Source organism: Sceloporus occidentalis, unplaced genomic scaffold (genome assembly GCF_023333645.1).
Source record: "Sceloporus occidentalis isolate IW3139 unplaced genomic scaffold, rSceOcc1.0.p SCAF_62, whole genome shotgun sequence".
NCBI lineage: Eukaryota > Metazoa > Chordata > Lepidosauria > Squamata > Phrynosomatidae > Sceloporus > Sceloporus occidentalis.
The window spans coordinates 5,573,192-5,645,280 of NW_028317042.1; the positions used below are offsets into that span (position 1 = coordinate 5,573,192).

At 38.9% G+C, this 72,089-nt stretch overlaps 2 protein-coding genes across 2 annotated transcripts; one reads left to right on the forward strand and one right to left on the reverse strand.

The window, feature by feature from the left end:
- The first annotated feature begins 2,975 nt into the window (after positions 1-2,975).
- On the forward strand, positions 2,976-4,901 carry LOC149287366 (general transcription factor II-I repeat domain-containing protein 2B-like). The gene has a single exon (XM_089493046.1). It carries the CDS (start codon positions 2,976-2,978, stop codon positions 4,899-4,901), a length of 1,926 nt encoding a protein of 641 aa, XP_089349172.1.
- Positions 4,902-22,130: 17,229 nt separating this feature from the next.
- LOC149287367 (protocadherin alpha-C2-like) lies at positions 22,131-55,305 on the reverse strand. The gene is made up of 4 exons (XM_089493047.1): positions 52,825-55,305; positions 39,848-39,906; positions 36,427-36,515; positions 22,131-22,441 (listed from the first exon to the last, which is right to left on the reverse strand). Exons 1-4 carry the CDS (start codon positions 55,303-55,305, stop codon positions 22,131-22,133), a joined length of 2,940 nt encoding a protein of 979 aa, XP_089349173.1.
- Positions 55,306-72,089: the final 16,784 nt, after the last annotated feature.

Genomic DNA, 72,089 nt, shown 5'->3' on the forward strand with positions numbered 1-72,089 from the left:
TAAAATACCAGCAATCCAAAGCCGGTATTTTTGTTACAACAACAGGGGGAGCAGAGAGAAGGGTTCTTCAAAAGGGTAGAGTTTTGAAACACCCGTTCCTTCGGTTCCTTCTCCCTCAGGTCTGCCCCACCCCATTTGCATCTGCTGGAAATCCTAGCTCTGATCAAGGTAACAAGGAGAAGAGAGTGAGTGGGTGTGATGGCTGAGTGTGATGGGTGTGGCGTGTGATGGATTTGAGTTGTGATAGCTGAATTTGATGGGGTTGAGGTGTAATGTGTGGTGGCTAGGTGTAATGGACATTTTAGGTGTCATAGGTAAGGGCATTGCTAGAGGGGGACTACTAGGGCTGAAGCATACTTTAGCCCCAGAGTCTCTAATAGGGGCTACAGGCCAGCTGGGGAGATCATTGATCTCCCTTTACCCGACCCCAAATTAATTGTGAATGCTGGGATATAATACCACATCCCTGGCACTCAGCACCAGCGGCATATGTGAGGGGGGGCGGTCTGCCGCTTCACTGCGATATGTCCCAGGTCAAATCAGCCCTTTGTGAACAATTTTGGACTGACCCAGAGAGGTAGGAACAAGGCATGGTCACGTGATCCTGTGGCTAAAGAATGCTCACACAGTTGAGCTGTGCAAGGAGGAAAGAGGGAGAGGGGAAGGAGGAATATGGGAAAGTGTAAAAGTAATTATATGTCTAATGCAGATAGATTTATAGAAATGAAGAAATCAGAGTTTAGTCAGTTTATAAATGTTTTGCAAATATATTTGTATCTCTCTCTCTCTCTCTCTCGCTTCCTCTCTCCCTCTCTCTCTCTCTCTCTCTCTCTCTATATATATATATATATATATATATATATACAGTGGGGCAAAAAAGTACAGTGGGCAAAAAAAGCCACCAATTGTGCAAGTTCTCCCACTTACAAAGATGAGAGAGGCCTGTAATTTTCACCATAGTTACACTTCAACTATGAGAGACAGAATGAGACAACAAAGTCCATAAATCACATTGTCTGATTTTTAAAGAATTTATTTATTTTTGGAAGCATTCTTTCTCCTCCAAACACGAGGAGTTGAGTTTCTACCAAAAAGTTCTACCTTGGTTTCATCTGACCATATGACATTCGCCCAATCCTCTTCTGGATCATCCAAATGCTCTCTAGCAAACTTCAGACGGGCCTGGACATGTACTGGCTTAAGCAGGGGGACACGTCTGGCACTGCATGATTTGAGTCCCTGGCGGCGTAGTGTGTTACTGATGGTAGCCTTTGTTACTTTGGTCCCAGCTCTCTGCAGGTCATTCACTAGGTCCCCCTGTGTGGTTCTGGGATTTTTGCTCACCGTTCTTGTGATCATTTTGACACCTCGGGGTGAGATTTTACGTGGAGCCCCAGATCGAGGGAGATTATCAGTGGTCCTGTATGTCTTCCATTTTCGAATAATTGCTCCCACAGTTGATTTCTTCACACCAAGCTGCTTGCCTATTGCAGATTCAGTCTTCCCAGCCTGGTGCAGGTCTACAATTTTGTTTCTGGTGTCCTTCGACAGCTCTTTGGTCTTGGCCATAGTGGGGTTTGGAGTGTGACTGTTTGAGGTTGTGGACAGGTGTCTTTTATACTGAAAACAAGTTCAAACAGGTGCCATTAATACAGGTAACGAGTGGAGGACAGAGGAGACTCTTAAAGAAGATGTTACAGGTCTGTGAGAGCCAGATATCTTGCTTGTTTGTTGTAAAAGATTCTAACACATTTAACATCTCTTTTAACCCTAGTAATATGAAATGGACCATATATAATTATTGGTATAGGCCAGTGATGGCGAACCCGTGGCACGCGTGCCGCTGTTGGCACGCCGAGCCGTCTCTGTGGGCACGCCGTGACTACAGTAATATACTATAGTCACGGCGTCCCCCGGACTACATCTCCCACAGTTCTCAGTGCTGAGCGCCGGGCGACTGGATATGACGCTTATATCCAGCCCCGGCGCCCAGCATAAACAGCTGTGCGCGGCTGCACTGCACAGTTAGAACGGAAGAAGCAGAAAGGAAAAAGCAGAAAGGAGGAAAAGGAAGCAGAAAGGAGGAAAAGGAAGCAGAAAGGAGGAAAAGGAAGCAGAAAGGAGGAAGAAAAAGCAGAAAGGATTAAGAAAAGGTAAGATTTGTGGAGAACCAAGGTGGGTGGGTGGTTGATTATTGGGGGGGTCTGATGTGGAGAACGAAGGTGGGTTAGGGGGGTCTGATGTGGAGAATGAAGGTGGGTGGGGGCATCTGATGTGGAGAATGAAGGTGGGTTAGGGGGGTCTGATGTGGAGAATGAAGGTGGGTTAGGGGGGTCTGATGTGGAGAATGAAGGTGGGTGGGAGGGGGTCTGATGTGGAGAACAAAGGTTGTGGGGGGGTCTGATGTGGAGAACAAAGGTGGGTTGGGGGGGTCTGATGTGGAGAATGAAGGTGGGTGGGGGGGTCTGATGGTGGAGAATGATGTGTGTGCATATACATATGGTAAGGCATATGTATGGGCACTTGGGCAGGCATATGTGTGTGTGTATAGGGCAGCTGTGTATATGTGCGTGTATGTGCATACGTTTATGGGCAGTGTATATGTGTACATGTGTATGGGCAGTGTATATGTGTACGTCTGTATGGGCAGTGTATATCTACTTTAAGGTGGCGCTATATATAACATATGGTAGTTATTTGAACCCGTGTCCTGGCCTATGGACAACAATTTTTTTTTTTAATTCCAGCCCTTTGTATCTACAGCGGCTTTCAGACTCAGCGGTTTCACAGGACATTGTGTATCTGTCTACAAAACTGTGAGTTGCTCTTCTACAATTCTGTGTTTATTATGTACCTTTTTTGTGAAATGTTGCAATAATATTTTTGGTATAGGTAGGTAGGGATAGATTTGTATTGGGTGCTTCATCCATCTTTATTTTAAAATTTTTTATTTTTGTAGACTTGAACACCCAAAAATGAGTACATCAAAGAAGGCAAAATTAAAAACAGATAGCGGAAGATCATTCCAAGAGGCCTGGACACAGTTATTTGGAGTGATTGAACGCAATGGGAAAGCGTTATGTGTTCTGTGTAGTGAAAGTGTTGTATCTCGCACATCAAGTGTCAGACGTCATTTTGATACCAACCATAAAAGTGTTGCGGAACTTGGTAAAGCTGAAAGAAAAGAGTTTCTTGATGGGAAATTAAGGAAATATCACTGCCAGTATCGTAGTTTTTGCAACTATCTTTCTAAAACAAATTATCTGGCAACTGCCAGCTTTGAAATTTCACTGTGCATAGCAAAACATGGGAAGCCCCTCTCTGATGGCGATTTTATCAAAACGGCCATGTTGGCTGTGAGTAATTCCCTTTTTCATGATTTCCCAAACAAGGACAAAATTAAGCAACGAATCTCTGAAATGCCACTTAGCAGAAATACTGTTAAAGATAGAGTCCTGCGTATGGCAAGTGATGTTAGTCAGCAGCTCACCACTGACTTACAAAAGGCAGTCTGTTACTCCATGTGCTTGGATGAAAGCACAGATATAAATAATCATGCAAGGCTAGCAGTAATTTTGCGTTATGCTGTTGGTGACACCATGAGAGAAGAGCTCATGAAACTGGTGTCTTTGCCTGGAAGAACACAAGGGATAGATATCTACAATGCTGTGATGGAGGCTTTTTTGTCACAAGACATAAGGCCAGAAAAAGTGGTTTCAGTTACTAGTGATGGGGCACCTTCCATGGTGTTGGTAACATCTGGTTTCATACAGTTTTTTGTTAAAGAAGCAAAGCATCCAGTCATTCAATTTCATTGTATTATACATCAAGAAGCTCTTTGTGCCAAGGAAAGCAGCAAAAAATTAGACGACATTCTCAAGGATGTCACAAAAATGGTGAATTACATCATGGCTCGTGCTCTTAATTGTCGACAGTTTCAAGCACTTCTTGATGAGGTACAGGCACAGTATAATACTTTACTTATGTACAATAATGTACGGTGGCTAAGCAGAGGAAGGGTCTTGGAGAGATTTGTAGCCTGCTTGGATGAAATTAGGCTGTTTATGAATGAAAAGGAGCAGGAATATCCACAGCTCACTGATATGACCTGGCTCACCAACCTCATGTTTTTTACTGATTTTACAATACACTTCAACGTACTGAACAAAAAACTGCAAGGTTTAGGGAAAACAGCAGAAAGGATGTTTTCTGATATCAGAACATTTGAGAGAAAACTGCAGGTTTTTGAAAGAGACCTTGAAAGTGGGCAGCTGAAATATTTTCCAAATCTAAAAATGTATTTGGAAAATTCTACAACATTTACAGACAATCCAAACCATCATGAAATCTACAAGGAATTCTCTAGCATTATAGCAGTTGCAAAGGAGAATTTTAGTAACAGATTTTTACAGTTCCGTAAGATGGAGACAACCCTGTGTTTTCTTACGTCTCCAGATAAAGCCAAATGTGAAGAACTTGATCTTTCCTGCTTACACTGGTTAGATTTAGAAAATCTTGAAATGGAGCTACTGGAATTTCAAGAAAGCTCTATCTGGAAAAATAAATTCTATGACCTGCGTGCAACACTTGAGAAGATGGAGTGTGAAGGGATAACAGAGGACAGCACAGTTGCTAGTTCGGAAAATGAAATCCTTAAAGTGTGGAATTCTCTGCCAAATAATTTTAAGTCAATGAAAACACTTGGGATTGCTTTTCTTTCTTTGTTTGGGTCATCCTATGCTTGTGAGCAGCTGTTTTCAGCATTGAATTATATCAAATGTGATGCCAGAAATAGACTAACAGATGAACTCAGTGCTGTATGTGTTGCTCTTAAACTAACAGAGTATGAGCCAAGGTTTGACAAGTTATCAGCATGCATACAACAGCAAAAATCACATTAATTGTGCCCACAAAAGGTGTCTTTAAAAAAATACATGCACGTGTACAGTTGTTTTTTTTTTGTTTTTTTTCAATACAAAAAATGTTTAATGGAAAGCTCTGTTATTGTGTTTTTCTTTTTAAACAAAAGCTGTTAATTAGTTTGAAAAACTGTACGAATTGTTTTTTCTAAACTAAAACCTCGTTATTCAGGTTTAATGGCAGTGTTGGCACTTTGAAAAAAATAAGTCGTTTTGGTTTGCAGTTTGGGCACTTGGGCTCAAAAAGGTTTGCCATCACTGGTATAGGCAATAGTCAAAGATATGTAATCATTGTTCATAAATAAATGATTATTAAGATATATTAATATGTTTCAATGATAGGCTTCAAGGTTTCCTTGACCTTAAAATATGGAATGAAGGATTTGCTGAACAGGCATTCTATAGATAGGATAGTAACTTGCTAATGCAGGGTATAGTTGTAACTGTAAAAGGGCATTACAACATGCGTACAGTGACCACCTAAAATAGGGTTTCGACGTGTAAAGAGCTTAGTGAGCATGTTTACCCAATTAGGTGAAGACCAATAGACTGACAAGACTGACATCATTATTCAAACCGTGTATATAAGTTAAGGCCTTGGAGAAGCATAGGAGGAGAGGTAGAGGGGAGATGTACTTGCCATCCACGGACTCTTCTCATCCCAACACTCCCTCCCTCCATCCTTAGGAATGCATAGGACAGATGTCATGAACTAAATTCCTCTCCAAGGTTTTGTAAGACTTGTTTTATATTATTTTTGTTATCTACTTTTTATATTCTTCTTCTATTTTTTGTTCGTATTAAATGTTTTACCTTTGTTTGCATCTAAGTGACTCTGCCTATTTTTGACGCACATACATTTATATGTGATCCAATTATTTGAAGTTTGTATTGGCCGTATACATTTTATTACATTTGTAGGTGACCAAATACTTATTTTACCGAGGAATTTACCAATGAATTCATTAGAAATCCTACAATGTGATTTCCTGTATTCTTTCCCCCCATTCTGTCTCTCATAGTTGAAGTGTACCTATGGTGAAAATTATAGGCCTCTCTCATCTTTGTAAGTAGGAGAACTTGCACAATTGGTGGGTGACTAAATACTTTTTTGCCCCACTGTATATAGCCACCAGGGTAGGTAGCTCACACCTGCAAAGAAAATCGCTTTCATTGATTTGGTGATATGTTGCTATGGCAGGTAGGAGCCAAGCTATACCCCACTACATGAAATTGGACCCTACACAAGCATTTCCTTGGGCCCAACTCCACGCTGCCTAGCATGCAATCACTCCCTCAACTCCCGCACCAAAAAATAAGTATAGATCAAATAACCAACACATAAAATAGCACTTGCATATATAGATCAACTGAATAAGACATGCAAACCTTATATTTGCAGGTATGCATAAATAATGCATGGAAACATAGCATAGCAGGTATAGATCAACACATTAACACACAAACCCAGCTTTGCATGCATAGATTAATTAAAATTCACATGTGAACTCAGCACTGAAGACATAGAATCAGACATACAAACCCTGTATTTGCAGTTATACAATAAAAATGTATGGAAACATAGCATTGCAGGTATAGATCAACAGAACACACAAGCCCATCTTTGCGGGTATAGATCAACTGGAAATCATAAATCATATGTAAACTCAGCACTGAGGGTATAGATCAAATAAACACTTAGAAACAACATTGCAGGTATAGATCAACTGGAATTCACATAAAAACTCAGCATTAAAGGTAAAGATAAAACCCCCTAAATTACAGGCATAGATCACAGGTTGCACAACCCAAAGCCAGCTCTAGTGTCCACACTGCCCACATAGAACCTGTCCAGCGGCCAGATAACACACATAAGACTTGCCATCTTTGCCATCAAACAGCCCAGCATGAGTCAAGTTTGTCCCCAAACAGCCCGTCCTATGCCAGCATTGTCCTATAAACACCCTTTGTGTTTGCAGCCACAAAGTTTTCTGTGTCCATTAGATGGCGCTTGTGAGCATAATTGTCAATGTATTTTATTCCCATAATGCATTGTTACAAATCACTTACATAAAGGATTGAATGGTCTTGTCATCAGAAGTCATAAAGTTATCTTTCAGAATCATAAGCCATCTGATTAAGAAAATTCAAGATACACACCCCTCTCTTAGTTCACAAGCAGGCAAAAGTGGTATGTAGGTGTATTTGTGTCTAATTATGAGTTTCCAGTCATGTGTTTTTTGATGTAATTGACTGTATGTCTGATGATTTGTCTTTCTTATTTATTTTTATTTAGTTCTACGGTGTTGATGTAACTGTCTTAGTTGGAACCTGATATGTGCATTAAACATCTGTGAGATAAGAACCTCAGCCTTCTCATTGTGACTAAGGGCGGCATAGTAGAACACTTCACTGCATCAGTGAAGGCCTTGAGATGATAAAGCTGCATGCAGAAGACAGCCATCAAGAGATGCCACATGTTTTCTAAGGGAAGTATAACATTGGGAGTGATCACAGTTAAATGACTGAAGCAGCCAGTGAGCAAGTAAAGGCTAAACAAGGAAGCACCTTTAAGTTAGTGCAATTAGCAGAAGAACTTGTTAACTGCTACTGAAGTTTAATTGTGCTGGAATTTCATATTTATTCTAAGGACAACAGTGGACATTTTTCTTTCACTGGATGGCTTTATAAGACGCTATAAAGACTAAATTGATAAGTAAATGTACATATGGTATGTTTAGAACAGACTAAATGCTTAAAATTTTAGTATTTTTATTTGTGCATATATCATTCAAGTGTGTTGACATTTATTGCTATGTTGCATTGCTACCATTGCTTGCACTAGAACGTCTTTACCTTTGAAAAATTGCAATACATAGTACTGAACAGATTTAGCATGTCAAACGCAAGTGAAGTTAACCCTGCAGATACCACTGCACAAGACATTGTCAATACACAGCAGGCTGATACAGATGAGCAAGCTGAAGTGGCTGCACAAATGCAACAGCCTCAAGTGAGCACAGGTAATACACAGCTCCCAGACATTAGAAGAAGCCAACGTACACGCATACTCACCGAAAGAGGTAAAGCTCTACAAGACATCAAATTAAATTATCTAAAAAAGGATTTTGAACAGAAATATAGAAGATGGAAATATCACATCAATGGGTTGAAAAGAGCCATTAAGAATAGTGATGAAGCAGAATTGATTATTGAAGTTGTGAACATCATTAATGCGATTCAGTCGGAGGTCGACCATATTTATGATGACATAAGAAGTATCTCAAGCCCTGAACCTGAAATCCAGAGAAAAAATGACACGTGCTACGCAATTACCAGCACTGCAAATGAAAAGGCTCAACGCTTTCTCAATAACGATCTGGAAGACATACCCTGGCCTGAGTCAGAGTCAGTTTTTGAAACCACTGTGTCCAGCATGATCTCAACAACCTCCAGTAAGCTAAGATCTGGTTCTAAGATGTCCAGTCAGTCTTCACTGCAGAAGAAACAAGAAGCAGCAGCGGAAGTAGCAGTGACGCAAGAGGTAATTAAAATAATGAATACACAACATCAATATGAGGAGGAAATTAGAAAACTTGAGGCAGAGGATGCAAGGTTAACAGCTGAGAGAGAAGCTCAAGAAAGGGAAATAGAAGCTGAGAGTGCGAGAAAAAGAGCTCTATTTATTTCAGAAAGCAGCAGTATAAAAATTAAGTTGGAAAGGAAGAAGAAAGAAGTGGAACGACTGGAGGAACTAAAAAGGCACAATGCAGCACAAGCAAGGCTACATGTGTATGCTGAAAGTATCAAAAGGGAAGATGAAGAACAGCTTTTGGCTTCTCTTCCTCAGCAAACAAAGGAAGGTTATGTTTCTCAACCAAGCGATCCAAGTTCTCTTCCTCAGCCATTCCTGCTCACCCAAGCAAAGGCTCCTTTGAACCAACCCCTTTATCCACCTCAAAGGGTTAAATTCACCCAAGATCCTATTTCTCAATCAGCTATATTTACTACCTCTCATGATGCTTATAATGACCTTGTGAAAGCACTTGTTGAAGCAATTACAGCCAATAGGATTCCAATTCCAGAACCTGCTATTTTCTTTGGAGATCCTCTGAAGTATAATGACTGGAAGTTGTCTTTCCAGACATTAATTGACCGCAAGAACTTACCAACCCAAGAAAAGCTTTTCTTTTTACGCAAGTATGTAAGTGGCCCAGCAAAAAGAGCTATTGAAGGACACTTCATGGTTGGAACAGAAACCGCTTATCATGCTGCCTGGGACATACTTGATGACAGATTTGGAAATCCGTTTGTAGTTGGAAAGTCATATCGTGACAAAATACAAGCATGGCATAAGATTGCCACCAAAGACAGCAAAGATCTCCGTGAATTTGTAGATTTCCTGAGCAGTGTTGACTCAGCCATGCCTTATGTTCAAGGTTTACAAGCTTTAAATGACTGCGTTGAAAATCAAAGGATAACAGCAAAACTACCAGAGTGGTTGAGTTCACGTTGGAACAGAGCTGTCACAAAGTTCCAAGATGAACACAAAGCATTCCCCGATTTCAAATACTTTGTTGAATTTCTTAATAAAGAAGCCAGAATTGCATGCAACCCCATCACCTCACTGCAAGCGATAAAGCCAACAGAACAAGAAAGATCTAAGCAAACCGATCAAGATTATTTTAACTCTCAACGCATTCGCAACTCAAGTGCCAAAACATTCACTACAAGTTCCAGGGAGAATACTAGCGTCCTGTGTGCCTTTTTTAAGAGACATGGCCACACTCTTCATAAGTGCCATAAGATTATGGAAAGACCAGTTGAAGAAATAGTGAAGTTTGTAAAGTCAGAGAACTTATGCTTTGGTTGCCTCAAAACCGGTCATAAGTCAAAAAACTGTACCTCCAGAAGTGTGTGTGATAAATGTGAACGGCGTCACCCAACATGCCTACATCAAGATCGGCAGAATAAAGATCAGGAACAACGAGTTAAAACCGATCAAGAGCAGTCAAAAATCAATCAAGGACCTGCAGAAAGAACAGCTGAACTACAGAGGATACACGAGTCTAAGCAAGTAACGTCCAACAGAGTTATTCAAGAAAGAAGTAACACTCATACCTCATCAGTTATTCCAGTATATATCTCAACAATAGCCAAACCAAATAAAGAGATCCTAGTGTACGCCTTACTAGACACCCAGAGTGACACTACCTTCATCTTACAAGACACAGCTGAAATACTTGATATTAAGAGAGAACCAGTCAAGCTCAAAATTTCTACAATAACTTCTAAAACAAAGGTTGTATCTAGCCACAAATTGAATGGACTACAAGTAAGAGGCATCAAGTCTGAAATAAGAATCAATCTACCAACAACTTATACCAGGGACTACATACCTGCCAATAGATCACATATACCCACATGTGACACCGCAAGGAATTGGTCACATCTAGAACATCTTGCAGATGAAATGTCTCCTGAACTTGATTGTGAAGTAGGGTTGTTGATAGGCTACAACTGTCCTCAAGCTTTAATGCCCAGAGAGGTTCTCAGCGGTAACGAAGACCAGCCATTTGCACAGAGATCTGTGTTAGGTTGGAGCATTATCGGATATAATAACCCCAACAGTGGCTATGAAGATGAAATCGGTGTGAGTCATAGGATTATTATGAAGCAAGTTTTACCAGCTGTTGACCCAGTTCACAAAATCAAGTCTGAAGTCTACTTTGTGTGTAGGAACAAAGTAAAGGAAATCATCACTTCAGCAGATATACTGAAGGTTTTTGAGTCAGACTTTGTTGAAAGTAATAATGAAGAAGTCTCTATGTCACAAGAAGACCTACAGTTTCTAGCAACGTTAAAAGACAGTATCAAACAAAATCAGGATGGACACTATGAGATGCCATTACCTTTTAAAGATGAGCGACCAGAATTGCCAAACAACAAGGCTTGTGCAGAACATAGACTCAAATGCCTAGAAAAACGTTTGAAGAAAGATGAGCAATACTACCGGGACTACGTGGCTTTCATGAAGGACATGATAGTAAGAGGCGATGCAGAAAGGGTTCCAAAGATGGAGATAAACAGGCAACCATCATGGTATATCCCTCACCATGGGGTTTATCACCCCCAGAAACCAGGCAAGATCCGAGTCGTCTTTGACTGCTCAGCAAGATTTCAGAATACTTCCCTGAATGAACATCTACTGACTGGGCCTGACCTCACAAATACTCTGGTTGGGGTCTTGTGCCGTTTCCGGAAAGGACAAGTGGCCATTATGTGTGATGTGGAGCGTATGTTCCATCAGTTTCATGTTGCTCAAAGGGATCGAGACTACCTCAGCCAGGATGTGCAAACTTCGGGTTCAAGCACCTTGCCACACAAGGTGAAGGCAAATTTAATCAAGCTACAGTGAAGTTCCTACAACGCAATTTTTATGTTGATGATGGTCTAGCAAGTGTAGACTTGGAGGAAGACGCTATACAGCTTGTGAAGGAAGCCAGGGATCTCTGCAATACTGGGAACCTCCGCTTGCATAAATTCATCACCAACAGCAAGAAGGTGATAGCTACAATTCCAAAGAAAGAATGTGCTGAAGATGCAACTGACTTTGATTTGTCCCTAAGAGAGCCAAAAATAGAAAGGGCGCTCGGGGTCCAATGGTGCGTAACTTCAGATGAGTTTCATTTCAGAGTACTAGTAAGGGAAAAGGCTTTCACTAGAAGAGGAGTGCTGTCTACAGTTGCTTCAATTTTTGATCCTCTTGGATTTGTCGCTCCCTTCATTTTAGTTGGGAAAAGGAAGTTAAGAAAATGCAGCCAAGAACAAAAAATGGCTGACCTACCACCAGAAAGGATGGAAACCACTCCTCCGTTCACTTACAGTGGTATGGATTGCTTCGGACCGTTTTATGTTAAAGATGCAAGGAAAGAGCTGAAGAGATATGGGCTCCTGTTTACCTGCATGTGTTCGAGAGCTGTCCACCTTGAGGTACTAGATGATCTTAGTACTGATGCTTTCCTTAATGCGCTGCGTTGTTTTATTTCTATACGTGGAAATGTAAGTCAACTCTATAGCGACCAAGGTACCAACTTTATCGGTGCAAAAAGAGAGTTCATGGAACTGATGAAGGGAATAGACCAAGAACGTATGAAAGAGTTAGGCTGTAGTTTTGTCATGAACCCACCTGCTTCCAGTCACATGGGTGGTGTCTGGGAGAGACAGATTAGGACTGTGAGAAGTGTTCTAACATCCATTTTAGACCAATCTGCCAGAAGATTGGACAGTTCATCCTTAAGAACATTTATGTACGAAGCAATGGCGATTGTGAATAGTCGACCATTAACCTCAGAACACATCAATGATCCAGTGGGACCAGAACCATTGACACCGAATCATATTCTAACAATGAAATCCACTATCATTGCACCACCGCCTGGAGAGTTTGTAAGAGAAGATCTCTATCTTCAGAAGAGATGGAAGAGAGTTCAGTTCTTGGCAAATGAGTTTTGGACTAGGTGGAGGAAGGAATATCTGTTGAACTTACAACAAAGAAGTAAATGGAACAAGAGCAAACGAAATGCCAAGCCAAATGACATTGTTTTACTCCAAGATGACTTAGTGCCACGAAATCAGTGGAAGCTAGCCAAAGTGGTAGATGTCTTCCCAGGAACTGATGGCAGGGTCAGAAAACTGAAACTTCTTGTTAGTGACACAACAATAGATAACAAGGGCACACGCACTAGTAAGCCAGTGTATCTAGAAAGACCCATACACAAAACAGTGTTACTACTTGAAGCTGATTAACGGAAGGGTAACGTGATTGTATCTGATTAATGTGTGCAAAATGCGTTTCCTCTAAATGTTCATGTTAAGTTATGTGTTATAATATCAGATCCTTTAAGAATCACATGTTGTGATGGTGGGAGTGTGTTTGCAGCCACAAAGTTTTCTGTGTCCATTAGATGGCGCTTGTGAGCATAATTGTCAATGTATTTTATTCCCATAATGCATTGTTACAAATCACTTACATAAAGGATTGAATGGTCTTGTCATCAGAAGTCATAAAGTTATCTTTCAGAATCATAAGCCATCTGATTAAGAAAATTCAAGATACACACCCCTCTCTTAGTTCACAAGCAGGCAAAAGTGGTATGTAGGTGTATTTGTGTCTAATTATGAGTTTCCAGTCATGTGTTTTTTGATGTAATTGACTGTATGTCTGATGATTTGTCTTTCTTATTTATTTTTATTTAGTTCTACGGTGTTGATGTAACTGTCTTAGTTGGAACCTGATATGTGCATTAAACATCTGTGAGATAAGAACCTCAGCCTTCTCATTGTGACTAAGGGCGGCATACCCTTCCTGTGCCATCTTGGTCCCCAAGGCTCATACACCCTGCTTGTGCTATCTTTGCCTTTCCACAAACCAATTATACATCTATGATACACACAAACACTTTAACAGTCACTCACCAATACACACTTTCATTCACGTAATTCATTCACACAATCATTTATTCTCTAACTCATTTACACAAATCATTTACACAAATTCATTAATGCATTCTCACAAATTCATTCAATCTCTCCCTATTCAGACAATTCATCCACAAATTAATGTATACTCTCCCTCATTATACAATTCATCCACACATTAATTCATTCTCTCACTCATTCACACAATTCATCCACACACAAATTCATTTATTCTCTCACTAATTTTCACTCTTTATTTTAATATTCTTATTACCCCTTTTCTCACTATCTACCTCCTCTCCCCTCTTTCTCACTATCTAACCCCTCTCCCTGCCTTCTCACTTTCTACCCCCTCTCCCTCCCTTCTCACTATCTACCCCCTCTCCCTCCCTACCCCCTTTTCTCACTATCTACCCCCTCTCTCTCCCTTCTCACTACCCCCTCTCCCTCCCTTCTCACTATTTATCCACTCTCATCCACTTCTCATTATCTACCCTCTCTCCCCTTTGTAGTTTACTTACCTTCCAGAAGTACTGCGGTGGCACTACCGCATTGTGCGCTGCTTCACTGCTGCGCGCCGGAATATGACATTATATTCTGGCACTCAGCATCCCATGCTGGCACTACAACTGAGCTAGATGCCTCGTGGAGGAGACTGAAGGGCGCCGAGCGGTTGCTGAAAACTTCATGAGCAACCGCTCGGCGCTCCACTCCAGTGTTTCTTGAAGCTGCCCGGGACCCGGGACTTTCAGTCCTATTGCGGGACTGTCCTGGGCAATCTGGGACATGTGGTCACCCGACGGCAACCCGGCGCGAGGCCCCCAGCTGGTCGAAGCTAATGCCTTAATCCGGCCCTGCTGACAGGCTTTGCAGCCACATATACTTTACACCTTTGTGGATGAGGGGCCCAAGCAAATGCTTGCCCAGAGTCTAATAAATATTATAGGCAGCCCTACACAGACCCATTTGTCTCTGATGTAAAAGAGACCTCCAGGCCTTGCTAACATGGCTCAAACATAAAAAAATGAAAACATGTAAGTTCATGTAAGTTAGTACTATTAGCTTAATACACTGAACTGAACATGACAAAGAGTATGCCTTTGAAAAAGTTATAGCCTAGCTTGTAGATATTTTATAATCACACTTGTTCATTAATCAAGTAATCAAAGACTTTCAAGGCTTGCAACATTAGTGGAGAGAATATCAGTTATAATACCCATAAACATTAAAAATGTATGAAGTGTTGTAAGTGCATAGTTTGAAAATATATTTTTACTCTGGATGGTGCATTCTAAGCTGTTATAGCTACAACAATATACATAAATATTTTAATTATTTATCTGTCTACTATTTCCTTTTGCACTGTCAGCTGCATAGTTAATGATAGGTATTTGTATTTTTACTTTTGTGTTTCCTAGAAAATACATAATTTGTAGATTTGTTGCACCCTTTATGTATAGTGGCAAATGTAATGAAATGTTACCTGTAAAATTTCTTGTAAGCTGAAATGAATTTATGTAGATTGCCTGTGCATTGTTATTGTTGAAATACAGATATGTTACTGATACCACACAGGCATTATTTATACTAATGCAGATACAATTATGCTAGGAAAAGAAACTTAATAACACTAAAACCTTCATGGAGGAAAAAAAAATTTGATTGATTTGTAGTGAGGGGAGTTTTCCCTCAATTGTGTCCCTCTGATTGAAAAACTATGGGAGTGGGGAGATCTACAATGGTGTTTTGTCGCTGTATATATAACATAGCTCGCCAGGGGCAAAAGAGCACCTTGGTAAGGCACTAATTGCTGGAGCTACGGAGCCCAACAGCTGCTCAAGGCTGGAGTCTCCCTCTTAGGCACCATAATAGTATAGGTGTGTACGCGACACTAAGAGGCAAACTCCAGCCTTGAGCAGTTTGGGACCCAGTAACCTTGTGTGTACTGGGTCCCATTCACCTTTTGGCTGCCCATGTTTGGAGAAGCTTGGCATAAACAGTAATATGTGAAATGGAGGGATGTGTATGAGTGAGGCAGACAGAGCACAGAATTTGAGTAATCTGGGCACCGCATGCACCACCCACCCTCAATGAGGTGTATGTATTAAAAAGGACGAATGTCTGCTTTTGTGCAACTCTAAAGAGACCTTTAGTGGAGTTGGGATTGACTTGCCGGTCCCTCATAGTTCTGTATTCTCTTGTACGATGCTCCATAGGTGAAATGCCCTTTCCCTGGTGAGTGGTTGATGGTTTGTGCCCCATTCCAGGGTAACCCCAATGATAGCATATATTGTTTACCCTCAGTGCTAATGTTATCGGTCTGTAAGTAGTGTGTCTTGTTCTAATTCCATAACTTACTTGTCTATTTCAGTTTGTGACAGCAGGAAAGGTGTTTTGTCTTCATCTTGGGAACGGATGCCCAGCTTCACCCGTCTGAAAAAATATTGAGGTAGTTTGTTAGAGAACCTCTTTGACTGTTTAGATGAAATCTCAGATGAATGTTCTACCTTGTGGGTAAGTCTGAAAGGTTGATGTTCAATAATTTCACTAGTTTTAACAGCTTATTAACATGTGTGGTGTGCTGGAGCTCCTTATTCACACTTCCATTACGCTCTGCTGCTAGGTAGCACCTCTGAATCCTCATTTTTTTATTTGGTTTTCCATGTATACTTTGTTTAGCTAAGTAGTCGTTTTACCTCTAATTTGTGGACAACACAAAACATTTTGTATGATCTTTCTATCTTATCATTTTTTTTTCATATTCATGGATAAACAGGCATTCTGCTTGTTTTATGCAGAGTGTGACTGTCTTTCAGTTGTTTACAACTTAAAATCTGTTCCTGAGTTGTTTAAGACAGTTGCCCATTTATGCTACCAGCCAAACCTCTAACATGTGGACAAGTTAATATTCTTTTAATCATTCTATCATATCATATATTATTCTTCATTCATAAATAAATATGCGAGACGAAACCAGGCATTTTACTGGTCTTGCGCACAGGGTGACTGTCTTTCAGTTGTTTACAAGTTAAAACCTGATCCTGCGTAGTTTAACCCCATTTTGTGTTTTTGCTATGTGATTGCCCACTAACTAATTTAGTGCACCTCCACAAAATATATCTTGCTTTTTAAGGACAAGTAGGGCTTTTTTTTGAAATAGAAATGTATTAGGTACTTTATTAAGTACACCAGTTTATTGCTGAACTTCAAACCGATCATCAGAATGGGGAAGAAAGGGGATTTAAGTGACTTTGAACATGGCATGGTTGTTGGTGTTAGACGGGCAGGTCTGAGTATTTTAGAAACTGCTGATCTACTGGGATTTTCACGCACAACCATCTCTAGGGTTTACAGAGAGTGGTCCGAAAAAGAGAAAATATCCAGTTGTGTGGCAGTTGTGTGGACAAAAATGCCTTGTTGATGTCAGATGTTAGAGGGGAATGGGCAGACTGGTTTGAGATGACAGAAAGGCAAGAGTAACTCAAATAACCACTCATTACAACCAAGGTATTTAGAATACCATCTCTGAACGTACAACATGTTGAACCTTGAAGCAGATGGGCTACAGCAGCAGAAGACCACTCCGGGTGCCACTCCTGTTAGCTAAGAACAGGAAACTGAGTCTACAATTCGCACAGGCTTACCAAAATTGGATAATGGAAGACTGGAAGAACATTGTCTGGTATGATGAGTCTCGATTCCAGCTGTGACATTCAGATGGCAGGGTCAGACTTTGGCATAGACAACATGAAGCATGGATCCATCCTGCCTTGTATCAACGGTTCAGGCTGGTGGTGGTGGTGTAATGGTGTGGGGGACATTTTTTTGGCAGACTTTGAGCCCCTTAGTACCAATTGAGCATCATTTGAATGCGACCGCCTACCTGAGTATTATTGCTGACCATGTCCATCCATTTATGACGACAGTGTACCCAGCTTCTGATGGCTACTTCCAGCAGGATAAAACACTATGTAACAAAGCTCACATGATCTCAAACTGGTTTCTTGAACATGACAATGAGTTCACTGTACTCCAACGGCCTCTACATTCACCAGATTCACTCAATCCAATAGAGCACTTTCGGGATGGGATGTGGTGGAACGGGAGATTCCCATCATGGATGTGCAGCCGACAAATCTGCAGCAACTGCGTGATGCCATCATGTCCGTATGGACCAACATCTCTGAGGAATGTTTCCAGCACCTTGTAGAAAGTATGCCACGAAGAATGAAGGAAGTTGTGAAGGCAAAAGGGGGCCCAACCCAGTACTAGCAAGTGTACCTAATAAAGTTGCCAGTGAATGTATATACCATCATTTAGAATTAAAAATACCTAAAAATGTGGGAAACATTTGGAAAAAAAGGCAAATTGCCTTTAAAATGCATTTAGGTATTAGCCCTTGTGACAGAATGACCTGTCATACAAGGGCCCAAGGTAGTCAGAGATGGCTCCAGCCTGGCTGTCAAACAAAGATAGCATAGGCAGGAACTCCATTGTTTAATTAATCCCATCAATAGGATTGCTGCCTGGGGATTAAAGGTTGGGTTGTATGCATGTAAATTTATGTTAATGCGGTTCTCTGGATATATGAGTCTATGTTTTACATCAATAAACTGTTCATTCCTGCTGTACTCAATTCAAGGTAGTTGTGTCTACTTATTGGGTACACATAGCAGGGTTCCAAGGTGCGCATGCTGGCTGGAGCTGGAAGTGATTCCGGGGATTACAGCTAGGTCGACATCTCATTTGAATCACAGTAGATGTCTCAACTTTCAATTTAACCTCATAAAACTATATTTTCAAAAACTAGAAAGCTCAGGGAATCTTGTTAGAGGCATATTGACCAGTCCCATGCAGCTGGATCCACACCAGCACCTTACACAATTGGTGTAACAAACACAATTTAGTATTTTTCACATCCACTTTGCAGTTTCACCATGTTTATTTTTGTAAAAAAATAAAAAAGGTTTTGATTTGTGTTCAGTAACATCAATACTGGGTCAAAACTGGAACGTGCGCATTTCAGTTTTCAAACTTGGACTCATGTGGAGACCGAAGAAACTTTCAACCCTGTCCCTGAAACTGCCTCTGGCAGCTAGGACACGACGGCCAGTGTGACAGAATGACCTGTCATTCAAGGCCCCAAGGAACTCAGAGATGGTGCCAGCCTGGCTGTCAAACAAAGATAGCACAGGTAGGAACTCCATTGTTAAACTAATCCCATCAATAGGATTGCTGCCAGGGGAATTAAAGGTTGGGTTGAATACATGTATCTGATATATGAGTCTATGTTTTACAACAATGAACAGTTTATGTTAATGAAGTTCTGTGGATATATGAGTCTATGTTTTACAACAATGAACAGTTTATTGTTTTACAACAATAAACTGTTCATTCCCGCTGTACTCAATTCAAGGTAGTTGTGTCTACTTATTGGGTGCACATAGCAGGGTTCCAAGGTGTGCATGCTGACTGGTGCTGAAAGTGATTTCAGGGACAACAGGAGGATACATTTTGTTCCAGAAGATAGTGAGGAAGAAGAAGGAAGGACTAATGGGGACTAATGTTGTAGAAGGACTGGAACTTACTCTGCCTAGGTGGGAAAGGATATGGTCATATTCGATGACAACAATTACTAAAAATTGATATAGTTATATTTTGCTTGTGTGTCCTCATCTGTCAGACCCACGTAAACGCAGGTAGAAGGTGCTACTGCAAACAAGCTAATCGGACATACTTAGTGGTGTGTGTGTGTAATTGAGGATACTAGGTTGTACTTCACTTGGGCCAAAATCTGCCAGCTTTCTCCTGCAAAAGAAACGCTTAATATGCAGATTCTCTACAGTGCCATCCTCAAGGTATGTGGCCCCTATAGCAAATTAAAAAAAAATGTTCCTTTTTGCTCATCCTGCCGTGCCCCTGCAGTAATCCAACCAATATAAAATCTGGAACCGCAAATTTCAGTTTTTTCCCCTCACCAGGGCTTAGGGTTTTGCAGTTTGTCCTAATTAAAGGATGATTTTGTATGCGTTTCTCTTTTAACCCCTTAATGACAAAGCCCGTACATGTACGGGCTCAAAATGCATTGTTTTCAATGGGTTTAGGGACCGCCCATTGTCCTTAAAGGGTTAAGTAGCATACTGAATAGTTTTTAACCCCTTAAGGACAATGGGCAGTCTCTAAACCCACTGAAAACAATGCATTTTGAGCCCGTACATGTACGGGCTTTGTCATTAAGGGGTTAAAAGTTGCAATACATTTCTCCAGTTCCTGTGTTACTTTATGTATGAGTATGTTATGCAATATGACTATAGGGATATAAAATACTTGTGTTAGAAAGACCATGACAGCTGATATAGATGTCACCAGAGTATATTAATAGATCTCCTATAGATACGTATAGACATTTAGCGCATGTCCAAAACTGGCATACAATACCACAGTGTATATAGAGAATAAGAAAATCCAAGGACGTGGATTGAAAGGATTTGCTTATTTCTCTGCCATTTGAAATCCACAATAAATTTGCGAAGTCTTGCTTTATTTTTGGAAGAAGTTGCTACATTTTATAAATTGTATATAAGACGTTTTCAAAATGAAAAAAAATCTTTATAGAACAACAGAGGGATTAAAGGGGGAACATGATGAATAGACTTTTTACACATTTTTCTATCTAGGTTTAGTATTGCAAAACATATCTATCATTATTTACTATATAAACCCTATGTACTTATATGTCTATAGGTTTACATTGTGCACATGTGAATGGCAGAGATTATTTGTACATATTTATAATAATAATAGTCTTCAGGAAAATATTATTGTATTTGTATTTTTTTTAATAGATTATAGCTACCTATTCAAAAGTCAGTCAGAATAGAAGGGGATAGCCCTCTAGCTTTATTTTGAAAAGTTGATTGGCACTGCAATGAACAACATATTGCCAAAAAAGCATGTAATATGAAGGTTAATATGTTTTCTATATTTTTATTTGTATTGATTTTTTGTTTTTTAATTAATTAACTCAACTTTTAATTCTTTTGTACATAAAATGCAATTTTTAGTCATTTTGCCAAGCTACTGCATACACCTATAAATGTTTCTAAAGAATATCTTTATACGTATTAATGCTTCCTGGTGTTGAAATGTATATTCCGTGTCTTCTTGTAGGTGTTTTATATTCCGTTACGCTTAAGAAAAAAAAAATGTTAAATGCAAAATCAAATTGTGGGTATAGATAAAATGAGTTTAAAAATATATTGGTTTAAGAAAAGGTTTTTACTGTGCAGTTTTAAAACAAAAAAAGATAAACAGCAGTGAATTAAAAATCAACACTACTTCACTTTTTCACAACTGTACAAAAACAAATATATATATATTTATGGGTTTACATTCAACAGTTAAGCTCAACTATAACTGATTGTTGCATTTGCATTCACATACACAAGCACAGAATAAATATATGTTGATTTTTTATAGGAGTATAGGGCATATTATACCTTCACATGAGTGTCAACATGGTCGGCAGTTCATGATCTTAAAAGAAAGGCAAAAAAATTGTTGAATCAAGGTGAGATAGGCAACAACAATGATACAGCAACATTGTTTTGGGATTATCCTATTAATTCTTCTGTGATAGCGTATTTGCATCTTGCCTTTATAATATTGGTACTATAATCCAGATGTTGGTGTACTTGAGATGCACACATAATTAAAGAAAGTTTTTACATTTATAAATAGCTCATGCAATGGCCAGCCACATTGTGATCTTGTAGAAGTAAAGCTGTGAGTGGTGCATGACCCCTATAATATCTATGATTCAGGCAACGTCTCTAAAGCAGTTTATTAGCAGCAGTCATCCCCAATGGCTTTTAGCATCTTGTATGAAGAGATTATATGCATTTCTAGATATACACCCTTCTTCTATAGAAAGTGGTGCCACTTCTTTTTGCAGAAATTGTGTACAACAGAAGGCTCAATAAGAACATAAAAACATTGATATATGTATCGGTTTGATTCCTGAGGAATTTGCTCATATGTAAAATTGTATCAATGTGTTAAAATGTCACAAGCCTGACACATATATATAAACGTGTGAATATACATGTCTTGTTATACACATATATATATATATATATATATATATGTGTGTGTGTGTGTGTGTTAGTGTGTGTGTGTTTGAGAGAGAGAGAGAGAGAGAGAAAGAGTAAAATCCTTTTATAGATTTAGTATACAATAAAAAATAATGAAATTTTGAGATCCAAAATTTTAGATATTTGTCATTTTTTGGATGTTTCTACTTATTATTCCTTTGTGGAATACCTTTTACCTGATATCTGCACAGATACACCACCCAAGTAAAGTGGCTGTAATCCATGCATAATTGCTACCTCGTGAGTATAGATGCCTCATTATGATCAATCATTCTGTACTATACACACACCATCTATTTACAGAGACATTGTCCTTAACAGTCACCTACTATAGCATGTGCGTAAATTGTATCTGTGTTCTTTGGATGTGAGACAGCTGCTGGGTGTGACTAACATTTCACAGAATAAAGCTTTGAGATGTAATCTGGTAAATTATATAGACAGACTGTATAGGTTTTCAGGCTTGAATGTTAAAAGTCTTTTTTTCATAGGAAGGTGCAATAACAGTAGGAAGAAATCACAAGTTGCTACATTATTTCATACAAAAAATGGGTAAAGAATTGGCTTCAGTATCCTCTCATTGATCGTTGTTATCCACTGCATTGTTTCCCTTTTCTTGATTCTTGCTCCCCTTCTTCTTTTTCTTTTTTTTCTTTGTTTCTTCCTTCTTACCAAAGGTTATGAAGTTACTTTTTTGACCTTGATTAGACGGCTGATCCTGACGTATAGAAATTATGGCTGGCGATCCAGGGATGATGAAATTTTCTGGAAAATCAGGAGGGATTTGTGGCACTGGTTGCTTTTGATTGCCCGGTCCATATTTGAAGGTCCAGCTGTTACAGTTCACACCAGCCCCGACTGGAGGAGAGACTTCGCCTCCTTCAGGTTCTGCAAAGATAAAATATTTCATATACATCAGTGGATTATAATGTGTTTTCAATTGAAAAGTGCTTAGTTTTTCCTGATAATTTTGTATCCTGCAAACAAGTCACTATTTTAATAGCTCTTCCTTGAACTCTCTACAGAATTTCAGTATCCTTCTGGAGATGTGGTCCCAAGAACTGTACACAATGCTCTAGATTAGGTCTGACTAGAGATCTGTAACGTTGCATAAATATGCATTACTAATGGCCAATCCTAGTATCGCCTGCAAGAAGTCAACTCAGCATATCTTGCAGGAACAGCTCAGAGGGACTGGTCAATTAAGCCACCTTGCGGCGCTCAGCAGCAGCACATCATAGCCATGTGTAGGAATGTGCTGCAATTTACAGCTTCAAGGGTCAGACAAGTAAGATCAGAGGATTTTCAGAAAAACAACATGACAAATAGGAGACAAGTATACATTGCCCCTCTAATTTTGTTTTCAATTTTAAAAAACATTAGCAAAGCATGATTGTGAACATGTCATGTCTACCAATTGTACCAATTTGAACAATCATTATTTATAGTCCTGCATTCAAGGAAGAAGATATATATTAGCTAGTTTTGGCTATTATTTGTAATACATAATATATTTAAACAAAACATTGTGCATGGAAATCTCTGATCAGCACATCAACGCAGGGTGTTCAATGCGCCACTTCGGCTGCATATGCACAGCTGGACGATCTGTCTCTGGATGTTTCTATCTTCCAATAATGCTTATTTAGAACAACTTTTCCAAGATTATCCTCAATCATTAACATGAATTATGTATTTATAGATAATGTTCTAATTAATTAACTTACAGGAAAAATATTTAGTAAAGAATGCTTGCTAAAAATGGATTTCCAGCAAAGGAAAGGAGGGCACTGCAAATCCTAATCCTAAACTCACTTAACCAGATTTGCTCTTGAGCTGACGTTTATCTGCCTTTTCAGGAAATTAAATGTCTGCATGGTATAGAATAGTGGTTAGAACCTGTATATCCCCCACTTATTCCTGTAGATTTAATAATATCATTTTAAACATAAATTTCCTGCTGACCCCAATCAAGTTTTGAAAAAACTTGGTCAAAAGCCAGCAAAAATAAAATATATTGTAATAATTATTGTTATCCAAAGCATATGTCAGATCTGAAACAAATAGCTTTGTCCATAACATGTTTGCATGCTTAAACATATATTTATATAATTATATAGTAGCTCCCACATCTTAAGGCATGCACTCATTTATACGTTATATAGAACAGTGCGGATGCTATTTTTAACTTGAAAAACAGTGTTTTATTTATGCAAATATATGCAAAGCACTCACTGAACCAGCAAACATGAGCAAAGACACAATGGTGTTTTTACTACAATCTTACTAAAAAAAAGAAGCGGCTGTGTGTTCTACGGCTGATTGTGTCCCTGTCCTTGTGTTTCTAGAAGACAGACAATTGGTAATATTATATGCATTTCTGGTGACAGATGCAAGGTTTATAAATAGAAGATTCTCTTTCACGCGGCTGTTGTTCCTGGTAGCGTGAAGAAAGGTTTGCAGAGCAAGCAATTCACACCTACTTTTCATTCACTGGATTGCTCTTGTAGATAAGATTCGTGGTTACTGGCTCTCTGAATGAAATTAGCTCAGTCCTTGAATTTATCAGAATTTATATATATATATATATATATATATATAGAAAAAGAAAGTACATGCTTTTTTAGATGCATTTTGGCTTTGTTTTTGTTATGTACACATGTGTAATATGCCACGTGTTGTTATTATGTCCTGATATGTAAAACCATAGAATTCAAAGGGTGTAATGAAAAAATTACTTTGCCCTTAACCTGGTTTACACTCTTGACTGTGAGCTTGGCATTCATACTGCAGATGTTTCTATCCTGGTGTTGGAAAATGTGAACATTTCAACGGTTAAGTAACACAAAAAGCTACTCGCAGACAGGCAGTGATCTGGAAGCAATTGAGAATTATAAAAGCTTTAGCTCAATGCATTAAAGCATGGACTGCAAAGTTCAGAAGTTCAGAGAAGAATTATATTTTAATCTGTGTAGGGCATATTCTCCATCAAGTGACAAACAAAAATCTTCATAAATAAAATGATTATGTACTTGGGATGCTTTCAACCATCATTTTATATCTTATGGTGAAGCAGCAATTTTTATTTTACTCTTTCTGCACAGTAAGATGTAGCTTATATTTGAAAGGATGTTAGAATTTAATTGTCTTTAATCTCCGTTGCAGTTTTATGGTTTTGTTTTTAAAACTACATATTTCTTCTTTTCTATTCTATTAGGAAGGGAAAAAAATAACTCAAGGTCTCAAGGAGCAATTACTCAAAGGAGTGGCAGGTGTGCGCTGAGGCTACCACCTTTGGGGAAACACTACTGAAGGCCTGGTCAGGAGAAGGAAGATGTGCATTCACATTTCAGATACAGCTGTGGAGACTCAGTAAAGCTTGTTGGAGGGCCGACCCCAATGAAGAGATCAACTGATGGTGGCAACGGCCCTTCTGACAATCTTTAATGAGTCTTAGTGGTTGTAGATGGAATGTGCATGCATGCCTTCTTCCTCCTGATCAGGCCTTTGGTACTGTTTCTTCAAAGGGGCGTAGCTTCTGCGCATACCATGAGCTACTTTGAGGATTTGCTTGTGATGCCTTAGGCAGTGGAAGACAGAAGAAAGAACGCTGAAAGTGGAGCTGCAGGAAAGTAGACAGGGAAGCCAGAGCAATCAGAAGAAAAGGTAGGGCGACATTAAGAGAGAGTGAGTGTGTGAGAGAATGTGAGTAAGAGTGAGACAGAGCGTGAGTAAGAGTCAGGTGAAAGTGTGACACTGAGTGTGTTAAAGAGCATGAGAGAGTGTGTGAGAGTGCTTGAGTGAATATAAGAGAGCATGAGTCTGAGAAAGGATGAGTGAGAATGTGAGACGATGTGAGAGGGCTTGAAAGAGTTTGAGAGAGTAACTTAGAGTTTCTCGATCAGTATATATAGTGATGGAAATTATAGTGTACCACCATCAGAGCCTGGCTTTGTATGTGATGATGGGAGTTATTCTTTATGGCCATCTGTGTCTAGCTTCCTATATAATGATAAAAAATATACTGCACCACAAAATCTGTGTTTGGCTCACTCTATAATTCTAGGAGTTATGCTGTACCCCTCTTAGTGTCTGGATCAGTCTTCAGTAATGGGTGTCATGCTGTATCAACATCTGTGTCTGGATCACTTTATAATTAGAGGAGTCACGCTGTACCTCCATCTGTGTTTGGATCAGTATATAATGATAGGGGACATGCTGTGCCATCATCTGTGACTGGATCACTATATAATGATAGGAGTCATGCTGTACCACTGTCTGTGTTTGGATCCTTATGTAATGATGGGAGTTGTGGTGTACTACTTGTTGACTTGCCTGACCTTTCATTTGGGACAAAATTTGGAGGGCGGGGATGAAACATTGTCCTGCTGCATAGGAAAGAAACCACAGGAGGGGCATGTAGCGCACACACGCAATGGCTACAATAGAATCTGCTCTAAATTATAATATAATCCTTGCTTGTCTGTTGAGGTAAATGTATGTACTTCTTTCCTTACACTGAAATGGTTAATTGTTCTTTGTATATTATATCGCTCCTGAGAGTTTTTTATTTTATTTAACCCCTTAAGGACAACGGGTTGTCCTTAAACCCATTAATGACAATGCATTGCGAGCCTGTTCATGTACAGGCTTTGTCGTGAAGGGGTTAATGTAGCAGAAGAAGGTTCAGGTCTACAGGACCCCTGAGATTTGTACTTTTTTAATATAATAAAGTCTTACCTAATGTAAGGTAGATATAATTTACTTAGAGGGTGGTTGATTTGTGGAACAGCCTCCCAGTAGAATTAACGTGATCCCCTGGGATCTTTATTTATCTTTCCCTCATCTTTGCACGTATCCAATATAAATTGGTGTTTTTGTTGAGATTTTTAAAGACATTATGAAAAGTTAAATTTTAGAGTGATCTGAGATCATTTTTTTAGCATAGATAACTCATTGCAATGGTTAACCATAGCCTTTTTTGCTGTAGGTATCATTTTGATTGCTTCCTGTGGAGTTTGTATTTGCTAATACTTAATAAGTAGCACCAGTTAGATTTATTGGGCTCTGAATGCTGGTGTATTCACTTTGAACCTTAGACACATTTTCTGTGAATGGTAATCATAGCTTGTTAAAGCCTGTATGACCCCAGTTACTGGCCACCATCCGAGAAAATGTGTGAGAGGGAGAGTAGACAAACTAATTTTGGAAATTTTCTGCAGTTTTGTCATGGATCCCCCACATTTTCTGAGTACTACACAAGCAATTTTCATTAAAAACCAAGTTTGTATGAATCTGAATGCACATGTCTTATATGAATTCGGAATTAATTATTATACTATGTTAATTAACTAAATATATTGTTTTTTATATATATAATCCCTAGAGTCTGCTAATTTACAACTAGCTGAAAGGGTTTTTTATGCTTGTGGCCATTTAATGAATAACCTTAATCAAAATGTTTGGTAACCACACATTGTCATTCATTTTCTTAGTATACATGCATTCCAAAGTGGTTAAAAAAATCAATAATTCCATAATTTACCCTGTAATGCAGCAGAACACTATGTTCAGTAGCAGCTATAATAGCATTATTTTGCTTGACTACATGCACAGAGTCTTAAATGCAAGCGTCTCCTCTTCTATGGGTAAAGGGAAATTATTTATTATTGCATTAGCTGTAGTAACTCAGACTTGCTGTACCTCTTCTATCATAGTTTCCTCTTTCAAGGTAAAAAAAAATATTTGAAGGCCCTATCATAAGGCCCATTAATCTTGCTAATGGTCAATCAGTGGTGCTCCACGAAGCCCTGGCTCCGGGTATTAGGCCCACAGAATAGGGGCCGTACAAAAAAGAAAAAAGCCAGAAAAAATACCCAAAAGAAAAAAAAACATCTTCGTCCAGTGGCAATGTCTTGAAAACTGGATGCTGGCTGCACGTAAGCATGCTTTTATACTTCTGTGCACAGTGGCCCCACACAAGTCCAGCCTGTCCTAAATCCTGCCAGACCAATGAACCATGATTATCTTTTGTAAGTGGGAGAAAGCCTCTGCTCGCTGTGCTAGAGCGTTCTTACATACTCCTGCACACCAGAAGCCTGTATTGCATATCTACTGATTGAACTGAGCCCAGCTGATGCCAATAGAGATGCAATAGAGGATTCTAACACTGAGGGTCACTGTGCCAAACTTATGACTCTTTACCACTTTAGGTAATTTACTTATTTTTTGCTCATTGACAAGATAACTCAGCTATAGCATAATCATTTTTTGTTATAAGCTTTGTGGAAACATTTACATTTTCTAAATTATATACATATGATTTTAATTTTATTTTTTTTAAATAAAAAGAAACCTCATTGTTTAAGGGAAGATTTATAACACACATTAGAAAATGATGGTGTCTTGGGAGACAAAAAATAGACCTTATTTACCTATAAGGGAACATTTGTACTTTCTACTTTGTGTTTAGCTCACAATGGGAATTTATAGTTAGAAACATGGTCAGAACAGTATAGACTGCTAATAGCTAGAGGATCTACTTGTACTATGTGCACATTTACAAATATACTGGAAGATTTTAGATATATTTCCCAATATATATTCGCCTAGGATTATTAGGCGTAGGGCAGCCTGTACAGGGAAGGTGGGAGACCACTTTCTGTGAAAATCCCTTGACAGATTGCCCTATTGGGTAACCATCTCCCTGGTGTGCCTCTGCTGAACGTAAACACAAAGCACAAGGATATGACCAGTGGCAGATCGGCAGCCTCCACACACGAGAGGAACGTACACTAACATACACAACCATACGCTCATACACCAAGTCACTCACAGACACACATTAAGACATTCACGCTAATAAACACACATAGACACTCACACTAACACTTATACCCAGGCACCCTTACTAACACACACCAAGGCACTCACACTAAGATACCCAGAAACACACACTAATAGAGCCAGACACTCAAACTAATACAACCGGACACACACTAACACAACCACTCACACTAACATAATCAGACACACTTACACACAATAACATATATACACACACACACACATATACCAGAAACATACACTAACATACTCATGCACACTAACATGCCTAGAACCACATACCTATACCCTCATTTTCACTGATCAAAATGGATTCACATTCATATGCTTCAAGGTTATTTTCCTTTTCATCTTTTTCACCTGTTCCAGCGCAGTCGTGTGCAAGGTTAAGAAAAACTAACATGTGCAAATGTAAAACTGCAAGACAGCGTGAAAAAGTTTCTGGAGGAATTATACTTTCTCAGAATTAAGACATCATGCCCAAAATAATGTACATATTTGGCATCTGTTCTCTGTTGAGGATTTACTTAAAGGAGCTTAATGAACATGTGACGGAACAACCTGTACCCCGACTGGGTACACCCGCAAAAACATGCTTCCCACGATCCGAGACTCCGCGGTTAACCCTTTCAGTCATGGACGGGTCTAGCACTGACGAGATGGAGCAGGACCGCAAATACAATGGAGCTGCTATGGCACTGTGGCTAGCCGAAGCGGAGCTACACATTGTTGGAACAACACACAGCATTATATACCGAACTTTATCAGATAAGGAGTAGAATCACATCAATCAAACAATACCCTGCCCAGACAGCCCGCCGCCTCAATGCGCTTATATGGCCAACAATGCCCATCTGACAAAGAGTCACTATTTTGGGGTGATCCCGAGAGGCATCAATCCCAGGGTACCAATAGAGAGCTCAGGGTCCGTGGATGTTATGTTCCAAAGAGCGACAAGATCCGACGTCAGGACCCTTAGTGAGAGCATCGGGAACTTCCCCGGGAATAGTCTGTGTGGTAGCCGAGCTGTAGTTACATAGCTGCGGCTGAGTAAACCTCGGTCCTAAAGATCAGTGATAGAACCAGGTTCCCAAATGAGCTCACTCTCTGTAACCACCTCTAATTTTTGCCCACTACTAGCACAGTATAACCCCAAAAGAGCGATGTGGTGGGACAACCGGTGTCCACAGCAACAGTCTCAATTGTCGGCGGCTATAGCCGCGGGTCCTAGCCACTGTGCAGTTCCATGATTTTCACGGCTAGGTCCCAGTCCCGCGGAGCCGACAGGAAATGATGATCCGCTGAGTTTTTAACATCAGGGTGCAGTTATACTCCTGGAGGAAATAAAGGAACAGGGGAAAACAACTACAAAAAGTATATAAATCTTCTGCAGCCCTAGTTTAGTGACAGAACCTTTTAATTTATGAATTACTTAAATAAGTAATAAATAAGCCCGATGGCTTACACACATATTGAGTGACAGCCCAAGGTAGTATGGCATTTGTTTGGCATTTGTTATCCAAAAATGATCACTAGTTAATCGTCTTAAATCTAATTATAATTATATTTTGTTTATGACATATGTTTTAATTTTATATAAAAACGTAATAAGGAATACCAATCATCACTCTAAAACGCATAATTATCACTTGAATCTGCAACATTGTGTCTTTGTCACTTTTTTTCAGAAAGGCAACCGTTCTTGATGTGCTAGTTACGTTGTTCTTAAGAATTCACACTGTAAATCTCACCGGATGTTCTGCTAAGACACATTGTCATGCATCTAATTATTAGTTAGTGGCAAACAAAAATTCGGGCTGAAAATTGCGTATATATATATGTATCTGTGGTTTACAGAAATATGGCTTCCGATCATTTCCTTAAGGTGGAGACTTAATCCATTAAATGAGTTTATACATCTCAGTACTATCCTGAGGCTAGCAACAACCTACTATGTAACATAACTATATCTGGCAGCTGACCTGGTTCAGCTTCTCTCAATTAGAAAGCTTTTTGTTTCAACGGACCGAAAAGAAAAAAAAAAAGTATGTGTATTTCCCATTCATACAGAAGCTCACAAAACCTTCTGTTTTTAGTCACATACCACAGTCGTTTGAAGGCAGCATTATACCAAAATGTAAATAATGTGTATGTTGTATCGCAGTTTTAGCTACACAAAACAACATTTTAATTATTTATTAAATTTTATGTAATTTATTTATAGAAGCTACAGATTTTGCAGCACTAAGTACAGTGGACCAGTAATACCCTAAGGTGGATCTACAATTTTTATGAATTGCTTCCAGCATACTTGTATAACAGTATAGGGTTATTGGTTTTGAGACCAGGGAAACAATAGCAGACAGTGATATCATTCTAATGCCCTTATTGTTTTACTGTACTGAACAAAAGGTCTTCAAGAGCAGGCTATCATTCGGAATTAGTTTAGAAATCACAGATTTCAAAAAGCAAATAAGAGCCATTGTTGAATTAGGGTTTGACTCTTGAGTGCAAGTGAATCTTTGAAGCTGTTGTCTACGGAAATGGCATATTCTGTGTGAACTATCCAAAATGTATTCTTTCGATATTAGATTTATTAAATACAGTATATTTCATTTCACAGTACATGTTTGTATGTGTTAGTATGCGTGTATGTGTTAGTGTGTGAATGAACATTAATGTGTGTATAAGTGTGCATTGTGTATAGATAGATTGAAAATGTTTAAATGTGTGTGTGTAATAGTGTGTGTGTGTGTATAAGTGTGCTTTAGTTTGAGAATGTAAGTGTGATGATATTACTTAACTGTACACTATTTTCTAAAAGCCACATTTTTCAAAAAAGCTATTTTCTTCCATATGACATATCCCTAAGTCTCCCAAACAACAAAAAGATTTACTAAAATAATGCAAGACTCAGCACAAACCTATTAAGATATAAATGTGCGCAAGTTGAAATAACGCTACAACCTTATTTATGCACAAACTAAACCCAACCAGAAACATCAAATCATACACAACAGGGACCACATCATTCTGAAAGAAGATAAAGACATTGAGAATGGCACATAATGTTAGTAGCGAAGAAAAAAATTCTCCTTAGAAATTAAAGCAAAATAATTTACTTCACATAGCATTTCCTTTAACCCCTTAAGGACAATGGGCGGTCCCTAAACCCATTGAAAACAATGCAATTTGAGCCCGTACATGTACGGGCTTTGTCATTAAGGGGTTAAGAATGTTATGTCTTTTTTAGAAACTATTAAAGTGTCACACTTTCCATAGGAACTGCTTTTAAATGAATAAATAGAATTATTGCTTTATATCCTAGAGAAATCTTAGTGGGAACTAGGAGGAAAAAAACCCAAAAATAAGTTCTATGACCTTTCAGTATTCTGTGGTTGAGATTTGAAGTATGAGTAGAATTCCACAGTAGAATTAATGTTGTCACTAGTTTCAAAAGCGTGTGTGCTTTTTGGACTTTAAGTTGACCTGTCTTTGTATGAAGGCTTGCTCACATTCTGCCCGTTCTCCAGCCACTTTCCCCTGATAAAAGTTCATGTGACATTTCAATATGGCTGCTTGGGCACTGTGCGCCATCTGTTCAATCACAGAATGTTGCACACAACATTTTTTTACATAGTGGAGAAGATTTTGTGTGTGCAGGTATGAATGTGCTGTCCCACACAAGTATCAAAAATCCACAATTACATTGGTATGTGGTGCTATGGCCCTCCCCTAGTTGAAATTTACTCTGATACTTAAAATTCTTAGAATTAACATGCTTACCTAATGTTAAGCTAGTGTGATAGACCGGCAGTGGCATGTGACATTAAGAGTAGAAGGTGAGAAAATTGTGGTTTACTGTTCTATAATGTAAAACAACTACATGATTGGCTTAGTGGAAAGAAAGTGCAACCCAATGGGAGCACTTCCGACACGTGCACAGACTACTCCCCCAGCACTTACCGAGTCAGAGCTGGAGCTGATTGGAGAAGAGCATATAACGTGCAGGAACATGTGTTCGGCTGAACACATCTCAGGCACAGCACTTAGCTGGTGGGTAGGGAAAGGGGCATATAGCATATTGGAGGATCCTGCAAAAACTGGTACTCTGCACCTTTATCGGCTGCCTTAAACTGATCTGCCAAGTCATCCAAAAATAAAAATACACAAACGTAACATATGACATTGTACTGTTAGCTTTAATAGATTAATAGCTAAGCATCATTAACAGAAGAGGTATCTATATAAAGATAAAATGGCTATATTAAAGAGAGCTGGAGAATATTTGTAGAAAGTTGTATAACCTGTCTCTACAGAGAGAAATATGGTTTCTACATAGTTTATTAGAAAATGTTTATGGAATATTGATTTTCCTCTTGATTATATAGGGAACAAGTCTGCAAAGCTTTACTTTATATTCAAGCTGTATGCCTTTCAGTTGATTAGTATGCATGATGGATTGGTCTTTTGCCAAGTTATACTTCCATAAAGATTTAGAATATGTGCTTACTGCAGACTAATACCTCAGTATTTATAAGAGAGCTGCAGAAAATGCATTATCTTCAGCCCTGTTTTGTGCATAATGAGATTATATGGCTTATCAATCAATAAAGACTTTCAGACTAAGCCAAAATTAAGTAATGTGTGCAATTCTAATGCGAAAGACTATAGTATGTGTAATATATTAGTTATCTTGTTTATCAAGGTCTAAAGGTATGAAACTAGAGCAAAACTGCAAGCTATTTGCCAAATTATACACTCACTGAGATTTTTTACTTTGCTCTTGCATGTTCAGAGGTTTTCTCCTAAAATGACCCTAAATTGATTAAATTACCGTATTTGCTTGATTATAAGACAAGGTTATTTTCAGAGCAAATGCTCTGAAAAATACCCCTCGTCTTATAATCGGGGTCGTCTTATAATCAGACCTCAAATAGGTCTGACTATGAGACGACTAAGATCCAGATCCCCCGCAGCTGCAGGGGACCTGGATCCTCCTGTCTCCCCCCCACCCCCGCCCCACTTACCGGTACTTCTGAGTCCCCACTGTGTAGCTGGGGCAGTGTGTAGATGTCTACGCAATTCGCTGTCAGAGATCAGAGTTCCCTGCGCCGGAACAGGGAAGCCAGAAGCACTGGTGAGTTGGGGGGGGGGCGGGGGAGTGTTAAATGGGGGGCATAAGGCATTTCTGGAGGCAGAGTGCTCTGTGAAAAGCCTTTTAACCCCCTTAATGCCTCCAGAAATGCCTTTTTAACCCTGTATACGCCACTCTGCCTCCTGAATGCCTTAAACCTCCCTATATGCCACTCTTCCCCATAATATGCCTTTTAACCCTCTAAATGCCAGAGTGGCATATAGGGGTATAAGGCATTTCTGGAGGCAGAGTGGCACATAGGGGGTCAAAAGGCATATCATGGGGCACAGTGGCATATAGGGTTAAAAGGCATATCATGGGGCACAGTGGCATTTAGAGGGTTAAAAGGCATATCATGGGGCACAGTGGCATATAGGGGGTATAAGGCATTTCTGGGGCAGATGTGCATAACTGGGGGGCAGGTTGGAAAATAGAAGGAAATAAAACCAAAATATTTTTCTCAATCATAGCTTTTATTTAAAAAAAATAGTTTAGATGAATTAACATTTACTGGTAAAACTTTTTTTCCTATAGGGTCGTCTTATATTCAGGCTTTTTCTTTTTTTCCTAAATTAATATTCAGATTTGGGGGGTCGTTTTATAATCGAGCAAATACGGTAATCTTAATCCTCCCCCGGCTGTGAAATCACATATTTTATGCATAGACAGCCAAAGCACTGAATTATAAAATTTCAGTATAATATAAAGCCCACTATGTTAAAGTACCTATTTGGAATTAGTAGTCAGAGGAAATAGTGCCGTTTATTGTAGAGTTTGTGAAGAAAGTAGAGGCAGTAAAATACTACAAGCCATTTGGTTTGGATATATTTGTTCACTCTCTGCTTCTTTCTTCTGCAGTTGTCCATTTGTTGAGTATTTATAAAACAATCAATAAAAGCACTGTGATCAACTGATCATCCACAAGTATCTATGTAGCCTAATCTCAAACAATCATTGTTCCTATGTTTCAATGAACAGTGATGTTCACAATGCAGTTGATGACTTTTGTATGTGTATGGACTTCACACATGTAAGCACTTAAGGACCAGAGCTTTTTTAAATTTTGTACCCTTCGTAACTGAGGCTGTTTTAACACTTCTGCAGAGTTTGTTTTTAGCTGTAAGGGGATCTAGGCTGTGTATAGCATGAGGATGGTAGTTGATGGGTTACATCATGGTACAGTTAGCCAGAAGGTGGTGGCAATTTAAATGGATTGTAAAGGTGGGACTGGTGGCTAGGGGGTTATTGGCTTAGCTATGATTGGTCTGGCTGGATCTCCAACATGGTTAAAGTTCACCATAGCCAGGTTAACTATGAGCGGTTACAGTTAAAGGATTAATTAAAGGTTAAAGCTTTTCTAACTAGTCACATGTTACAGGTTTTATTTTTTTGTATTTCCTGGTAAATAAAGCTGTGGCCTTCTCAATCCAAATACTGTATTTGGTCAATTTTAAGACAAGGTTTAGCGCTAGGACCCACCGTATATTGGAGTACTTTGGTGTAGTGGTGGGCTAAGCGTACCATGGCCATAAGATGTGACTAAATCTCCAATTGTTATCATATAGTCCTAGGGTAGTCCTGTATTCATGTGTGTCTGTCTTTTATGTACCCCTCTTTTCCCTAAATCATCTTAGGATTTCGGTTCCTCTCTCCTCTCCCCATGTCTCAGTTAAGATATCCTATCCATGCTTAAAGAAGAAGTGATCTGAGGATCTCTGCTCCTCACTCCATCCCTTGTGTTCCTTGCCTTGTTCCCTGTCCTATGTTGTGTCCTGTATATGTATGTCTTGTCTGGCTATGTTCCTTGCTCTGCCCCCCTGTTCATTGCTCTGTCCCTCTTGCTTGCTATGTTTCTGCTGTTTCTCTGCTTAGCTTCCCTACTCCCAGCCTGCAGCATCCTGCTCATTTCTCTGTAGCGTAACGTCTTATGCCTGCTCTAGGGTGCCTGCAGGATATCACACAGTTTTGTTTTGAACTGGACAACATCCGCTGCTATGTCAGGGCCCTGGTATGTGGCCGCACAACCCTAGGTGCTCATCACCCGGGAGAGTGCAGTCACCCTGCACCAGGCCCTGTCCAACTCCGCTACTGCACAATAACTCCTGAACACCATCTTTGGGCGCTCTGGGTCATTACAGGCGTCTGTATGGACCCAGTCCCTGACAACAACCTCCGCTTCTGCCATCGCTTCCGGAGCACCGGCGTGACATGACCTTCCAGTGCTCCGTCATAGAAGCCCCGGCTGAACTAACGGGCAGCAAAGGTTGCCTAAGCGCATCGCACAGATGTCCACCATCTGCCCCCACTAGACACCAGGGAGTCTGAAGCACGGAGGACAAGTCTAGGAATGGATCAGTAAGGCGGGGGGCAAAGTGGCATATGGGGGGTTTAAGGCATTTGTGCAGGCAGAGTGGCATATAGGTGGTATAAGGAACTTCTGGGGGCATAGTGGCATATAAGACAAATTTGCGGGGCAGAGTAGCAAGCCGTGGGGCAGATGTGCATAATTAAATAAAAACAAAAAATACATAACCCTTTCAGTGTATAATGTGTATGCAGCAGTTGCACAAAATGTATTTAGTGTTTCCAATTGATCCTGTTCACTTAAAACAAAACAAAAAAAACGTCTCTGGGGCCATCTGAAACTTTAATAGATATGCATGATGTCCATGAAGACTATATGCATTCTATAATTTGACCATTACTACTTTTCTGCTAAAAAAACAATTTCTCAGCAAAGGGAGAGCTTCAGGCTGGATATCTAAAATCAAGTAACAACACACAACCAATTTGCAGTAAAATCCATCGACCTTTTAGATATGTAGCAATATAAGTTCCTCTGTATTTTTATGTTAAAAATAACTGGATATTTAAAAAAATGGCATCTAACCTGGTGTGGCACTTGACACTGTTGGCCACTGCTGTTCCAATCCAACAGGTCCTCCGCGTAAAATCGCTGCTCCTTCCACGTGCACAGCACTTGTAAAACATAGTATAATCATGTTAAAAAAAACTGCTGCTATGAATAAATAAATGAATCAATATATTATATACATTATTGAACACATTTTAAACATCAAAAGTCTCTCTCTGTGTCCCCTGCGCCCCCCCTGCCTAGTATCTGCCCCCCACCTGCTCACTTACCTTCTCCTGTTGTTTTCTGGTCTCCTCTGATCTCCCTCTGCAGAGGCAGAGACCATGCTGACAAGGAGGGGGGGAGCAAGGGACGGGGGAAGCAAGGGAGGGGAGACAGATAGTGCCCTGCTGCTAGGGAAAAAAAATACTGGAGAAAGGGGATGGGTGTGCAGTGTATACACAGAACCTGCAATAGAAGCTGCTCTTAATTGTAGTATAATCCTTGCTAGTCTGTAGAGGTAAATTAATCCACAGCTTTCCATACAGGCACTGAAATGGTTATTTGTCAATTTACATATTAATTATGTCTTACATAATGTAAAGAAAACTTACTTTAATGATGGAGTGGTGGATATATGGAACAGCCTCCCAGCAGAAGAAGTTTGATGTTCACAGAACCCCTGAGATTTGTATTTAATCTAATAAAGTTTTGCTTAATTTTATGTAAGGAAGATTATTTTTACTGAGGCAGCATCTCAGCAGAAGAAGGTTCAGGTCCACAGAACCCCTGAGATGTGTATTTTATTTAATGTATCAAAGTTTTACTTACTGTAAGGAAGATTTACTTTACTGTGGGGGTGGTGGATATGTGAAATAGTCTTCTTGAAGAAGATGCTTGAGGTCCACAGAAGTTTAGTTTTACAGTGATCTGATATAGGAGTTATTTAGTATAGATGGCTTTACAGTGGTTAACTACAGCCTTTTTTTCTTTTGCTGTATGTAACTTTTTTTGTAGCGGTTTCCTAGGCAGTTTGCATTTGCTAATATTTAATAAGCAGTGTCTGTTAGATTTATTGGAGTCTGAATGCCTAACACCATCCCTGGAAATGTGTGAGAGGGAGAGATGACTCATCTATAGCAGGCAAAAGAATGAACAAAATTGCGGTGGCCTTTCCATTAGTTTTTGTTTGTTTCATTGAGCCCCTCCTGGTTATTGCAGATTCGTAGGAGCGCACAAAATAGGCAATTTCTGTTAAAAATTCATAGAAATCCGAATGCACAAGTCTAATATTGAGCTTAGAGTTACCTCGGCCTATTTCTAGGGCTGCAGCAACTTATCGATAAAATAGATAATAATCAATAATGAAAATTGTTGCCAACGAATTTCATTATCGATTAGTTGAATCGATTTTATCGAATATAAGATGAGCATTTTAAAATACCCCTCATCTTGTAATCTGACCTCAAACACAGGTTGGATAATAACACTAAGATCCAGATCCCCTACAGCGCTGTAGGAGATCTGGATCTCCTCTCTAGGAGCCGGTGGGCATCTGTGCGATGCGCACAGACATCCTCCGTTGCTGCCGGCACTTCTATGATGGAGCACCAGCATGACATGACCTTCCGGTGCTCCACCATAGAAGCCCCAGTGGAAGTGCCGGCCAGCAGCATTGCAAAACGTTTGCCGGCTGCCAGAGAGGAGGGGGACCTGGATGCTCCTCTTTGGCAGCTGGTGGGCGCAGACAACCTCCACTACTGCCGGCACTTCCACTCGGGCTTCAATGATGGAGCACCGGCGTCACATGACCTTCCGGTGCTCAGTCATAGAAGCTCCAGCGAAAGTGCCGGCCAGCAGTAGAGGTTTGTCTATGCACATCACGCAGATGTTCACCGGCTGCCTCCGCTAGACACCAAGGAGTATGGAGCATGGGGGCTAAGTCTAGGGGGGGCAGAGTGGCATATCTGGGGGTATAAGGCATATCAGGGGCACAGTGGCATGTAGGGGGTTATAATGCACATTTGGGGGGCAGAGTGGAATATTTGGGGAATAGAGCATATCAGAGGGCACTATGGCAATTAGGCGGTATAAGGCATATCTGGGGTGGGCAGAGTGGCATATCAGGAGGTATAAGGCATACCAGGGGCACAGTGGCATATAGGGGGTAATAAGGCATATTTGGGGGGGCATAGTGGTGTATTTGGGGTATAAGGCCTATAAGCAGGGGCACTATGACAATTAGGGGGTATAAGGCATATCTGGGGCAAGAGGGGCATATCTGGGGTGGGCAGAGTGGCATATATGGGGCATAAGGCATATCAGATGGCACAGTGGCATATTAGGGGGTATAAGGCATATATGGGGAGGGAGGAGTGGCATATCTGGGGGTATAAGGCATACAGGGGATAAGGCATATCTGGGAGGCAGTGTGGCAAGCCTTTTTTATTCTGCTGTTTGTTCTTAACATCTAGTTTGTTTATTAATCGAAAAAATAATTGGCCAACTAATCGATTATGAAAAAAATTGTTAGTTGCAGCCCTACCTATTTCAATCAATTACACTGTATGTTTGTTAGAATATTTATAATATATTATGAATGTTGACAAAAGTAATGTGTAGGGCTTTCTATTCAAATATTTATCCCCCACTTCAGCTTGGCAATTACTAATTAATATGTAAGTGCAACCAATGAACTAAAATATATAATAAAGTTTGATATTAAGGAAAAAAAAGGAACAATACAAAATTCTTATATAAATTTGGTATGAATAATCGTGGCCTCAATTACTAACAACTATATCTCTGTTAAAGTATGTGGACCTCATGTTGCTGCACAAAAAAGTAGGACAAGAAAGCAACAAGTGGGTATTAAACGTATTGAGACAAGTCACCCCAAAAAAGTAAATCTATGAACTAAAAAGGCATGACTCAATATAATTGGTATTGACTGAACTGCATCAACAAAAGATGACCGAATGATGTAAGTACACGTTGTTTTTTTGTTTAATTTATCTGGTTGTTGGTGTAGGCAGTGTTACCATCAATGGCCCATAGTCTAATATTAATAAAATATAATAATACATGATTTTCACAATACATTACAGTGATAACATAATACAGAAAACACATGAACATCTACACTTAATTCTTTAGTCACTTTTGTTGCGGATAGACAACCAAAATATTTTGCTTAGAGCCCCAAGACTTAGAGCTACCATCAAGGTCTATCACATTAAAAAAAGTCAAGAAAGAAAAAAAAAGACAATTAGTGATTTATAGAAAATCAGGTAATTCACTGGTTATATTTGTCAACTATTTAGATAAGATCATCTTTAATATATCAAATAAAGAAGTTTGCATCATTTCAAAAGTTGGTTATGGTCATACGCGCTGCAAACATTTAACTTTATTCTACATGGCATTAACATTGGTTTCAAAGTCATGACTTACTCACCCTTGCATTGCAGCTCTTAGTGATGCAGAGTATCGCCAATCAGGGTGAGGATGTTTAGGCTGAAAAGCGTAAATAGGAAAAATTATTAAGTTTTAAACAACTTCATGTACACTATCTAGGTAACACAGTTGCATTAGTTATTGGGAGAAAAGCAGTGTACATATTAAATTAAGTGGTAGTATATATTTTGTTTAACTTCATACTTACTCCATAATAATAATCTTTAGAAAACTTATATTTGAAATACTTTTTTACATCTACCAATGGTAGTTACGAATGTAAAAAGTAATATTTTCTTCATACCTACGTACTAATTATTTGCATGGAAGATGAGACAGCGAGATGACCTGTAAGATCTTTGGATACATTTTATTGCAATTTGGCTAACATAAGTACATTTCTTTCAGAGAGCTTTCAAACAACTCTACTTCCAGTTCTAATTCGATAAGTATTGAAACATTAAAAGCTCATATCGTCTTTCACAGATTTTTAAGTTTAAATGACTTTTTAGTCTGTTTTTTGTTTATTGGGGTTTTCAACTTATTTGCATTTGCCAGAGGTAGGCATTAGTACTATTAACGAAGAGAGATAAAAAGACCTTTGATATATTAAGGTAAAATAGAAATATTTACGTTGTAAACAGCTTGGAATCCAAGGAAAGATTTTCTGGCTCTGTATATAATACATTAATTACATAAATTAATTTACTTTGTTGAATAAATTTTTAAATAGTCTTATTATCAGTGGCATGCTAAGGCAGATGCACAGCACCTAGGTACCCAGGAACTGAGGTGCCCATTGTAGTCACGTATGCATGTTATCCGACCTGCAATAGTAGGGTGGCAGCAACACAGCAGCTCACACCGAAAGCGCAAGCTGCAGTGAAGATTCCAAGAGAGGCAAGCTGAACTGTTGTTAGGAGAGGTAAGGAGAACGGGTGTGTATGTTTATGGTGTTGGAGAGTATATGTCTGATTATGATGTTAGCGTGTGTGTGAGAGTGTATTTGTTAGTGTGTGTTTGTTACTATGATGATAGAGTATGCATGTGTTAGTGTTTAGTGTTAGTGTGTGTGTGTGTCAGTATATGGTGTGTGTAAGTGCAAATAATGCCAGCATGCATATGTGATTGCTGTTAGAATGTATGGATGTTACTGTATGGTGTTAGCATAAGTGTGTGTATTTGGGGTCAGTGTATGTGTGGGTGTTACTATATGGTGTTATGGTGAGTGTGTCCTTGCCTGGTGTTGGAGTGCAGGGGTAAGCCTAGAGATAGTGATGTAACAGATACCAGATAGGGAGTGTGTGTATATATGCTTAAGCATATGATGCTAGAGGGAGTGCATGTTTGCGTGTTAATATGTGCATGTGTTTAGTTATGGGGGTGCTGAAAAGAAACACTAGCCCTATTCTCCCCTCTGCTTATTTTTAGGAAATGAGTAGATTCTTGTGTATGTTTCTGTTTCTTTTACCTACTAAAACATGAATATACAGTTGAATTTGAAGGAAGAATAAATATTATGTATTTTAAGGGGTCACTCCTGAGAGATACTACCTGAATATTACATGGTTAGGTTAGTAAGTTAAAGTCTTTAAACTCACCACCCTTCTCTTGAAGACCCCTTAGACTACTGTTTTGATTAGTGAGTTAGCACCATGGGCGTAGGAACCGGGGGGTTAAGCTAGTAACTTATGCGGGGGTCTGATAATGAAGAAATCCCCCCAGGGCCGTAGGAACCCCCCCCCAATAGAAATGCCGCAAATGCAGCCCGCGAGACCTCGAGGTGCGGCCCGTGTAAGATCGGCAGCCAGGTCAACCGATCGTACGCGGTCCGCACCTCGAGCCCTGCTACTTACCTGTGGGAGGGTCTTCTGTACAGCACAGAGGAAGCGGAACCCAGCAGAGTTCACATGACATCACATCCTGCTTCCTCTGTGCAGTACCAGAGAACGCAGAGGGAGGCCGCGCCCCCTGCTGAAGTCTGTGAGCGGCATCGAGGAGCTGCAGTGCAGGTAAGGGGGTGGGAGGGTGTTTGAATCAGTATGCGTGATTGAGGGAATGAATCTGTGAATGAATGAGTATTTGAATGAATGAATGTGTGTGTGTGTGTGATAGCATGGATGTGTAAGTGCTGGAACCTAGGCATGATGGAACTGTGATTGCTGTTAGCAATCACACTCCTATCATGCCAAGTCAGCCAGTACATGCTGAAACCTAGCTAGCTGCCCCGTATATTGATGCTGCCAGCAATATGGGGTCTGCACATCACTTACAGCCACCCTGTACCAGCATGTACTGGCTGCTGTTAGCAATCACACTCCTATCATGCCAAGTCATATTGCTATTTTTTTTTGGTCCAATTGTGGTGTGTTACCTACTTTTATTAAAAATGTGAGTTTTTATTATTATTTTTAAAGGTGGGGGGTCATTTTTGGTTTTGGCTAAGTGGTCCAGAATTTTCATTTTGGCGCATCCCTAGAATAAATAGAACTATTTCATTTTTAATTAGCCTGAATTTGTAGTCACAAAACTTTTTAGGCCCAGAAATCAGTGAGAGGAAAAGTAAAGGTTCTGTGCCATTTACTTTATTTTAATCTGCATAGTTTATTAAAGGCCATATTTTCTCACAGTGAAAAATGAGTGCAGCCCGCGCACATATACAATTCTGATGAAGTGGCCCACTGCAGAACAACTTGGACACCCCTGGGGTAGACAGTGAGAAGGGGGGTACGGAGAGGGTAGCTAGTGAGGAGGGGGGTAGGGAGAGGGTAGCTAGTGAGAAGGGGGGGTATAGAGAGGGCAGCTGGTGAGAAAGGGGGGGTAGGGAGAGTGTAGCTAGTGTGAAGGGGGCGGTAGGCAGAGGGTAGCTAGTCAGAAGGGGTCGATAGGGAGAGGGTAGCTAGTGAGAAGGGAGGGTAGGGAGAGGGTAGCTAGTGAGAAGGGGTAGGGAGAGGGTAGATAGTGTGAGAAGGGAGGGTAGGGAGGGGTAGACAGTGTGAGAAGGGAGGCTAGGGAGGGGGTAGATAGTAAGAAAGTCTGAGAGGGGGGGAGGGGGTAGATAGTGTGAGAGATGGGGAGAAAGTGGGGATCTGATGGGGGAAAATGCTGCCCCCCCAGATTTTTAGGGGTTCCTACGCCCATGGTTAGCACCAACAATTAGCTGGTGCTCATTAATGCAGCTGTAAAGACCTCTGTTTCTTATATTCTTGTCAATAGCATAGACTGAAGACTTAAAAAATCCAGGAGGTGTGGACTGGGGACAGGGCCTCCTGGGCACCTCCCTCTCCCCTGCTCCCTGCAGCCACCCACCTTGACGCGGCCCTGACTGCGGTGGTGGGAGCGCAAGGCCTTTGTTTCACTGCTTACTTAAGTAAGATAGGTGGGATAGATAGTGAGAAAATATAGTGCTAAATAGCGAGACAGGGGACAGATAGAGGGCAGGTCGCTTGTGTACAATCTGGGTGCTGGGGGAAAGTCCCTATGCATGTTACCTGGGTGTTGTCCAAGTCCTATGAGTGCAATCTAGATGTTGGATGCATTCTGGGTGCTGTGTAGGTTCTGTGAATACATTCTGGGTGCGGGGCAAGTCTTTTGGATGTAACTTGTGCGCTGGCTTATGCATGCTATCTGGGTGCTGGCCTCGTCCTATGAGTGCAATCTGTGTGCTGGGCAAGTCCTGAAATCTGGGTGCCAGCTCTGTGATGAATCAATGTTCATATTCTTAATTGTGCATTCTGATGGGCCAACCTTTCATAGTTTCTTCTGTATTCATATTGTAGCTGGTCCATTAATTTATTTCAGTTAGCCCTTTATAATAAATAATTATTGGACACATATTTCACCTACAACTACTTGGTGTAAAAACTACAAAAAATTGCACCAATGTCCCAGCATATTAACATAATGGTGTCATACTGGGAGTTATGCTGTACCACCATCAGTGTCTGACTCTGTATATAGTGATGGGAGTTATGTTGTATCACTGTCAATGTCTATCACATGATATAGTGATGGGAGTTATGCTGCACCACTGTCTGTATCTGTCTTGCTATATAATAGGAGATTGTACCACTGTACCATCCCCAGTATCTAGATCACTATATAATGATAGGAGTGATACTGTTGTAGTGATGGGAGTTGTGGTATACCACTGTCATGCTTTTAGAGGTCATAAACTTGGGCTTCATAAATAAACTTGGAAATCACTGGTGAGATGTGCTATAACTAGCGAACTTATATAGGTAGAAATTTTTGCTAAACAATGTTTCTGGAATGTAAAGTACGTATGGAATAATGCAATAGCTATTCAGTATTGCTGCCTAATATTCAGGTCTTTTTTCTTTCATTCTAAGTATTCATTGATGACCTTATTATAATCAAGTTTACTTTATATTTGAGCAAATACAGCACTAGACTACACTTACATGGAATGGCATTTTTAATACACATTTGTTATTCATGTAGAAAAGAAAGCACATAAGTAAGCAGCTTATGGTTGCATTGTTATATGACATAACCTGTAAAGAGAAAAATAGAAGCACTGAGAAAAAAGCCATTGCTTAAACATAACTGGATTGCAGTTTTGAGAAGGCTGATGTTAAACAAGTTTCTTACGAAAATATCCTTTTACACGGAAACGTAGATCCATGACTAAATATAGAGCAAGCATCCTTGGGCTAAGTCTGATCATCTCTGTACTGTTGCATTCATCAGTTTGGAATAAAGGCAGAACCCAGGAATATTGCTCAAGACTATCTGTCTCATGCCCTTTAAAGTGACTGTAATGTCTATAGCATCTATGCCCTTCACAAAGCATATCCATTTTCAGAAATAGATAAAGAAATATATTTTTCTGCTTTTGAAGAGAGTCGCATTTCCACAGATCCATTTGATTTTGGAACATTTTAATCAGTATTTCCTGTGTTAAATGAGGTCCTGTATTATCATGATGTTATAAAAAATCACAGTTACTGTATTTGTGGAAATAACCTAGTTTGCCAATATGGAATAAAGTAATAGAAATGTATTTTATTTACTTTTATTTCTAATTAAGGTTTTCCAAACATGGCTCAGCATATTTGAAGCAGAACTGGTTCAGCCCCACTGACTGTTTTACAACTAGGTTAAGACACACAAAAGCTGGGGGGGGACTTATATTTTAACTCAAAACACATACTTCCACTTTAAATTATCACTTCCCTGTGCAGTCATTGGGGCAATTATTTCCTCTGCGATAATAATGCTCTATGCTCTTGAGTCAATAACTTTTTATTACGCATACTTTGCCTTGAATCTATTGGTACTTGACATTGTGTACGGTAACTGAGTTTGGAGTCAACTGCTACCCAGTTTTTTGTGGCCTTATTTATGTAAAAATTCTCCCAATGGAATCCAATCACATTTTAGTACAGACTTTAATATGCATGTCTATGTCACCAATAAACACATTACAAAGTAGAAATGCTATAACTGATCCCACCTACTGCGGCAGACAGCATACTTAAGTATGCTACCCATAAATGCTCAGTAGTGCATATCAGCTCAACTGTATGCACTAACTTTTATGTTAATCATAACCAGCCACTATTTATCAGTTACACATTTAAAGGTTTTCTTTGAAGCATGGTTTTGAGGTTTAAATTTTAGCTAAAAATAAAGAGCACACAAAGCTATCTGTCTGGAAATGGATTAAATCAGAAGCCATTCAATACAATTTTAAATTACTAACTCAACATATAAATTTTTGCATAATATACTGTTCTTTAATGTTGGTTTACAGTAAGATAGTATGTGGTTATTAGCTTCTTTTTTATAATTGCAAAATTCTAATTTAAATGATGCTATATTAGGGCTCTAATATTGTATCCATTCTTTCCATTTCATGGACAGACCTCCACCGTGGTATCCTGTACTGTAACAGCCTGTATCAAGTAATTAAACATGACATTTGGAGTATAATACATTGTCATCTGCTAAGTAACTCTGTAAATGTGAACAAGGGTAAAAATACGATAGACAGATTGGAAAACAGACCCTGGCAACTGTCAACTGACAGAGTAACAGTATCTATCAATGTACTGAATAACAAATTACAGAATATACCGTTCCAAATTCAGCTTTTTTCAGATTTTAAGGTCCATCATTTTGAAAAAATAACACTCAAAATTAGTTTTTTTATGTGATTTTTGATTCTTAAATTGGCAATAAAGACATAAATTGCATCCTGGCATACATGGTGTGCAAATAACATTTGTGAGAATGGGTGTGTGTGTTCTTGATCTGAGAAAGCAATCAACACAGCCAGATGTAGCAACGAACAGCTGAATTACAGTATCTGCTCGATTAAAAGATATGTTTTTTCAGAAAAAAATCATTGGGAAAAAACAACCTTGTCTTATCATCCCTACTGGCACCCATGCTGGTGAATGGAGTCAATTACTTGAATAAACTGAAACAAATGTTAATTACCCCACACTTAATTACAAGAGAAAGCAGAACAAATGTAGGAGAAATAAGACATGGGTAAAAGAAGTGATTTAATGAAGGAAGAGAAAAACAATCAAAATGACTAAAATCCAAAACACAAAAACCACAGTCACTGACAGTATAACTTTAACTATGATCTGAATGTAAATAATTTATGTTCAGCAGGGTTTTACAATCTATATGTAATTTCTTCAGTAATCCTAGCTTTCCATCTATGAATATCTCCTTAATAAGATAAAGCATCATAAATAATATGTTTACCTTTGCTTTATTCAGTGGACATTCAACTAATGAGAAATGTAATTAAATTACAGAGTATACTGTCTTATCTATTTCGGAGATTACATGGAAGACTGCAGACACTGACTCAGTATCTAGGACAAATATAGTCTTTTATGATTATCTTCTATTAAAAAGGCAGACAAGTATTTACATTTAAATGTCCAACAAGTATTAGACATAAAATTATGAGAAAAAACTCGAGAGATTCTTAGCTTATTATTTTTCAGTTAAACCTAACATAAAGAGTAACCCAGTAAAAAAATATTTATGCTAGGAAATTTGATTAAAATAATAAAATAAGTTAATAACATTTTCATGAAACTTATACTGGTTCGAAATTGAGCAAGCAACTTGGCATCCTCAGTGGTGCTACATACTGAATGTGTGTGGTTTAGCCCTGTACAAACCAAATTATATGCATTCATACTCTCTTGAAACCTTGGTTATCATGATCTCTGTAGTTGTCTTCTCATGGCAATTTCAGTCTCTGGAATTGAGGCACATCTTGGGGAAGAAAGAGGGGCAAAGGGATTTGAGTCTGGATATGGTGATCTGCTCCAAGTGTCCCAGGGGCTTTCACCCTAGAAAGACAATGTCACTCCCTGGGTACCCCCTTATTCAAGTGCCTGATGCAAATGTTGGGGACGCCTGATGCTAAGACCAGCCCTGGGTACTTGATCTAAGAGTGGCCCTAATTTAGAAAATTTTGCAAAATAAATAAATAAAAATGTTTTTAAATAAAAATAATCTTTTCGTCCAGAGAACCTTAGCCTAATCTATGCTTATATATGTTATGTAAATGGATTTAGCCATATTAGTCCATTAGACACAATGGATTTCAGACCTGATGAAGAGAGGATGACTCTCGAAAGCTTCACTTAAAAAAATATTATGTTAGTCCAATAAAAAAAGGCATCAACGCATTCTGCAATACTGTTTTTTTGGCATCTTATATATTTTATATATATTTGTATGTATGTATGTTTCTGTGTATTTCCATTTTTTTGCAGACCTTCTACCTACAGGTAAATTAAGACTGCTATGACCTCAAAGTAAAATTAGTTCTTTCTCTGTCCACTGTATCTTATTCCTTCCTATCTCTGTCTCAGTATTCAATTACACTAAATTGATTATACTAGTACAGTGATTAACAAGACCATGTAGTGAATCCTGAATTCAGTGCTTGTTCCAGAAAACAACTGTGTACTGACAGGACTGCAACAGTGATTTTTTGATACCTAAACCGTAAAATAACACTATTCCAGGTGCTTTTCCGCTCAACAGAAACCTTTTGGGAAGTAAACCTGATAAAATACTCCTCTTCTTAAAACCCACCAAGGGAACCACTAGAAACCTTACAGCAGTGTATGCATCTTATTTTTCCTCCAACTGATTTTACATATTCTAGCGCAACCGTCATTGTATGTCATCACGCCTTTATGTGTTTCTGCTGGTTTTAAGGAAATGAAAATTATGGAGTTTCAAATTGTTATCTTTTATAGTACAAAAATATATTTTACTAATCGTTATAACATCTAAAGGGATGTATATAGTTTCCCTTTGTATCAATCTTTATATATAGTGTTTGATTTTGTAAAATGGTCTCTCCCTGCTGCTACTTTTACCCAGAATAAAATCCCTTTAAAGAAGTCTGGTGGTCAACACACCTGTTGATTTCCATGAAATATACTGGCTATCCTGTCCAAATGTGTAAATAAATACCCTGCAGTTGTTCCAATAAACTTTAAGGGTGTATATAGGAAGCCTCTGAGATTTAAAGATTTAGAAGAGGCAACTTCTAAAGGCTGTTGGAACAAGAACATTAGGCAACATTTTAACCACAATCTGCCGATTATTGTCCCTTGCTAATAGGTTTCCTGTGTAGTAAAGGCCAAATTAAGGTGCTTGAGGCCCTGGATCAATAAAAAAACAAAAAGTGCCAAAAAGTACCAAATACAGCATGGAAGTTTTCAATTATTTTCAGTCTGTTATAATAACAGAAAAGTAGTGGATAGTAAAATAATAAAGTAGTTAAATTGCAGTTTGTATTAACCAGTTAAAACCATTTTTTACAGACTTTTATTAAAAATGCCCACTACACCTACATGGCACATGTATTATATTCTTGTAGTGATATGGCTGATTATTTCCCCTTATTAATGGATGGAATGATTCTGATATAGTTCTTTTCACGTACACAGCCCTATTCGCAACGCCTATACAGAGATGATTTCCATGCTACCTGGTCCCTCTAGTCCTTCTAGAAAACAGGTTTAGAGATTTCACGCCGATATGTGAAATCACAATCATTGCTAGAGATGCAGTGTTGGTACATTACATCATTTCCTGGTACTTCCTGTCTGATTGCCTTGTAGAGTGCACTGGCACTGATGCTGGCCACTTAGATATAAACCATGGGGCCTGGGGCCCTCCTCAGTAAGGAGTAATGCTTGTCCCTACCCCTGGAGCCTTTAATGGCCCCACCACTCTATTGTTTCTTGTTCCCTGTGACTAATCCAGCCCTGTGTGTAGTTAAATATATATTGGGAATACGTGAAGGGATTAAATAATGTATATTACATTTATTGTCGGTTTTGGCCACTTTATCACTGGGTTAGTTGTTTGAGGTTAAAAATTGCCAGCCCTTCTCTCTCAATACCAGAGGCAATTTCCATCTGTTCTGGTTTAATATACTCTTGGTTACTTGGTTAATGACAATAAACAGCTTTGTAAATTATTTTATATTATAAATCATTGCCCTTCTGTACCTGAATATATGTACTGACTGTTAATTCCTGAATACTAAACTTAAAAGCAATATACTGTTGATGAAAAAGTGGACATATTCCAGAAAATTTGGTTTATTTCCAGGTCCAAAAATGAACAAATAGTAGCTACGCTTTATTTATTAGAAGTAAAAAGAAAAAAAACAATATGCCTTCTACTGATTTCCTCTCAGTATACTATATTGTCTTTTAAGTCTCAACATTTTTGTGTTATTCGGGTATGAAAAGCATTTAAAGAAGAGACATAAATAAATGCAGATGAGTTATTTCATCATATTAAGAATTTTGTGAAATCTATACGTTCATTGTGGGTTTTTTAAGCAAATTTCATTTAACCAAAATAAATATGAATAATAAACCTGCCTGAATTCAAGACAAAGCCAGGTGCAGTCATATATTAACATCCTGGCTGTATTTAAATTACTTTTGCGTTTATACCCAGATGAAACAAATAAATCAAAGGTTTAAAATAACTCTTATAGGGTCCAAATTATCCAATGCAATCAATCACTCCAATGTTACCGTCTCATGCCTGCTCCCAAATCCAGTCGGATGTCACCAGGGACATCAAGTCACACAGAGCCACCTCTCCTCGGTGTTACAGAAGCTGGCCACTGCACCAGAATATCTTTTTAATTTGCCACCAAATAAAATTAAAAACATTTTTAATGTAAGGATGCCATCTTGGGTGTTTTTAAGTTAGTTGTATTAAATTCAAAGAGTTATTAAAGTGACCTTTATTTCCCAAATAAACACGCTAAAGTTTAAGCTAAATATAAACCCTAAATTAACAGAATTTGGCATTACCAAATTTTTAATCCATTAAAATCTAAATACTCTAATATAGACCTAATATAAAGGATGCTGCCATGAAAAAAAGTGGCCTGTAGTTACAGTATAGCTAAAAGTATTTTTATTTTGTTTATATTATACCGTGTGACTTCATCAGTTTCGCTCAGATCTCACTTTATGACTTTATTTCTCCAGATGTGTTTGACAACAGTTGGGCTTCCAACTGCATAATGAAAAAGATATTAATCATAAGATATTTAGCAGCAGGAAAGAAGTAAAGAGATCACAACCCAAACTAGTAATCAGTGAGATGCTATTTAAGTACCTGAATATAAACAGGATAACTCTACTAACTTTAGAGTGGGAGTTTGGCCATTAGAGGGACAAACAGACCGAAAATTGTGAACATACTAGATTAAACATAAATTATCTATTTAGTCTGGCTCGATTGTGACCCTCTGGAGTTCTATGCCAAGGTAAAAGCACAAGCCCCATATCTTTAATTTGCTTTTAGCTTTTCTTATAAAACAAAATATGCTTATATTTATTTTATTGTATAACATATGACTTAACTAATTAAATATATTATATGAACAATCATTTTATTACAAACTTTATATACTTTTCAAGTGCCTCTCTTTAGGAGGGACAGTATGACTTTGGGATCCAAATCACCTAATTCCATACCTCGACAGCTCTAATTTGTAGGAGCTCAAAATATTGGCGAATACGAGTATATCACATCATCATACATACCTTATTCAGTTACAGCTGTCAACAGGTCATGGTCATATAAAATCTTGGTAGTCCTGCTCTTAGTCGGGCATCTAACTATACTCATTAAAAACAAAAATGGCTAGTTCACCCATTTTGGTTAATAGTTTTGCTCTCTGTATGGCAGTGGTCACTTTTTCACAAAACCTCAAAATGCAAAAAAACTGAAATTATTGGTGGATACAAAATGGACTCAAAAAAAACCATTCAGAGCGGTATCTTCTGTAACTTTTTTTTCTGCAGGGATACTGTATTTCTGCAGTGACATTTTTTGCTTTCAATAGTGAGAGGTGTCCTCTGTGCGCAACTCTGCAATGTACCGATCCACCGACTGATACACGAAAGGTTAACTACATCCCCAAGCAATAAACATAAAAACATTGCATTTGACAGCATTTGGCCCATCTAGTCTGCCCATTTTTCCTGATGTAAAGATTCAGACCTTAATTAGTCCTTGGCCGTGTCACTCCAGCCATACAGTATGCAATTTATTTGATATGTGATACTTACTGCCAGTGAGCGCTTGTGCAATGAACATCAAGTGGGTCATCACAGTATAAATTAAACAAAAATTATATATATATATATATATATATATATACATACGAGTATATATATATATATATATGTATGTATATATGTTAATACACATATTAAAATGTCTAGTGTTTTCAATATTATATAGGTATGGAAATAAATTGTTACGCAGATGCTTACAGATTTGCAGTCATAACCATTAAGTGCTGGCATGTGAAATAGTATACAGACTTTTAGACCATTCATATCAAACAATGCCAAGGTTTTTAAGATGGTTACTGGCAAACTAAGCAAAAGCTTAAAAGATCCAAGTGTATCATTTCCAAGAACATGTGTGCAATTAGGATCAGTGGTATTGCTTCCATGGTACTTTTAAAAGACAAGAAACCAGACTGCAATGAAAGACTTCCGACCATTAAAATGTTTCTGACCTAGAGAGTACCTTTGAAGATTTATTCACCATAAATTATAAAGCTATACATGGCTAGCACAAGGCACAATGTTGTGTCCTACAAAGTGAAACCATGTCATCAGGTGAGCATTAAATGTGCAGTTCCACTTTAATGAATATTAACTGCTCTCCTTAGTGTGTTAAGCAAATGACCTTTAGCAGATATGTAATATAACTGAAGGTTTCACGGCACAAGAACAACACAGAAACATTTGAGACGTTTTTTCCATTTCAATGTCAACAACCTATCAGCCAGGGGTGGCCTACTCTGGGGGCCAGGCTGGTCCAAAATTCTTCAAACAGGGTTGTCCACTCGTGGAGGTGACAACAAGGAGGGGTCACATATCGCTGTGTTATGTGGCCCTGTGGTAATAATTTGGCAGTTCACACTGTGTGCAAGTAGCTATAAAGGAAAGGCTCTCAACAAGGTAAGGGTGTATAGGTGTGAGAGAGTGAAGATTTTTTAGTGTGTGTGAGTGTGTGTAAAGAAGCATATGTGCCTTTATGTGTGTTAGTGTGAGTGTTAGTGTGGATGCCCGTAATGGTTCAGGGGAACTTGGCTTTACTTGCCCCTTGGGCCAGAAAGTGCCTGCTCTCAGTGCTCATAGCATATGAATGTACACTTTTTTTTGTTTTGAAATAGTTAGGTTATCTTCCGGTTAATATGCTCTTTCATAAATAAGTTAAGAGATTACATTGTTCACTCTTCTAAAATGTTCAGCATTCTCCAACAGAAACATATTCATGGTCACTTTAAAGCAAATATAAATTTGAAGGACAATATGAAACCAAGAAAAAAAGGAGAATAGTGATCAAACTTTGTATGTGCAGTAAAAAAAAATAATAATAATAATAACAATAAAATCTCACCTCAACCGGGGTAGTAGTTTCACTTTTCAAAATGATCAGGTTTTGCACACTTTGCCCTGTCAGATGTCTGTCTGCAATCACTGCATGAGGCCCAGCCGCTCCAGGGCCACCAGTGTTATAGAACATAAAAGTATCACTTCCAGAACCTGCTGTCAGACAGGCCTTGTAGCAGTACGTCTTTGTAAGCGATCCGTTCCCTCTAACTTCAATAAAATGAGGCTGAACTTTCAACCCATGTGGTAGTCTTGTGTCTATGTTATTATTTGCTTGTTTGTATATGTCTGCAGGGTTCTGGTTCTGAAATCCACAGCAGCATGCACAACAAGGATCCCCGCGCATACTGCATCGGTAACATTTCAGAATGGACAGAACAATTATTGTCAATAGAAATACGAAGGAAATGGAACATAACGCAATAATTAAGTAAATTGTGATTTCGGAGTAGTTTGTGGTATTTTTTACATGTCTTCTTGTATCTGGCATTATCTTAGAAACCCTGTCCACAACGGCAACACTTATTAGGGCAGACGAAGAAAGTCGTGGTTGTCCATTGTCTGTTACGAGAACAGTCAAGTTATAGTTAGTAATACTATCATCTGCGACCTTTCGAGTAATCCTTATCTCCCCTGTGTGTAGCTCCACTTTAAAAAGTTTGGGATCAGAGGCTTGAGATAAATAATAAAATAACCACGCATTTTGTCCTGAATCTGCATCAATCGCGATTACTTTTGTGACAAGATATCCAGTGTCAGCTGTCCGAGGTATCATTTCCAGTGATACTGAACCGTTGGCAGTTGGTGGGTACAGAATTGTAGGAGCATGATCATTTTGATCCAGAACAAAAATGTTGACCGTTGTAGTACTACTGAGTGGTGGGTTTCCAGCATCTTGAGCTTGGACCACAAAATGGAACTCCCGTAATTTTTCATAGTCAAATGGCCGGACAGCGTAAATCGTCCCATTGTCAGACTTAATGGACACATATGAAGAGACGGGGACCCCTTCAATATCTCCTTGAAGCAGCATATATGTAACAAATGAATTTTCATTGGTGTCTGGATCATTGGCTTTCACTGAAAACAGGGACACCCCTGGAGCATTGTTCTCCATGACATAGACCGAGTAAGACAATTCCTCGAACACAGGAGGGTTGTCATTTACATCTGAAATTTCCACATAGATGATTTCCTGAGATGATAAAGGAGGTGTCCCAGAGTCTGTGGCTGTCAATGTAATATTGTAGGAAGGGCACTTTTCCCTATCAAGTATACCATCTGTAACTAATTTGTATGTATTTTTAAAGGAGTTTAATTTAAACGGAATATCATGTGGTATAACGAGACTAACTTGCTTATTGACTCCTGAGTCTTGGTCAGTTATACTCATTAAAGCCACTACAGTTCCCTCCTGGGCATTTTCACCAACTGGCGAGTAATTTGAAGTTACCTCTATGACTGGTGCATTGTCATTTGCATCAATTATCTCAACCAGAACCTTGCAATGACCTGTCATAGGTACAGAACCTTTGTCCGTAGCCTGGACGTAGATTTCATAGGCTGATGCCTTTTCATAATCCACATTGCCATTGACTCGTATCTCTCCACTCTGAGGGTCAATTGCAAACAACTGCCTGACTTTCTGTGGGGTATAACTGCTAAAAGAATAGGTAACTTCACCATTTGACCCTTCGTCTGGATCAGAGGCATTTAACCTGAGCACTAAGGTGCCAGATGGGGCATTCTCTAGCAAGCTGGCCTTATAGGTAGACTTATCAAAGAATGGGGTGTTATCATTTGTGTCCATCACACGTATTGAAATTTGGGCTGTGCCAGATTTTGCAGGGCTGCCACCATCTATAGCTGTAAGAAGCAGCTGATGGAGGGACTTCTTCTCCCTATCTAAGACCTTTTTAAGCACAAGCTCAATCAGCTTACTGTTCCCACTGAATGTCTTTAAGTCCAATGCAAAATAGTCATTGTCGGTGAGCTTGTAAGTCTGAATCGAATTAGACCCAATATCAGGGTCTTGAGCGCTCTCAATAGGAAAACGGGCCCCAGGCACAGCAGACTCGCTTATCTCCAGGTAATAATCGTTTCTAGGAAATTTGGGAGCGTTATCATTGATATCTAATATCTCCACCTCTATATTGTGCACCTCCACCGGGTTTCCGATCACGACCTCCAGGTTGATCACACAAGGGCTGCTGGGCTCGCAGAGAGTTTCCCTGTCTATAGTTCGATTTACAAACAACACTCCGTTTCCCAAATTCACATCGAAATATTGCTTGCTGTTTCCAGAGGTGATTCGGAAACCCCTGGAGGGCAATTGCTTGAGATCCAGACCCAGATCGGTCACCACGTTCCCTACAAATGCCCCGTGATTTAACTCCTCCCTCACCGAGTATCTGAGCTGCCCTGCAACCAGACTCATTAGCAGTAGCACAGGGAGGACCTGCCCTATACACCCCCGGGTAAAAGCCATTGCAGCAGGTAAACACACATCCGACCCCTCCCCTACCAACGCTGGATCTCACATCATTTTTACACCTACCCACAGCTATTAAATCAGAGCAGGTTACCATGTGTGGCCGCCGATCGTTGATGAAAGGGATCCGATTGGAGGCGGCTGTCTCCCTAATAAATCCATGACTTGTGTGGGAGGGTAAAGACGATCGAGCCTCTTAGATCTCCCGGATCGCAGGCTTTTAAGGACCGCTTGCTTCAAAAGCTGTAGCTGCTCTAGATGCCGGTCTGTCGGAGGGGGGGAGGGGCACTAAGCCGACGCTGGCTTGGTTTCAGCACCTGGAACGTGGACAGCACCAAAGATCCATTTAGCATACAGAAACGGGATTAGACGGGCTCGGGGGCGATCGCCTACCCCGCATCGAGCATACGCAAAGTGCAAGTCGCGATCGGGACCCAGCCCCTCCGTGTCTGCCGATTCCCTTCTTCAAAAGCATCAAAGCATTAAAGCAGAAAGCAGCTTGTCAGCAGTTGCATTATTTGCAGCCTCGATAACTCAGGTGCCTCCGACGGTCTTCTTCCGGTACCACGGGGTGCCCACACACACACACTGTGCATACACATACGTAGTATCGGATGGACTAATCATTGCATCACATTATAATGAGACCGTTCTCAGGCGTGTAAGTCCATTCACACCGTGGATGCAGGGCGGAACACGTTAATGCCTGTTAAGTGCCGTGTAAGCGGTTTTTATTCGGATGGCGATCAAGGACTGCCAGATGTTCTGCATTTCGGAATGCCGAAAACCGTATTTCACAGCTCATGCTTTTCAGGAATTATACGGGATTATAATGAGGGCGAGGGACCCTCAGACTGTGGGAAATAGTGTCAGAAGGAGTGTGGTGTTTAAAACACGAGTGGGTGTGTTTGCTGAATATGGAACAAACGAAAATAACGTGCATGTGTCGCTTAAATCCTATGGTTAAACCAATTTGGGCATATAATATACCAAGACTGTATGAAAAAAGCAAATTGGTACTCCCTGTTTACCATATAAAATATGTTTTCCTTGCTTAACCATTCCCTTTCTAATAAGGCAAACAATATGTGCAGCAACAACAAAAACAGCTTACATCTCCCCACACAATTACACCTTTTGTCACACATTAATTTATACACTCAATTCCTTCCTATGTAAATACAAACTATCAAGAGTGTGCAACGCAATACATTATCCCTCATACATACATATATATATATTATATATACCTATACAAAACACCTATACAGGGCTGAGCCTAGGGTCACTGATGCCTGCATGCATATTTTTGCCCCCCCCCCAAGTGGGTATTGCTATATTTCTAACTCCTCACCTTAACAAACATAACCCCTCTAACCACGCCTATTTTTTATGATGACTACTCCACCTATTCGGACTCCCTAACTTTACTATGTAACATGTCGCTCGCTTCCCACGGTGCCGGCTTTACCCCCAAACACCTTGTCAACACCATATGTACCCCCAAAACAACTTACCAGTGCCATCTTTGCACCCAAAGAAATTACCAGCGCCATGTTTGTCCTTCAAACTTTGTGCCCCAACAGTTCATCACTACCATCTTTGTCCTCAAGCAGCTTATTAGTGCCATATTTGCCCCAAACAGCTCGTCAGTGCCATGTATGAGCCTAAACAGGTAATCAACATCTTTGTCCCCTAATCAGCAATACACTGAATGTGTCAGTGACATCTGGCGGTCTGACTTTAAAGAAGCCACTGAGGAAGAGGGGCAAAGTGGGTAGATAGATCATTTTGCATCTAGGGCAAGAAAACTAAATAGTGTCCCACACTATATTTTTACAGAGGTTATTTTATGAAAGTAGATAAATAACAAGGAAATCCATGATATTAGAACTACAAAGAGCTAAAAAAAATAGAAAAAGAAAGTTCCCCAAACCCAATGATTTTGAAACCCACAGTATAACTCCTATCATTATATAGTGATCCAGACAGTGAGGGTGGTACACTGTTTCTCTTATTTAATAGCAAGACAGACACAGATGGTAATACAAAATAACTCATATCACTATATACTGAGCCAGATGCTGACTGCAATACAGAATAACTCCCAAAGGCACATCAGCATTTTCATATAACTTTTTAATTATTTGTGCTGGGCTATTGGAGCAATCTTTCCTTTTTTTTTACACCAAGTAGTTGTTAGTAAAATGTGTGTACTACATTGTGGGGGGGGGGCAATTTAAATATATTAAAGGACCAGCTACACCATGAATGCAAAAGAAACTAAAACAATATCAGAATACAAAATTAGGAATATGAACATTGATTCATCACAGATCAACAAATTCAAATTCAGAAAACTACCAAAGTCTGATCAAGTAAAAAATACACATTGGCCCACACAACAGGCATAAATTACAGGTTGCACACCCCAAAGGCTATCCCCGACACCTAGATTGCAACCCAGGGACTTCCCAAGCACCCAGATTGTACAAATGGGACTTGCCCAGCACCCAGATTGCATTCACAGGAGTTTCCCAGCACCCAGATTACACAAATAGGATTTGCCCAGCACCCAGATTGCACACATATGACTTCCCCAGCAACCAAACTGCACACATGGGACTTGCATTGTGTCATGATTTACCTAACAAAATTAAAGCCAAAATGGAGAAGCCATGTGTGAAAAACTAAGTACACCTTATGATTCATTGCAGAGGCATTTTGGCCCACTCTTCTTTACAATGTTGCTTCAGTTTATTGAGGTTTGCAGGTATTTGTTTATGCACAGCTTTCTTAAGGTTAACCGCAACAGCAATTATTTTCTTTTTGAGCCATTCTGTTGTAGATTTGCTGGTGTGCTTGGGATCATTGTCCTTTTGCATGACCCAATTTCGGCCAAGCTTTAGCTGTTGGACAGATGGTCAAACATTTGACTCTAGAATTCTTTGGTATACAGAAGAATTCATGATCAACTCAATGACTGCAAGGTTTCCAGGTCCTGTGGTTGCAAAACAAACCAAAAATCATCACTGCTCCACCATCGTGCTTGACAATTGGTATGAGGCATTTGTGCTGATGCTGTGTTTGGTTTTTGCCAAACATGGCACTGTTCATTATGACCAAACAGCTCCGCTTTGGTATTGTCTGTCCAAAGGATATTGTTCCAAAATGCTTGTGATTTGTTCAAGTGCAAAAATAAGCCATGCTGCAATGTTCTTTTTACAGAGAAGCGTCTTTATCGTGGCAACCATTCCAAACAAACTATAAGTTTTCAGTCTTTTTGTACACTTTAACATTTAACATGCTAACTGAGGCCTTATAAGGAAATGGTCTTATAAGCCTTCCCAGATTGATGGGCAGCAGCAATTGCTTCTCTAAGATCATTGTTGATGTCTTTCCTCTTTGGCATGGCATAACACACACCTGAATGCTCCAAACCAGCAAACTGTTAAAACATTGGCTTTTATAGAGGTGGTCACACTTGCTAATTTTTAATTCCTGTGTCACATTGTGCAAGGGCATACAGTTGTTCCCATTTGGAGCCAAAGCAAAATTGAATAAATAAGTCAGTTACTTAGTTTACATTCAAGACAGATAACAATATGTGCTCCTGCATGTCTAAAGCAACATCATCATAAGGTGAGGCAGTGCAGAAAGTGTTTAGGATAATAAGGTGCACATGTGTGATTATTTAACTTTTTTAATGTTGGTATGCAAAATTTCCATTACTCATAATTTCCCGTATTTGCCCGATTATAAGACACAGTTTTTTTAAGAGCAAATCCTCTGAAAAATAACCTGCAGGGGACCTGGATCCTCCTCTCCGACAGCCGGTACTTCTGCCGGGGCTTCTATGATGGAGTGCCGGCATCACATGACCTTCCTGTGCTCATCCATAGAAGCCCTTGCGGAAGTGCCGGCAGCAGCAGCGGAGGTTGTCTGCGTGTATCCGTGCAGACCTTCACCGGCTGCCACCACTACACACCAAGGAATCTGAAGCACGGGGGAAAAGTCTAGGGAAGCACAGGTAAGTCGAGGGAGGGTAAGAGTGGCATATGGGGGGTATAAGGGCTTTCTGGAGGCAGAGTGGCATATAGGGGGTTAAAAAGAATATCAGGGAGGCAGAGTGGCATATAGGGGGTTAAAATGAATATCAAGGAGGCAGAGTGGTATATAGGGGGTTAAAAGGATTATCAGGGAGGCAGAATGGCATATAGGGGTATAAGGCATATCTGGGGGGCAGAGTGGCATATAGGGGGTATAAAGCATTTCTGGGGGCAGAGTGGCATATAGGGGGTATAAGGCATTTCTGCAGTGCAGAGTGGCATATAAGGGGGTATAAGGCATAACTGGGGCAGCTTGGCAAATAAAAGGAAATAACAAAAAATGCATTTTTCTCAATCGGTTTTTTTTATAAGATATGTAAAAATAGTTTACATGTGAATTATTATTTACTAGTAAAACATTTTTCCTATAGGGTAGTCTTATATTCAGGCTCCCCCCTAAATTAATATTCAAATTTTGGGGGTCGTCTTATAATCAAGCAAATACTGTAATAATTGGCAGCATCTGCATAAAATATGTGAACGGCAATACAATAGCTGCTACTGAATGTACAAATAAAGGATAATCCAAGCTTGTATGGTCTAGGTGTCAGGGTTGAGCCCAGGTTTTGTGGCACCAAGGGGCAATATTTCTTTAGCATCCCCCATATCTATATACACACACACCATGTCCCTCTTCCTCTCCCCATTAACCATAGGCTCACCCTATGTAACACACACTCATGCTAATGCTATACACTTACATACAGATATACATGCTAACACCATACACACACTAATCACTAACATGCACAATAACACCATACACTAACACACACTCTTACCATCATTCACTAACACACACTCACTTTAGCATCATACGCTAACACATACATACACACAAACTTTCTCTCCCTCTCTTGTTATCCATGCAGCTCATGCTCTTCTCTGCGTGAATCCCTGTCTTCAGTCACATGTGTTACATGACCCTGCTATGGGCCTCAGTTACCCTCAGTTACGGGGCACCCGCCTTAGTGTCCCCTGCTGGATCTACTTTGCATTCAGCCAGACACAGTTTCTGCTTGCCAAAGAGCACTAGATCTATACTCAACACCAGCCAGCTCCAGCGCAGCCTTGTGCTAAATTCCAAAGGGTCTAATGAGGCCCCTGGGCACATCCATGGAAATCGTTTTCATTAATTGTTTTGTGAAATCAAAACTGACGCGAAAACTAGACCAGAAAGGCAGCATGTGCTGCAGCCCCAACTCTTAAATGTAAGTGATTTTTTGAAAGCATATTTAAATGTTGTTAGGCTGCATATCGGAACTGGAATGTCCCTTTAATGTGTCATTGGTACATAAATGGGTATATATATGAGTTATATTGTATGAATAATATTAAACTTTTGCCCACATCCAGTCAATTAATCTGCTCACTGTATCATCCCATTGGAATCACTGTAGGTTTTGCGGTTGCAGCAACCACATCCACCATAATTTTACCCACTCAATGTTGTTATCTCTAAGAAGATACCAACAAATCTATTAAAATTAAATTGAATCTTAGAAATGTATTGCTGTAATGTTGGTAACAATACTGTATATATTCCTGGTAACACACACACTGATGCGAACATACACTTACACATTCATGCACATATACACTCCCTCTCATACACACCTGCACATCCAGATTCAACACACACAATACACTCATTCTAAAAAAGACCCCCTCTCACATACGCTTATACACACATATTCATGCTAACACACACTTACACATACACATTCATGCTAATACACACATTTAAACATAAACACTCACACATATAGTATCAGTCTAACATACCTACATAGTCACTCAGTGCCCTTATCCTCTGTTTCCTCACCCATGCCCGCACTATGCAAGCAGCCTCACTTTTTTAACAGTCACATTACATTGCATTTTGCGACCACACTGCATTCTTACCTCCGCAAGCTGCCCATTTGTGAACAATTTTCAACCGACTGCCCCTGCCCCGAATTCGTGCATAATTTTGCTCCATAGTAGATCTACAGAGAACTGCACATTTCTGGATTAAACTATATGTGAATGCATCTGTCAGTTGTCATGATTGAACAACTTTCAGTATGTTATCTAAAACCTAAGTTAGCTAAAACTTGCCGTTTTAACTTGGTTACTGCCCTAGTAAGTGCTGTGCCCCTTGCCAGCCCCTCTATCCTCACTGATATCATAAATAAAGGAGCTGTGGCACACTAGGGGACCTGGTCACCCAAGAGGGTCATCCACTCCCTGGCTTTGTGGTCTGTGCCTAGAATGCATTGCTAAATACTTTTGTATGCCGACTTAGTAGGGCCCCCAACGTTCTGAGAAGCTCAGAGGCGGTGTAAGGATTGGCATGCAGATTATTTTTATAATATGTTTTTAGTTATATCATAATAAAGTGTTGTTGTTTTTTTCATATATTCTACTGTGTGTTATTTAATATATATGTATAGTTGTTATTGCTTGCATTATAGATGCTGCCTCTCACAAATAGCTTAGCTTAGGACCCTAAAACCTAGAGCTGTGCCTTATGAAGTGTCACTGTCTGTTAATAAATTTGGTACAAAAACGCTATTTATTAAAACATAAACAAGGGACTGTCAGACTAGTGAAAGGAAAGTTGTCATTTAGAATCTCTGGAAACCAGTGTTGTGGCCACTGTTAGGCTAAAGTCAGATCCTTGAGGACATAAGATAATGAAATAATCACTCAAAGGATTCACACTGAGCATAATAATTTTAGGCACAGGTGTTGTTTCACTGTGAAGCACAATTTGGGAACTATTGTTACCTGGGTTAAACTGTTTGGTGAACCTGTTATACATCTTGAAAATGGTTTTCTCTTCCTTATTCACAAGTGTCTTGTCACTTTGTACTCAAGTGTCTGTTCTTTATAACTGTATATCTACTTCTATCACCTGACATCTTTAGGTAGGGCTCATCCACCTTTGGAATTATTAGAATATGAGCTTGTCTTTATACACTGTACATAATTATGTGGGTAAAAATTACCATTTAATTGCACTATTTACTGAGGGATACAGTTGCTGAGTAGGCCATATAACACCTGACAGGTAAATCAAGTAGTTATTTAGTTCAACACGTTATTTTTTCATGTACATCTTTAATATATGTGAACTTTGGTAGGTTTAAAGGAACATTTCAGCTCCTCTTTCCCACCTAGGGTGCCCATATGACCCAGATTGCCCAGGACAGTACCGCAAAGGGACTCTAACTCCTGGCACCCTCAATCCGAGACAATGCACCAGTTATGTGTGTGCGACTGTGTATGTATGTGACTGTGTGTGTGTTTTTCTGTTTGTGTGACTGTGTATAATGTCTGGTAATAGAGGGGTTAATTCTCAGAATCTGCTCATGTGTGGTAATAGAGGGGTTAATTATCTGAAACTGCTCATGACTGTAATGATTGTATGTATATTATAATATAAATAATAATTATTTGAAACCAACATGTTTCCCAAGGTTTCCTAATTATTAAAACAAAATATGCGTATGTGACAGTGTGAATATGTGAAACAGTGTGTATGTGAGATATATATATATAATATTAAATCCATGTTATGTGTATGTGACAGTGTGTATATGTGAAACAGTGTGTATGTGAGATATATAATATAAAATGCATTTTATATGTATGTGTGTGCATAGTGAATCACTATGTGGGCCTGCTGTATGTGCAAACAACAAAATTCCTCCATTTTTTTAGTCCTTTCTTTTCTTTCTATTATTCCTGCTAGGCATTAATTATCTGTAATCTATGTAAATACATTTTCATGTAGTTTATTTTAGAGCAAGATACAGTGATATATTTCAAATGCTCTGAAAAATACCCCTCGTCTTATAATCGGGGTCGTCTTATAATCAGACCTCAAATGGGTCTGACTATGAGACTAAGATCCAGATCCCCTGCAGCGCTAAGTTTTTAGACTTGCTCATCAACAGAGGCCAGTTGGACACCAGCAACAAGTGGTGGTAAATACAATTTTAAATATAGGTGAATTTTGTCTTCTTCAACATTTAGAATAATTTATTCCTTTTTAGGAAAAATTTATTTTTTATTGCACATAACAGCACATAACTGATGCTTATAACCCAACAGTATGACAATACTTTATAAATCCTTTGTAGTATATTCATTGTTTAGGACAGACATTATTTTTTATCTATTATGATAATGATGTAGTGTTTGTTTTAGGCCAATTATGTGTGTTGCCTTTTGTTTGTTGTTGCTGAGTGGATTGGAAAAAGTTAACTAATTGGGTGCCAGTAGTGGAAATATTGGATACTTTAACCCCTTGATGACAATTGCCGGTCCGGCCACGTCACAGAAATTCAAGTCCATAACGACAAATGACGTGCCAGGACCGGCACGTCATTAAACGGGTGCAGAAAGCGATCTATTTTCGCTTTCTGCACCGAAACGGCGTTGCTGTAATGCCTCGACCTCGAGGCATTCAGCAACGCCATTATCGACACAAAGGGGCCATCTCTGGCCCCTCCCTGGGGCGTCAACATCCGTCATACTTTGTATGGCGGCGGACGCCCGTTTTAAAAGCGTTTAGGAGGCGATCAACGATCGCCTCCTAAACTTAAACACTTACCTGGGGATGGGCTGTGACCGCTCCGGAGAGCGGTCAAAGCCGCAGCTGCCGGTGATCTTCGCCATCAGCAAGATGGCGGCGGTCCGGGAAAATTCAATAAAGAAAAACAATAAAGTCTAAAAAGTTCGCTAGACGGTCTCCAGGCCCTCTAGAGAACTCTGGCTCCACTTGCAGGTTGAATATAGGTACTGCATTCAACCATGCAAGTCAATGGAGCTCAGCTTTCTAATCACAGTGTGATTAGAAAAAATAAATTAAAAATAAAATAAAATTAATAATAATTAGAAAAAAAATAGTAAAAAACCAGTAAAATGTAAAAATAATTTCCCACTGATGTCACTATCAGGGGAACCTTCAAGTTGAAAAAAAATGTTAAAAAAAAAGGCAAAAAAAAAATATATATCTATAAAAAAATATATTTTTGTGAGCAAGTCCTAAAATTAGCATATTAGCTTAAAACAATTCTCGCATGGAAAGAGTTAAAATACTGGCATATTAAATGCCCATGGGGTGTCTACTTTTAAAAAATGTATGATTTGATGGGGTAAATTGAATTGGCCGGGTTCAACAAGGTCCCAATTAACACGGGGGGAAGGATGGCCACACATCTAATTTCCAATTAGAAAAATGCACAGGTACCAAATGTGGCCTTTTAGTTCCCCCCAAACTGTACTCAGGAGATGTTGCTGAACACATATTGGGGTGTCGTGTGACAGCGGCATATACCAGGAGCTGTAAATTCATACATAAAGTAGGTGTGTGTGGGAAAAATACACACACAAAAATACTACTGCAAACTTTGAAAAAATGCTGGTGGTAAAATGTGTGCATGCAAAGAGTTAAAATACCAGCATTTAAAATACCCTGGGTACCAAATAGGGCATGGGCAGTGGATCCCCAAATGCCAAAGTTCAACATTGAAACAAATGCAAAAAAATGACTATCACAAAGTTTGACAAAGACTGGTGGTAGATATGGTGCATGGAAAGAGTTAAAATACTAGCATTTGAAATACCCTGGGGTGTCTAGTTTTCAAAAATATATAGCTTTATTGGGCACACTGAAATGGCCCGGCTCAAAGATGTACCAAATAGGGCATGGGCTGAACACATATTGGGGTGTTTTATGATAGTGACATATACCAGAACCTGTTTATTCATACCTAAAGTAAAATGTGTGTGAAAAAACAAATGCAAAAAAATTACTACCATAAAGTTTGACAAAGGCTGATGGTAGAATAAGTGCTTGGAAAGGGTTAAAATACCAGCATTTGGAATACCCTGGGCTGTCTAGTTTTCAAAAATCTATGATTTAATGGGGTAAATTGCATTGGCCGGCTTCAAAGATACCCGAAATGGCACATGGGGGGAAGATTACCAGATTTGGAAAAAATGGCTTTGAAATAGCAAAACACTACCTGTACTTATTGCTCCATAACGTGCAGAAAAAAGCAAAAAAACATAAAAACATTGGGTATTTCTAAACTCAGGACAAATAGTAGAATCTATTTAGCAGGTTTTTTTATTACCTTTTATAGATGAGTAAAAGATTTTTCAACTAAAAGTTAGAAACAGTCATTTTTTTCTAAATTTTTCACCATATTTTATAATAGTAAATAATATGATACAATCAAAACAATGTCATCTAAAGAAAGCCCTTCTTGTCCTGAAAAAAACAATATCTAATGTGTGTGGGTTCAGTAAACGGGAAAGAAGAAAATTACAGCTAAACACGAGCAGCGCAGAAATGTTAAAACGGCCATTGTCACGAAGGGTACAAAAAGTAAAATCAGCCTTTGTCACGAAGGGGTTAAACACATGCTGTTAATATCCAATGTACAATGTTTTACTTGTTGCATTATTATTTGTATTAAATCCATGAACCAGTGATTAATATTGTGATTGTGGCCCTATGATAATAGCGTATTTTGATAAAATTGTGTTTTTGTATATAGGGGTATAAGGCATTTATGGAGGCAGAGTGGCATATAGGGGGTATAAGGCATTTCTGGAGGCAGAGTGGCATATATGGGGTATAAGGTATTTCTGGGGGCAGAGTGGCAAGCCTGGGGGCAGATGTGCATAACAGGGGGCAAATAAAAGGATATAAAAACCAAAATTCCTCAATCGTAGCTTTTATTAACTATGAAAAAATAGTTTACATGAATTAATAAAGAAATATAAGTTTCTTACAAGAATATTGTGAAGAATAATGTGATCACTGTTTTGTTCCACTAAATAAAATGGAACCTTTTCATCTAAAAATGTTTGCAGTAGCAAATGTTTTGATTCCAAAATCAAAGGGCAGTGTACATGTATATGTGTGTGTATAAGGGCAGTGTACATGTATGTGTGTATATAAGGGCAGTGTACATGTATGTGTGTGTGTTAGGGCAGTGTCCGTGTATGTGTGTTTAAGGGCAGTGTCCGTGTATATGTGTGTGTAAGGGCAGTGTATATGTGTGTGTGTAAGGGCAGTGTACAAGTATATGTGTGTGTGTGTAAGGGCAGTGTACATGTATGTGTGTGTATAAGGGCAGTGTACATGTATGTGTGCGTGTAAGGGCAGTGTCCATGTATATGTGCGAGTAAGGACAGTGTACGTGCCTATATTTTTCTTTAAGGGCAGTGTACGTGTGTATGTGTGTGTAAGGGCAGTGTACGTGTATATGTGTGCGTGTAAGGGCAGTGTATGTGTATATGTGTGTGTGTAAAGGCAGTGTATGTGTATATGTGTGTTTATGTGGCGATGCAATCGCGACATTTTAAAGTGTAATTGCTTGTATTGGTGAGTTCCGCAAGATTTTTTTTTTAAAAGTGTCCCTCTTTCACATTTTGAAATGTTGGGAGGTATGTTAAATGCAAGAGTGACTGTCAGCATTCTATCCGGACTGCAGGATAGTTCAAGTTTAACCCTTCGATTGCTATGTATTTTATGCATGTTCTGTGAATTTATGTTCAGCTGTGTTTGGTTATGCTGTATCTATCTCCCCCACCTGAAGCCTATGCCATTCCTACACCTGACCTAACCAACAGGCTTTAGTACCCTGCATCCCTCACCTGAAGCCTATGTCATTCACACCTGACCTAATAACCAGGCCTTGCTATTTGGCTTCCTGAGGACCTGATCCTGCCTTGTGCCTGATCCTGCCTTGTGCCCTGTCCAGTGGGCTTCCTGCCTTGTGCCCTGTCCAGTGGGCTTCCTGCCTTCAGCCCTGTCCAGTGGGCTACCTGCCATACATACATTTTCTTGCTAAGAGACTGTTTTAACCTGTATTTGCTTGTCCTGCCATATTATACAATACATAGCATTTCCTGGAATTCTGCCTGTGGTGTATTCCTTTGTGCCTGTCCTTTGGTTAACATGTATCGCCGTGTGCAGACAGGACCCCAAGTATCCCCTGCAATGAGGGTCCTACCCAACCTGATTAGCAAATAAAAACAAAAAACATTGTTTAGCTTTTATTAAATATGTAAAAATAGTTTACATTAATTAATATTTACTAGTGAAACTTATATAGTCTTATATTTAGGCTTTTTCTTTTTTCCTAAATTAATATTCAGATTTTGGGGGGTCGTCTTATAATCAGGGTCCCCTTAGCAACGCTTGGCACGTCATGGCATTAAATAAGCTTAGATCATAGATCACTTTCTTTGCTTAAACGGTGTTGCTGTAATGCCTCGGTCTTAATGGTAAACAACACCAAAATTTAGTGCAGGGGCCCTGTATGGTGGTGGATGCCTGATTTAAAAGGGCTAAAAAATGTATTTAAAATAAGACATAGGGGTCTGGATGACCAGATGGTAAAATTCTAAATTGAAAAATGCACTCCTCCCAAATGTAGCCTTTTAGCCCCCCAACCAACTCAACAAACCAATGCATGAGTGGTATTACTGTACTCAGGGGGTGTTGCTGAACATATATTGGGTGTTGTTTGACAGTGACATATACCAGGAGTTAAGAAAACATAAAATACAGCGCTAAAAGTGACCTGAGATGTATATAGAAATAACCAACGCCACTGTGAAAAAGGTAATAATATATATCAAAATTCTTTACCAATCATATATTCGTATACAGAAATAATGAATGGAAGAAACCTATTATAGCCAATTGAGGAAAAAGCAGCTAGTCTTGACAAATATATAATCTCCACCAGGTAGAGAATACCTATAAAGATAAGAAAAAACTCAAAAAAGACAGCGCTCAAATAAAAAATATACAAATCTTTAATAAACACATAAAACATATATAAAAAAAAAACCATAAAATAAAACTTTTTGTTAGTGCTAGCCTGGCCAGGCATAGTCTACTCAGTGGTGAGTATTCATTTTTTTTATTTTATCTTATATTTATTTTTTGATTGTTTAGCTTTGTTTTATTTGATATATGTAACCATTATTAATATATATATATATATATCATTTCTGGTATCCCTTAACCCATTTTGGGATGGGAAGTCATTATTATGCCTTTGCTTAGATATAGTATATTCATCTCTTATTTTTTTGTGGTTTATGTTTTTTTGATATATGTTTTATGTATTTAATAAAGATTTGTATATTTTTTATATAATGATTTGAGCGGTGTCTTTTTGTGAGTTTATACCAGGAGCTATAAATTCATAGAAACATAGAATTCAACGACAGATAAGAACCATTCGGCCTATCTAGTATGCCTATTTTTCCTGATGTAAGGATTTAAACCCCCATCAGTCTTTGGTCAGGTCCCTCACTGTATTAGGCACCACCACTGTTGCTGGGTGTTGGTTGAATTAATGGTCGAATTCTCCTCAGAAAGAGTTTCCCTTTATTTAGATCATGCGCATAATCGAGACAAGGCACACAACACACAAAAGTCGAAGCGTTGTCTGATTATATGTTTAGAATACATGGTTTATATAGCATCTTATCTACTTGTAATAGCATGCATCATTATGATTGGTTACTTTTCAAGCAGGTTACACCTATTAAGCTGCATAATTAAAAATGGCCCAGACTTGACCTTTTATTCTATATATATATATATAGAATATCATAGAGGAAGCGTGTTGGCGGGGACTGGTGCATATATCATGGACATGACATTTTCTACTTCCTTATATGTAAGCAAATAATATTTTCGATAACATAAGTATTTTTCCAACACTGGGAGACTGTTCCATTTATCTACTACCCTCTGAGTAAAGTAGGGCTTCCTTACGCTGCATCTAAGCCTCTAAACTTGCCTCCTGTACTTTGTGAAATCCCTTTAAGTATGTAAATGTTCTATTGCATCCCCCTATCTCTTCTTTTCTCCTTTTATACATATAAACCTTTAACCTTTCCTGATCATTTCTGTCCTGAAAACCAGTTACCATGTTTTTTAGCTCTACTCTTAACTCTCTCCAATGTGTCAATATGCTTCTGGAGATGGGATGCCAAACCAGAGATCTGTAAAGTGGCATAATCACCTCCCTCTTTCTGCTACGAATGCCTCTATATATGCAACCCAGCATCCTGCTTGCTTTATTGCATTGTCTGCTTACCTTTAAGTCATCCGAAATAATTACTCCTCTCTTCTGTTGTTATTGACAGTACAGTGCCACAAATACTATATTCTGTTTTAGGATTTTTACCTCCCAAGTGCATTATTTTACATTTATTAATATTAAACTGCATCTGCCACATTCTCGAGAATTCTGCTAATATACTTAAGTCATTCACCACACATAAAATCATTAGATATTTCTAAACTCAGGAGTAAATAGAAGTATTATTAAACACCCATCTACACACACCAGACAAGCCAGAAGGCTTGCTTTTCCCTCAGAAATCTCATGGTGCTTTCACAACCACAAGGGATTCTGGGTAGGCACATGCAAACAAGGTTAACAATTATCACCTTTGCCTCTATATCCACTTTATACATGGATCCCTTGAAAGTAATTGCCCGCTGTACAAGACAGCCTTTAGACAAAACTCAGAAAGAGGTACAATAGCCAGATCACCACTCATGGACAGCTGTTTCGTCCTTCATGGGACTCGTCAGCATGAGGTTGTGATACTGGTTTAATAGTATGAGGCTTGGGGTAGCTAAGAAATACCATTACATATCTTATGTAATGGTAAACGCAGGACAAATAGTAGAATCTATTTAGCAGTTTTTTGAGTAAAATGTTTTTCAAAAAAAAGTGAGAAAAGTGCTTTTTTCTAATTTTCAGCATATTTCATTTTTTTATATAGGAAATTAGATGATCTTATCAAGAAATGGTATTTAAAGAAAGCCCTACTTGTTCTAAAAAAACTATGTATAACTTGTGTGGGCACACTAAAAAGAAGAGACAAAAAATACAGCTGAACATGAACTCTGCAAAAGTTTGCTGTTTTGCAAAAGTGTAAAAACAGCCTTGGTCATAAAGGGTACAAATTTTTTTTAAAAAAACAGTCCTTAAGGGGTTAACAATAATAATAATTATAATAAAAATATATAGTATATAGAGGAGTTATATGCATTTGTATTATAAATTAGTCTTGTCCATTCCTACTATGCATGACTCCCTTTACCCATACTCATCCCATTTTTTCATACATCCTGCACTTGACACACTCGCAATGCATTTTATTTAATTGTTCATATGCCATAAGAAAACATTTTTATCAAGGGGCAATTTGGATATGAAATGAGAGGTTTATAGAAGTGAATATGGTGCAGTAGGATATCATTAATGTTATGAGTTAATACCAATCCTAGGGTTTGGTGCTCTCCAGGCCCATAAATCTACATTTAAACATTCCATTATGTGATTAAAATAGTATGGGCACTGTTTTCTGTAATCCACAATTAATAAGGAAGCTGTCATAAAAGTTTGTACTGGTATTACACCCATCCTAAAACACATAGGTATGATTTCCCTTAAGTGTCCAGACATAACATATTTATTAACAGAAAGATAAAAGCTATATTAACTGTATTTACATTGATGGTTATATTATTAACATTGTAATCTTTTGGAATAGATACATGATAACTTCACTGCTTTGACAACACAATAGGACCTTTGATAACATGACATTATAACGATCCTAACACAGGTGAGCAACATTGGGCTGTGCATTCCCAATCTGAATCCTAATTTTTCACCTATCCAATGACAAACATAAATCTTCTAAAAAGACATCACTTAAACTTCTTAAGCACCATTAAGATGCCCTATTAAATAATATTAGCAATGTCTGCTTAACCAAATACCTATTACCATAGACAAAGTAATTATAGTCCATCCTGACACTACATGCAGAAAACAGAACCTTGTGTGGCAAAAATATAAATCCTGTCTTGCAAAGTCTGTAATAATAATAAAACATTTTGTAGTGTCAACAGTTTAGGCAATGCTATAAACTATATGGTATACGTCACATACAGATCAATGTGTAACCTTTTGCCCTTTAGCGCTAGCAGTCTCTGCTATACTTGACAACTATCCCTGACAGTTTATAGACAAAGGAGCCAAACATAAACACAATAGAACAATTATGCATGGCCAAGGTCTTGACATGGATGCAAGCCTTAACCTTTGTACAAAGCCAACAGAATGTGCAGAAAAATAAATAAAGAACCACAGCAACACATTTTAAATATATATTACAGGAGATAAATATGGTGGATGTGTACCTAGCCAGGCATTTTAGGAGTGCTACGGACTATTACATCATTCATAGCTATTATTATAAACATGAATAGATCTGTCCTGTAATTCCACTATAGCTTTAATATTGTTAAACAAATAAAGCTTATAATAAAAATACTGTTATTACAAATGTTACTACATTTTGCTGGAAAACTCCCATCACATTAACAGGTCTTTTTCAATTATGCCTTAGAAAGTATAGGATGTAAGCTACTGTTTCACCTGGTAGACACGTGTATGCTGTATGTTCTATAGCAAGAGATTTATGGTCACACAGTATTTATTATTTGTTACTGAATTTAATGTCCATTAAATAATAAGCCAGTTACAAGAATGATCACTTGAAACCATTGTATTTTGAAATGGATAACAAAGAATATTTGAACTGCATAAGAGACCA

What these genes read in the sequence shown, in the direction of transcription:
- LOC149287367 (XM_089493047.1), bottom strand. Translation starts at nt 55,305, where the DNA reads ATGGCTTTTACCCGGGGGTGTATAGGGCAGGTCCTCCCTGTGCTACTG. An exon ending in CTAAGAGCTGCAATGCAAGG is followed by an intron (nt 36,516 to 39,847) that starts GTGAGTAAGTCA and finishes ATGTTTTACAAG; the next exon opens with TGCTGTGCACGTGGAAGGAG. An exon ending in AGTGTCAAGTGCCACACCAG is followed by an intron (nt 22,442 to 36,426) that starts GTTAGATGCCAT and finishes TTATCTTTGCAG; the next exon opens with AACCTGAAGGAGGCGAAGTC.
- LOC149287366 (XM_089493046.1), top strand. Translation starts at nt 2,976, where the DNA reads ATGAGTACATCAAAGAAGGCAAAATTAAAAACAGATAGCGGAAGATCA.